The sequence below is a fragment of the Lucilia sericata genome, unplaced genomic scaffold (assembly GCF_015586225.1).
Source record: "Lucilia sericata isolate MDLA Ls3-8-SP2 unplaced genomic scaffold, ASM1558622v1 Contig000044F_arrow, whole genome shotgun sequence".
Lineage (NCBI taxonomy): Eukaryota > Metazoa > Arthropoda > Insecta > Diptera > Calliphoridae > Lucilia > Lucilia sericata.
This window is the reverse complement of record NW_023994082.1, coordinates 383,606-455,694: the sequence shown is the minus strand read 5'-3', so window position 1 is coordinate 455,694 and position 72,089 is coordinate 383,606.

Below are 72,089 nucleotides of genomic sequence, written 5' to 3'. Positions count from 1 at the left end.
TTTACAACGAACAATTTTAAATTCTTGAAATATCATTTAGAAAAAAAAAAACTAAAACTAATCAAATTACATTTCATCATAGCATTTTGCTGGGTTATCTGTGAGTAAGTACAAAAATGCATTTACAAAAGTGCTAGTGCAGCAACAAGAAAAGTTTTCGATATGATAAAGAGTGTTCAAAACAAATAACAACTATCCGAAAGTTTTTTTCTTATCAAAATTTATTTTCAATATTTAGAAAATATATAAATAAAAGTAAAATAATAAATCAAGGAATTTAAATTCACAAAATATTTTAACTTTAAAATGTGCATAAGAGAAAACTAATTACCATTACCGTACATATACATACATATGTATGTATATATACATATATATATATATATGTATGCTTACCGCATACTTCGGGGACAGTGTTTCGATCTAGCGCATAGTTTGGGGACATTTGCATACTTTGGGGACTGTCCCCAAAATTTTATATGCCTTGCGCATAGTTTGGGGACATGTTACTTTGAGGACATTTTTTTCCAATTTTTTTTTATTGCATATTTAGATTCCGCTATGTTAATTATACTATACTTAAGTATTTTTTCGTTAATGTATACGGCTTTAATGCCTTAATTTTTGATTTTAAAAATTTATTTTTGATTTTGGGGTTACCACACTTTTATGGCAAATTAGGAATTTTCCGCCGTTGGAATATTACCACCTTGTCGCCCTGGACTTTCATATATTTTTTGGCGCCATTTAGTTTTCCCCCACGCCGTTTTAAAAAATGTCATAGTGGTGACTTTGGAGTTTGTATAATTTCGCGCCAATACAAAATGACACTTACCGACATTGTTGACACTTGATAGATTTTTTAATGCTATCAACAAGAGAGTAATGAAATGGGAAAAAGAAAATTCTTTTAGATATGTAGTAGATCGATTGCCATAAATATACATTATTATTGACACATAGGAAAATGTTTCAATTTGCGCATGGGGGGATTTTTATAGAAAAAAGCCTAATTTAAAGGGCTAAAAAATTTAATTTTAAAAACATTTAAAAAAGCAATAACGTTTGATCGCCATTCTACATTCCTTGCTTTTTCTGCAAAAGTCGACTTAAAACAACCTTTCGAATGTTACTAACAAAGCTTAAGTGATATTTTATAAATTTTTATCAAATTTGATTAATAAAAGAATGTCCTCAAACTATAAGTAAATCGAAAGTCCTCAAACAATGCAGTACATAGAAAAAATGCACCCAAACTATGCGTAATGTAAATAATTATATACTTTCAAATATATATATAAATAAGAAAATCCTTTAACTATCACTTGTTTACCCCAAAACGTGTTAATGAAAATAATATAATATTATGTATAATTTGAGCACTGTAGTTTCCGAAAATTTCACACATTGTTAATCCTATATACATTTGATAAAAAAAAGTGTTAAGCCAAAATTTTTTTTTAAACGATTGTCTGAGTTGTTTTTATAAGAATCTCTGAAATATCAAATGGACGATATATCGGTCCATGAATTCACATATCATTTGAAAAAGTAAACTTTTAACGACTATTGTCGATATCTTTCGAAATTTTTTAATTCTTTTGTAAAATTTTCAAATTTTTCTGATAGCCAATTTTATGTTCTTTTACGATTTTTTAGAAAAACTTTCGAATTTTTCCGACTTTCTAAATTTGTCCAAATATCTTAATTTTATATGTTTTTTTTTAGGAAAAAATCGACTTTATGCGATTAAAAATTTTGACATTAAACCAATTTTTAACAATTGTTTTACCTCATGTCTATATTAGACAAATATTTATCACGGCACTTGACAAAACGTCGGCAGAAAAATTGTCAGTTTTTTGTTTATGTTAATACATAGGGTTAACAAAATGCTAATTTTATCACGACAACTCACAGATAATTTTATTGAAATAATGCTATATTTTATAAAAACAATTTAAATGAAATGCAAATTTTGTAAATAATCACTAATTTCACATAAACTTATGTTAAAAATCAATTTTAATTGCTCAAAATCAAAATTCTAAACATATTTAACAATAAAACAAGTAAGAAATTATAGTCGGGCGAGGCCGACCATATAATACCCTACACCTTTGACAAAAATATAATGTGATTTAGTTGCCATAATAAAGCATTTAAGTTGAATTGTACCTTGCCTTAGATATACATACTTAAGCCGTTTATTGTTGAATAAAATTGTGGACATTTAAGTGAAATTTTGATGGGGGCTTTTCATAGGGGCTAGGGTCATATGAGAACCTATTATTATGGAATTCGTGGGGGTCATCAAGTCTTGTATACAACTTGGTTATTGCAGCTTTTTGTCGAGATATGAGTATATAAAACATAATTATGAACTTAAAAGCCCTATTCGGCGGGTTCAGTTGTATGGGGGCTAGGTGAAATAATGAACCGATGTAAACCATTTTCAACAGGCTTCATCTACGGTACCATAAAAGATCATGTGCCAAATTTCATTGAATTATCTCCGAAATTGCGACCTGTAGTTTGATTACAAGTTTTAAAACCCCTATTCGGGGGTTCAGTTGTATGGGGGCTAGGTGAAATAATGGACCGATGTAAACCGTTTTCAATAGGCTTCGTCCCTGGGACAATAGAAGATCATGTGCCAAATTTCATTGAATTATCTCCAAAATTGCGACCTGTAGTTTGATTACTAATTTTAAAAGCCCTATTCGGGGGTTCAGTTGTATGGGGGCTAGGTGAAATAATGGACCGATGGTAACCATTTTCAACAGGCTTCGTCTACGGTACCATAAAAGATCATGTGCCAAATTTCATTGAATTATCTCCAAAATTGCGACCTGTAGTTTGATTAAAAGTTTTAAAAGCCCTATTCGGGGGTTCAGTTGTATGGGGGCTAGGTGAAATAATGGACCGATGTTAACCATTTTCAATAGGCTTCGTCTACGATACCATAAAATATCATGTGCCAAATTTCATTGAATTATCTTCAAAATTGCGACCTGTAGTTTGATTACAAATTTTAAAAGCCCTATTCGAGGGGTTCAGTTGTATGGGGGCTAGGTGAAATAATGGACCGATGTAAACCATTTTCTATAGGCTTCGTCCCTGGGACAATAGAAGATCATGTACCAAATTTTATTGAATTATCTTCAAAATTGCGACCTGTAGTTTGATTACAAGGATTAAAAGCCCTATTCGAGGGGTTCAGTCGTTTGGGGGCTAGGTGAAATAATGGACCGATGTAAACCATTTTCTATAGGCTTCATCCCTGGGACAATAGAAGATCATGTACCAAATTTCATTGAATTATCTTCAAAATTGCGACCTGTAGTTTGATTACAAGTTTTAAAAGCCCTATTCGAGGGGTTCAGTTGTATGGGGGCTAGGTGAAATAATGAACCGATGTAAACCATTTTCTATAGGCTTCGTCCCTGGGACAATAGAAGATCATGTACCAAATTTCATTGAATTATCTTCGAAATTGCGACCTGTAGTTTGATTACAAGTTTTAAAAGCCCTATTCGAGGGGTTCAGTTGTATGGGGGCTAGGTGAAATAATGGACCGATCTTAACCATTTTCAATAGGCTTCGTCCCTGGGACAATAGAAGATCATGTACCAAATTTCATTGAATTATCTTCAAAATTGCGACCTGTAGTTTGATTACAATGTTTACATGGACGGACGGACGGACGGACGGACAGACGGACGGACGGACAGACGGACGGACAGACGGACGGACAGACGGACGGACAGACGGACGGACATAGCTAAATCGACTCAGAAATTGATTCTGAGCCGATTGGTATACTTTAAGGTGGGTATAGGACCAACATTATTGTGCGTTACAAACATCAGCACAAACCCAATATACCCTCTCCACTAAAGTGGTGTAGGGTATAATGATGTTTGTTATCAAGACAACATTGTTTAAACAATTGTTTAGACAACATGTCATAACGATGCTATAACGCTAATAAATGCTGTCTGTACGTGCTACAGACGTTTAGCATAATAAATATTTGTCTAATATAGACACGGGGTTATTCTTTATTCATCATTCTTGACTAGATCGAGTTGTTTTAATATAAAATATAAATACTAATTTTTCTGATTAGTTTTTAAAAAAAGTTGACTTAAACAACTTTTACGATGCAAAAGTTATATTATTTCCATAAATCGTCTATTTGGTAATATAGAAATGTCAATGTAAGTCGAAAAATCTTTAAAAATATAGGACAAACATAAAAATAGGCGATATAGGTCCACAACACCTTAAGTGAAAAATTATATCTAAAAAGTTGTACAGTTTATATCATATATTGTATGGACTTCGAGTATTTAACTAAAAATGTATACTTTTTAATACTAATCTCAAATTTTTCGATTTTTTATTTTTTTTTTTTAATTTTTTTAATTTTACGATAATTTGACTTTAATAAGCAATAGTTTTAAATTTTATTTACCGAAAAAGTCGACTGTAAAGTACATTTGATTAAAATAAATATACTATTTATCGTAATAATTTAACTTTTGCTTAGTTTAAAATATAATTTTTTTGCAAGAAACAATGAAGTCAGAAAAATTCCAATTTTGTCGAAATGACGTTTAAAAAATAATAAAAAATGTTTAAAATTATTTTAAAGTCAACTTTTTAGTAGTTTAAAGTCGACTTTTACCATAAAATCCATATAAACTCAAGAAAGTAGAACAAATTTAAAAAGTCGTAGAAATTAGTTTAAGTTCGAGTAAAATTTTAAAAATTTTCAAAAGTCTTCAAAGATCGACTTTTTAAGAAAAAAAAATTAAGAAACCCGAACATTTTACAAAATAATCGTAAAAGAACATAAAATTGGCCCTCCGCCTCGAGAAAATCGGACAAATTCGGTTTTTTATAATTATATAACTTGTTTAAAATGTTCGAAATTCCAAAATTTTCGAAAGATTTTGAAAATAGTCGTTAAAATTCGACTTTATCAAATTATATGTGAATTCATATACCGATGACGTTTAAATTCATCATTTAATTAAAATAACTCGAACTAGTCAAAAATTATGAAAAAAGAATAAAAAACTGTTAAAATTTTGTTTAAAGACAACTTTTAGAGATGTTTAAAGTCCACTTTCTCGAAAAAAAATTCAGAGATTCTTTAAAGAATCTTCTTCCAACAATTATTTAGAAAATCTGATAAAAATTGCAAAAAGTCGACTTCTTAAGGTAGAAGTACACAACTCGCGTTGTACGCGGCAACGCGTTATAGGCTTCTGTCAAAAAAAGTTGAAATAGTGTGTTTTCATTTAACAAGTTACACGCTGTAATTTGTAACGTGTCTGCCGCGAAAAGTACAGCAACTTTCAACGCGTCGGCAGCTGATCAGGGTTGTATTTTGTTTTGTGTAAAATAAGAATAAACTAAAATGAAATAAATTTCATCAGCAATGAAAGAAAAAATTTAAAAAATAAACAAAAACTTAAAATTTTGATTTTTAAAACAGTAATAGTTTTAAAAAAACATTAAAAGAAAGATCAAAATGACGCGTGGTGTGTAACTTGCAGCTTGTAAAGCGTGAAAAGTTTGAAAAGCGTAAAACGCGTTGCCGCCTCAACGCGTGTTGTGTACTTCCACCTTTATTAAGATATGTAATTGCAAAATTTGGCTTAACACTTTTTAAACAAATGTAGAATAATATACATGGTAAAAGTTATTTAAAGTCGACTTTTTTGCAAAGCACAAGGAATCCAAAAAAATTGAATTTACTCGAAATGACGTCTAAATTCATCTTTTTAGGTAAAAGAACTCAAACTAGTCAAAAATTATTAAAAAAGAATAAGAAAGTGTTAACATTTTTTTTAAAGTCAACTTTTTGAGTCGTTTAAAGTCGACTTTTTCCAAAAAAAAAAAATCTATAAATTCAAGAATGTTGGACAAATTTATAAAAGGTTGTTAAAGTTCGAGTTAAATTGGAAAATAGATCGGAAGAAGCCTTCAAAGATCGACTTTTTAAGGAAACAAATTTAAAAAGTCGACTTTATTAAATGATATGTGAATTCATGAGGCGATATATTGTCCATTATCCATTTCAGATAATCTTATAACAAACTTCAAGAATTTTGGACAAATCCTTGAAAATTTTATAGTCGTTGAAAGTTGTCTTTAAAAAAAAAAACTATATCAATTCAAGAATGTTGGACAAATTTTAAAAAGGTCGTGTAAAAGCTAGGTTAAGTTTAAGTTAAATTGGAAAAAAATCGAAAGAAGTTTTCAAAGATCGACTTTTTAAGGAAAAAAAATTAAAAAGTCGATTTTATCAAATGATATGTGAATTCATGGAGCAACATATTTTCCATTTTCAATTTCATTAAGAATCGTATCCCGACAATCATTTACAAAATCAGTTAAAAATTGCACAAAGACGACTTCTTATTAAATGTAATTGAGACATTTGGCTTAACTTTTTAAGTATTTAAATGCAAAATAATATAACTTTTGCATGGTAAAAGTTGCTAAAAGTCGACTTTTTCTGAAAAAACAAAGAGGCCAGAAAAATTCGAATTTAGTCGAAATGATTTTAAATTCATATTTTTAATTTCAAGAATTCAAACTAGTCAAAAATTATGAAAAAAGAATAAGAAAGTGTTAAAAATTTTTTTAAAGTCAAGTTTTTTAATCGTTTAAAGTCGACTTTTTCCACAAAAATACTATATAAATTCAAGAATGTTCGACAAATTTAAAAAAAGGTCGTTAAAGTTCGAGTTAAATTGGAAAAAAACTCGGAAGAAATCCGACTTTTTAAGATAACAAATTTAGAAAGTCGACTTAATTAAATGAAATGTGAATTCATAGACCGATATGTTGTCCATTTTCAAATTCAGAGATTCTTATAAGAATATTCTCCCGACAATTATTTACAAAATCGGATAAAAATTGCAAAAAGTCTACTTTTTTGATCAAGTGTAGAATGTGTAACATTACGTATGTGTTATGTACAATTTTCATGTTTGTCCTTTGTTTTTAAAGATTTTCGACTTATATCGAAATTTCTATATCAAAATAATATAACATTTGCATCGTAAAGTTATGTAAAGTCGACTTTTTTGAAAAAACAAGGAATCCAAAAAAATTTAATTTAGTCGAAATGACGTTTGAGTTCATCATTTTAGTTAAATGAACTGAAACTAGTCAAAAATTATGAAAAAAGAATAAGAATGTGTTAAAAATTTGTTCAAAGTCAACTTTTTTAGTCGTTTAAAGTCGACTTTTTCCAGAAAATTGCTATATAAATTTTGGAAGCAGTCTTCAAAGATCGACTTTTTAGAATTTTTCACTTAAGGTTATGTACCATTTTCATGTTTGTCCTATGTTTTTAAAGATTTTCGACTTATATAGAAATTTCTATATCAAGATAATATAACATTTGCATGGTAAAAGTTGTTTAAAGTCGACTTTTTTTGAAAAAACAAGGAAGTCAGAAAAATTCGAATTTAGTCGAAATGATTTTAAATTCATATTTTTAGTTTAAAGAACTCAAACTAGTCGCAAATTATGAAAAAAGAATAAGAAAGTGTTAAAAATTTGTTTAAAGTCAACTTTTCGACTTTTTCCAAAAAAAAAAAAAACTATATAAATTCTAGAATGTGGGACAAATTCATAAAGGGTCGTAAAAGTTATTTTCAGTTCAAGTTAGAAAAAACATCGGAAGGAGCCTTCAAAGATCGACGTTTTAAGGAAACAAATTTAGAAAGACGACTTTATCAAATGATATGTGAATTCATGGAACAACATATTGTCAATTTTCAATTTCAGATATTCTTTAAAAAATCTTCTCCCGACAATTAATCGGTTAAAAATTGCAGAAAGTCGATTTCTCATTAAATGTAATTGCAAAATTTGGCTTAACACTTTTTTTTATCAAGTGTAGAATTTTTCACTTAAGGTTATGTACCATTTTCATGTTTGTCTTATGTTATTAAAGATTTTCGACTTTCAATATCAAGATAATATAACATTTGCATGGTAAAAGTTATTTAAAGTCGACTTTTTTTGCAAAAAACAAGGAATCCAAAATTAATTAATAAATTAATTTAGTCGAAATAACGTATTAATTCATCTTTTTAGGTAAAAGAACTCAAACTAGTCAAAAATGATTAAACAATAATAAGAAAGTATTAAACATTTGTTTAAAGTCAACTTTTTGAGTTGTTTAAAGTCGACTTTTTCCAGAAAAAAACTATATAAATTCAAGAATGTTGGACAAATTTATAAAAGGTCGTAAAAGTTAGTTAAAGTAAGAGTTAAATTGGAAGAAAGGTCGGAAGAAGTCTTCAAAGATCGACTTTTTAGAATTTTTCACTTAAGGTTATGTACCATTTTCACGTTTGTCCTATTTTTAAAGATTTTCGAATTATATCGAAATTTTTATATCAAAATAATATAACTTTTGCATGGTAAAAGTTGTTTAAAGTACTTTTTTTGAAAAAACAAGGAAGTCAGAAAATTTGAAATTAGTCGAAATGGTTTTAAATTCATATTTTCTTTAAGTTTAAAGAAATCGAACTAGTAAAAAATTATGTAAAAGTTAGGTTAAATTTAAGTTAAATTGGAAAAAAATAATGAAAAGTTTTCAAAGATCGACTTTTTAATTTTTTTCATTATCATATCATTTATTAAATGATATGTGAATTCATGGAGAAACATATTTTCCATTTTCAATTTCAGAGATTCTTTAAAGAATCTTATCCCGACAATTATTTACAAAATCGGTTAAAAATTGCAGAAAGCCGACTTCTTATTAAATGTAATTGCGAAATTTGGCTTAATACTTTTTTAAGTGTTTAAATGCAAAATAATATAACTTTTGCATGGTAAAAGTTGTATAAAGTCGACTCTTTTTTTTTGAAAAAACAAGGAAGTCAGAAAAATGTTAATTTAGTTGATATGATTTTAAAGTCATATTTTTAGTTTAAAGAACTAGTTAAAAATGATGAAAAAAGAATAAGAAAGTGTTAACAATTTGTTTAAAGTCAACTTTTTAGTCGTTTAAAGTCGACTTTTTCCACAAAAATACTATATAAATTCAAGAATGTTCGACAAATTTAAGAAAGGTCGTAAAAGTTAGTTAAAGTTCGAGTTAAATTGGAAAAAAGAAGTCTTGAAGACTATTTAAGTTAACAAAATTAGAAAGTCGACTTTAGTAAATGATATGTGAATTCATAGACCGATGTGTTGTCCATTTTCAAATTCAGAGATTCTTATAAGGATATTCTCCCGACAATTATTTACAAAATCGGCTAAAAATTGAAAAAAGTCGACTTTTTTTGATCAAGTGTAGAATTTTTCACTTTTTTCATGTTTGTCCTCTGTTTTTAAAGATTTTCGACTTATATCGAAATTTCTATAAACATTTGCATCGTAAAGTTATTTAAAGTCGACTTTTTTGAAAAAACAAGGAATCCAAAAAAATTTAATTTAGTCGAAATGACGTTTGAGTTCATCATTTTAGTTAAAAGAACTGAAACTAGTCAAAAATGATGAAACAAGAATATGAAAGTGTTAAAAATTAGTTTAAAGTCAACTTTTTTAGTTGTTTAAAGTCGACTTTTTCCAGAAAAAAGCTATATAAATTTCAGAAGAGTCTTCAAAGATCGACTTTTTAGAATTTTTCACTTAAGGATATGTACCATTTTCATGTTTGTCCTATGTTTTTAAAGATTATATCGAAATTTCTATGGTATAAGTTGTTTAAAGTCGACTTTTTTTGAAGAAACAAGGAATCCAAAAATATTTAATTTAATCGAAATGACGTTTGAATTAATCTTTTTAGGTAAAAGAACTCAAACTAGCCAAAAATTATGAAAAAAATAAGAAAGTGTTAAAAATTTGTTTAAAATCAAGTTTTTAGTCGTTTAAAGTCGACTTTTTCCACAAATATTCAAGTATGTTGGACAAATTTAAAAAGGTCTTTAAAGTTAGTTAAAGTTCGAGTTAAATTGGAAAAAAGATCGAAAGAAGTCTCCAAAGATTGACTTTTTAAGGAAACAAATTTAGAAAGTCGACTTTTTTAAATGATATGTGAATTTATGAGGCGATATATTGTCCATTATCCATTTCAGATGATCTTATAATAATCTTCTCCCGACAATTATTTACTGTCGACATTTTCCTTTAAAGTATTGTGGACCTATATTGTCCATTTTCATGTTCATCCTATGTTTTTAAAGATTTTTCGACTTATATCGAAATAATATAACTTTTGAATGGTAAAAGTTGTTTAAAGTCAATTTTTTTGAAAAAAAAGAACTCGAACTAGTCAAAAAGTCAACATTTTTAGTTGTTTAAAGTCGAATTTTTACATAAAAACTCATATAAAGTCATGAATGTTGGACAAATTTATAAAAGGTCGTGTTAAAGTTAGGTTTTGTTTAAGTTAAATTGGAAAAAAATCGAAAGAAGTCTTCAAAGATCGACTTTTTAAGGAAATAAATTGAGAAAGCCGAAAAAATTCGAAAATTTTACAAAAGAATGTAAGAGAACATAAAATTGGCTTTCAGCCTCGAGAAAATCGAATAGATTCGGAATAAGTTGAAATTCGTCTAATGTCGGCTATTAAAATAATAGCACAATTTGGCTTAACACTTTTTTATCAAGTGTAGATAGAGGCAACAATGTGTGACATTTCGATTGACGCGAATTAAAGCCATTTAATGAAATATTTAAAATTTTTTGAAATTAACTAAAATACGTACGTATCGTACGATGCTCAAATTATACCAAATGTTATATTATTTCCACGAACACGTTTTGGGCTAAACAGGTGAAAATTTAAGCATTTTCTTATTTATATATATATTTGAATGTATATAATTATTTACGTTGCGAATAGTTTGGGTGCATTTTTTCTATGTAATACATTGTTTGAGGACTTTCGATTTTGGTATAGTTTGAGGACAGATTTTCATTTATCGGAAAAAGGTTTTGGAAATTTAATTTGTGCAAATTTAATTAAAATTAGTGCAATAACGTTGGAATTTTGTTAGTACCATCAGTAAAAAAAAAAAAATTCTTTTAAATTTAAGAAAAAAACTATTCAAATTTACACAAAAACATAAAAAAGCATTTTAAAGCGTGATATTTTCATATTTTGAAGTGAATAATGTAGAGTATAATACTAAGAAGTTTGTTTTTTTTTAATATTTTCTTATTTATTAAATAATTTATTATTATTTTATATTAAAATGCATAAATTTAAGCAACTACCGTGTAAACGTAAGTAAACTACCGTGTAAACTGCGTTTAATATGCCGCCGGTCTTGAAAATAGAACGGCGTTATAAATGTACCCGCGAAATAAGTAACCAATCTGGCAATAATATTTTTCATATACTCAGCGTATATTATGGGGACATGTCCCTGAAGTAAACGCGCCGTATATAACTGTCCTCAAAGTATGCGGTGCATACTTAAAAGTGATTTTGATCTACTTTTGTTGGTTTTAAGTCCGAAAAAACGAATTTGTATTTTTAAATTATAGCAAAGATTGGATGTATATCGGAAAAAGTGAAGAATTTTTCTGTCCCCAAAGTATGCGGTATGCATACATATATATACATACATATATATATATACCTTTATGGGTCTTAGACCAATATTTCGATGTGTAGCAAACGGAATAACAATATATTCCAGCAAAAACTGGGTAATGGCTTTCAATTGTAATTACTTACCTAACAACATACATAGAAGTAGTCTAATAATGGCTTACTAATAATGTGTTATATAAATACTTTCTAATTCATTAGTCATCTTGCCAGTAAAAATATAGAAGCTATATGCGTTTTTTATGCGATTTACAATGACTTCTTTTTATACCCACCATCAAAAAAGATGGGGGGTATATTGTTTTTGTCATTCCGTTTATAACACATTGAAATATTCGTCTAAGGCCCATAAAAGTATATGTATTCTTATTAGATTCTAAGACGATCTAGCCATGTCCGTCCGTCTGTCCGTCTGTCTGTCTGTTGAAAACACGATAGAGTCCAAACGGAAGTAGCTAGCGAGCTGAAATTTTGCACAGATACTAATAGTTGACGCAGTTTGTTTGGTATTGAAAATGGGTAATTTCGGTCCACGATTTCGCCTAGCCCCCATATAAGGCCCCCTTTAGAAAATGACTTTATCGCTCATAACTTGCTAAGGGAAGCATCAATAGCGGTGAAATTCGGCACAAACATGTTTTACGGGAACATAAATCTCTTCGTTGAATTTTATAAGGATCGGTTCATAATTGACCCTACCCCCCATATAAAGTCCCCTTCAGAAAATGACTTTATCGCTCATAACTGGATAAGAGAAGCGTTAATAGCGGTGAAATTCGGCACAAACATGTTTTATGAGAACATAAATCTCTTTGTAAAATTTGATAAGGATATGCTCATAATTGACCCTACCCCCCATATAAAGTCCCCTGCAGAAAATGACTTTATCGCCCATAACTGGCTAAGAAAAGCATCAATAGCGGTGAAATTCGGTACAAACATGTTTTAATGAAACATAAATCTCTTCGTAGAATTTTATAAGGATCGGACCATAATTGACCCTCCCCCCCATATAAAGTCCCCTTCAGAAAATGACTTTATCGCTCATAACTGGATAAGAGAAGCGTTAATAGCAGTGAAATTCGGCACAAACATGTTTTATGGGAACATAAATCTCTTTGTAAAATTTTGTAGGGATAGGCCCATAATTGACCCTACCCCCATATAAAGTCCCCTGCTTTTACTGACTCAAAAATATGAGTACATCGATGAATTTCGACATAAACAATTTTCGTATTAGCTGAAATCTGCCACTAAATTTTATGAGGATCAGTCTGTAATTGAGCCAACCCCCCTATAAGGTCCCCTTCAGATAATGACTTTAACGCTCATTACTGACTCAAAAATGCGATTACAGCAGTGAAAATCTACGTAAACAAGTTTTGTACTAGCCAAAAACTAAGAATTGTTTTAAATTTTAGAAGTATCGATCCATAATTGACTTATACGGGGGTGGGCGTATAGGGGCGCCTTTAACGATTCACTCCAGAGAATCACTTTAACGCTCATGTATGGCTCAAAAGTTCTTCCAAATTACGGTAGTTTTATAGGAACTGGAAGTTTTCAACTGAATTTGATGAGGATAACTATAAATATTGGATCAAACAAAATTAATATTTTTAATTCGGAAGAGCACGGTCCATGCTTAAGCCCTTATTAAATTCCCTCTACCAAATATTTCCCTGATGTTCATATTAATATCGACATATGATTCAACATAGATCGATAATATCAAAGTTTATTTATAAGGATGATTTGATGGTGGGTATATAAGATTCGGCATGGCCGAATATAACACTCTTACTTCTTCTAATTGCTTGTACTCGTTTTGTGGTAAGTACTTGCCTCCAATGACATCGCCGTGTTAAAATGATGACTTAAAATGTTATTGTGTAAGTAAATTTTAGCATTTTAAAGAAAGTTTTTACTGGGATATATACCCCAGTGGTGTATGTAATTATAGTTGTACCCTATATGTGTGATTTAGTATTGACTGATGTTAAATAACACCCTGCAACAGCCATGTATGCATATAATAGAATCAAAATATACATCAAACTAGTGACTGCACAGATAAAATCAGCGTTTTCAGTTTCCCACTCCGGATCAGATTTTATTTTAAAAGAACTTTTAAGTTTCAAACTGTATGTAATATTCAAAAAATAAAATGGATATTGAAAATATGTGACCTCCACAAGGGTATAAAAATGGCACTCATTAATATAATTACTTTTTTTAAATCCTCCAGGATAAAAAACAGGTAAGAAACTATAGTTGGGCGTGGCCGACCATATGATACCCTACACCAATTACGAATATTAAATGCGAATTTATGTTGAATTTTTCCTAGGTTCCAAATTTATTGAAGAAAAACTGATTTACTAAAAAAATTCAAAAATTTTGGTGGATGGATTAACATAGGTATATGAGAGGTAATAAGGGCCGATTATTATGAAATTCAGTAAGGTCATTAAGGAAACATAGTTGTGCGACTTTTTGACGATACGGCCCGATAATTACGAAAATCGGCAGTATTATTTAAACTTATATAAAACTGAATTGTGCCGATTATTGTAGATATACTAAAACATTTAACATGAAACTAATGTTTATAAGTGAGTTGTGAACATTTAAGTTATTTTTGAACGGCACTTTGTATGGGGGCTAGGATCAACTGAGGCCCGATCATGACGAAAATCGGTAGTAACATTTAGACTTATGTAAAAAACTAAGTTTTGCCGATTTTTGTTGAAATACTAGAATATTTAACATAACTATGAGCTCAAAAGCCCTATTTGGGGGGTCCGGTTGTATAGGGGCTAGGTGAAATAAGGTACCGATTGAGGTGTACGTTCCAAATTTCATCAAATTATTTTAAAAATTGCGACCTGTAACGTGCGTACAAGGTTTACTTTGACACATAGACGGACAGACGGACAGCCGGACAGACGGAAAAACAGACAGACAGACATAGCTAAATCAACTCAGAAAGTGATTCTGAGCCGATGGTTATATTCTAGGATCAATATTTTTGGTTGTTACAAACATCAGTACAAACGCATAATACCCTCCCTTCTATAGTGGTGTAAGTTATAAAAACATAAAAGGTACAAAACAACAAATATGCTTTTCAAAAAAATTAATGAAATAATATATTTTTGTGACTTCTCATCTCTAATATTTAATGTAATTAATAGCGACTTTTAGCAGCTGATGCACAACATTTTACCTAATGTATTCACTTAAGCAACCACTATAATAATTTTTGGCACAATTAAGTTTAAAACTTCTTAAAAATATTTAATTAAGAAAAACAACGATTAAATAAGAATATTAAAAATGTCTCTAAGTTTTCTTTTTAGCGTAACCTTAGCATGATTTTTTTTTTAATAATTTCATGTCTCATTATTATTCGTATTATTTTTTAAATATATTTCACATTAAAAATGTCTTTAGTTTTCATTGAAATTCATTATACAAAATACACATTTAGTAACAGGCCAAACTATATGTATAGAAGCAAGCAGAGACACAGATAAATCTTTTTAAATCTTAACAGTATGTGAGATAAAAATCTTGAAATACCTACCACTGTTTTGACAAGCACAACCTAAATATAAGATTTGTTAAATTAAGTACAAGATGATGATGACTTTCCTACACTAAATTGTCAATAGAATGTAAAGAAAATAAAACAAGTAAGAAATTACAGTCGGGCGTGGCCGACCATATGATACCCTACACCAATTGCGATTATTAAATGTGATTAATTTCAATAATGAAGCATTTATGTTAATCTTATATAGGTTCCAAATAATGTCTGTTCATGTACGGTTGTCTGCTGACTAGGAGAAATAAAAGACCACTTTCAATCATTTTCAACAGCCTTCGTCATTGGATCCGGAGAATTGTATGTGACAAATTTTAACAAATTATATTCAAAATTGTGATCTGTTGCGTGCACACAAGGTTTACACAGTTACAATGACTGACATAGCTTAATATGGACAAATATTTTTGAGTGTTACAAACATCACCACATTGTGCCGACTTTTGGATAGATAGTAGATATTAGACGTAGTTAAAAGATAAAAGGCCGTAATCGGAGGGTCCGGATGTATGGAGGCTAGGGCAGAAATTGAGAAGTTCCTTATAAAATGTATATAATGTATATGTATATAATAATACCCTCCCCAAATTTCATCGTGATACTAGTGTTTATACGTGAATTGTGGACATTCAAGTCATTTTCTGAGGTGGACTTTGTATGGGGGCTAGGGTCAAATAATGTCCGATCTTTACGAAAATCACCAGAATTATTAAAACGTATATAAAACTATATTTTTCCAATTTTTGTAGAGATAGTAGATCATTTAACATAATTATGAGGTCAAAAGCCCTATTCGGGGGGTTCGGTTGTATGGGGGCTAGGTGAAATAATAGACCGATTTTAACTATTTTCAATAGCGTTCGTCCTTGGACTAAGAGAAGTGCATGTTCCAAATTTCATCAAATTATCTCAAAAATTGCGACCTGTAGAGTGCGCACAAGGTTTACATGGACACACAGACAGACGGACGGACGGACGGACAGACGGACATAGCTTAATCGACTCAGGAAGTGATTCTGAGTCGATTGGTATACTTTAAGGTGGGTGTAGGACCAATATTTTTGAGTGTTACAAACATCAGCACAAACGCATAATACCCTCCCCACTATAGTGGTGTAGGGTATAATTAAAACAACTAAGAGTGTTGCTATAAGTAGCAGTGACGAATTTTGAATACTCGATATGTTAAAATTATCGCATCAAAATAATTTATATTTAACACGATATTGATTTACCGATTGAAGCTAATTACACTTATAGTTAACGACGACCAAAATTAAGTGTGTCAATCACATATACTTATATACATATATATATGCAAGTATATTGTGTTTTAAACGATTAAGTCCTTTTTGGTATAAGGTTCGCAATGATGTAAACAAGATTTCTCCATCAATTAGATGATGGCTACAAAAATAATATGAATTCAAAGAAAAATATGACTAGTAAATAAATACAAAATATTAATCATCACTGCATTTGGTGTAGGGTATGGTAAAAAAAAACAAGATTTTTGCTGAAAGTTGTTGCTGATGATGATGAGGTTAGTACAAATAAAGTTAACCTTGTGCTAGAATATTTCTATTTCCATTAAACAGTTTTTCTCCACCTCGTTTTCTTTTTTTTTTTTTTTGTTTTATATAGTCGAGATAAAAGAGCACACTTAAAAACCACAAAACCAACACGTTTAGTTTGAGTTCTGTACAGTATGGAAGAATAAATTGTAAATAATTAAGTGTTTTTTTGCAATTAGTTTCAATGATTTAGGTTAAAATTGTTGAACAATTATAACTTGGATTTCTCATTTCTATTTTGTGTTTCACTCATCACGAATGAATTGAGAAAAATAATAATAATTATTCATTGAAAGTATATTTTATTTCTCTTGCGCTCATATATTTTATGGAAATATAATTGCTATAAATGAAATTTTGCTTCTATTTATTTTCAAACGTTTATTTATTTTAATTTAAGCACAAAATTGGAAAATATATTTTTGTGATATATTTTTAATATTTTTCAGTAATAATTGGATTAAATTAGCACAGTGAAAAGGCTTATAGATTTGAAATTGAATGTAGCATAGTTTGGAGCATAGTTTGTTTTAAATATGATGAAAATTTTTAAAAATAATATAAATATAAAACAGACTGTTCGTTTGATTGTTACTCTTTCATTATTGAAACTACTGTACCGATGCCTTCTACCTCTTATCTATAGTCTAGCATTAGAAGGAATCGATTACATTCATATATATGTATACTGGACCTTGCATCACGCAGGGAAACAACATAGTTCGACATGGTTACTGCAACTATACTATGTTCACTGTAACAATATAAATATTATTATTTCAATTAGGTTTAGACAACATTTTAGATACTGTAAACATTTTCATCTGCAATTAGAAATTAGAATATGATTCACTGAAACATAATTATTTTTCAACAACTAAATATGTTAATTACAACCACAAATATGATTGTGGTTACCACAATCATATTTTTACTGCATGCAGGAATTCAAAGCTTTTTTTGTGTCAACTTTTCGTAAAACAAGTACTAAAATTACATTTTATTAATCATGAATATATACCTATCCATCGCTTTACACGATACTCATGTTTTTAGAACAGTTTTTCAATTTTTGTTGTTAATCGATAGATTGAACCTCGATTTACTCCATTATTTTCTGTTTATTTGAAAACATTAAATTTGTATGAAAATGAATGAAGTAATTGCATAAATATTTCAAGTTAATATTGCATTATTCATTAAAAATTAATATTAGATAAAACAATTAAGAGTTTTATATTCGCCTTTGCCGAATCTAATATACACTTCACCATAATGTGTTTAAAAAAGTTTATTTTTATAAAATTTAAATTTAATAAATTTTTCCCGACTCTACCAAACTTTAGCAATGAAGTAACAAAACGCTGATTTTAAATAGGAAACATATCTGACAGAATTATTGAAGATTTGAATCCTGAAGATTCAACAGACACACTGACAGACAGACGGACAGATGGACAGACACGAATGTCGAGTGCTTAACGTGAAAACCACCTGCCTTGTCGGCCTTATTTCACTACTGAATCCTACTTTGAAGAACTCAGGTGGCAATTTTTGTACACGGCTGAGCCGGACCATGTAAAGCACTTTGCTGCAGAACTCGAGCTATCTAACTTCTTGCCATAGTAGCCCCAATGCAAACCACGACAAGGAATAAGCAATCGCTGGTCTCAATAGAAGGGACGACAAACCCCAAGATTAGGTGAAATCAATCTTCTGGTATACTAGAAGGTGACTACCCTTATGATGTCATGCAATCCCCATCAAATAATGACCCATTCCAGTACATTCCTCAGCCTCTTAAAGCCCGCGCAACCACACTACTGAGATGGCGCTGATGATTAGGCAATAGCACGTAGAGACGTATTTGATAGTCCAAAACACCCAGCCAATAAATCAGTATACCTCTGTATGTCAGATAATGTGACAAAGTCAATTCGAACCCAATAATTGCCTCTACAAGTTTAGGGAACGGATCTCAACCATATGTCGCGTAGCATGAAACAATATGAATCCTGTTGAGATGGCAACAGCACGAGAACTTCCCTGAAGTAAAAGGTCTACTAAATCAGTACTAGTCTCCTGTCGGGCAGAGGAGTCTTTCCCGATCGTTCACCAATTACATCAGTTCCATTCTCAGACCATAAAGAACGATCTACGAAATGACAGGCAACTACCAAGTGTCAACCTGAAAATTCCCCCAACAAATACTGGCGGCCTACTACGCGAAGAGTAAGAGATACTCAATGGGTTCAGGACTCCAGCATAAGTTGTTCTGTCACATCACCCAGTGACATCTGTTGAGACGGCAACAGCATCGGAGAGAGAATACAGACATATTTGGCATTTGGATATGTCAGTCCAACATTCTCTCCCAACGAATTTGGATATAAACCACAGCCACTACGTGGATCCCAAAGGAACCTCAACCAATTGACCGGTCAAGACTAGGTTTTGTGGGCAACTGGCCACCCGTAGTGTCAGATTATATAAAATGGTATATATGTTATCTACCCTGCCACTCTGTGCATTGTTTTCGTATATAAATTCCTCTATAAATCATTTCCACATATGTACAATGTACATTGTACATAAGTATTTTTATATACATGATTTTTTATTACCTTTGAATTACTGCTACCGTTTTTCTAACTTCCTATCAAATTATAGTCTCATTTACTAACATTAAGTATTAATTTAAATATTGCCTGACTTCAGGTCATATATCAAGAAATAGGAGTTGTATTCACATTTGGTGTCTTAAAATGTGATAATCTTTTGTTTTTTCCTTTATTAACTGTTTGCTGTTTTTATACCCTCCACCACCATCAGTGGTGATAGAGGGTATATATAACTTTGTCATTCCGTGTGTAACACCAAGAAATATTCATCTGAGACCCAACAAAGTATATATATTCTGGGTCCTTATCAAATTCTGAGTCGATTTAGCTATGTCCGTCTGTCCGTCTGTCTGTGTAAAACACGCTCCCGATAAAACGAAGCAATAGAGCTTAACCAAATTCACCCAAAATGTTCTTCATTTTCCTAAGTTGTTTGGTATTGCAAATGGGCAAAATCGGTTCACACCGGGAAAAGTTATGAATCAAAATTTAAAACAACCGCGGAAAAAAAAAGCATTTTTTACACATTCTGATGTAGTTTTCTCGAAAACTATGCAAGATAATGCCATGGAAATCACCATATATTCGTTTCTGCACAAGATCTTGATCCCTGCTGAAAATTGCCAGAATCGGTCCACAATTTCATATACCTCCCATACAAAAGTACATATTCCCGGAAAATGGGTTTTTTGTTAATAACTTCCGCCACAATGTCGATATCTTCACAGAATTTTACAAATTAAAATCTTATGTCAACAGAAGTCTTTCAGAGGAAAAATTTTATGGATCGGTCCATAATTGGACATAGCTCCCATACAAGGTCCCCTCCCGAAAATCACTTAAACGCGCATAACTCATTACTAAATTAAGATATCCAAATAAAATTTGGTATAAGTATTGCCCATATGCATAGAAATATTACTGTGAAATTTTTTTTCCGATCGGTCCATAATTGGTCATAGCTCCCATACAAGAAATATTACTGTTAAATTTTTTTCCGATCGGTCCATAATTGGTCATAGCTCCCATACAAGGTTTCCTCCCTAAAATCACTTAAACGCGCATAACTCATTACTAAATTAAGATATCAATATAAAATTTGGCACAAGTATTACTCATATGCACAGAAATATTACTGTGAAATTTTTTTTTCGATCGGTCCATAATTGGTCATAGCTCCCATACAAGGTCCCCTCCCGAAAATCACTTAAACGCGCATAACTCATTACGTAATTAAGATATCCATATGGTACAAATATTACTCATATGCACAGAAATATTACAGATAATTTTTTTTCCGATCGGTCCATAACTGGTCATAGCTCCCATACAAGGTCCCCTCACGAAAATCACTCAAACGCACATAACTCATTACTAAATTAAGATATTCATATAAAGTTTGGCAAAAATATTGCTCATATACAGAGAAATATTACTGTGAAATTGTTTTCCTATCGATCCATAATTGATCATAGCTCCCATACAAGGTCCCTTTCAGAAAAATACTTAAAGGCACATAACTCATTACTAAATAATGATATAAATAAATACTATTTTTGTTCATAAATACTATTTTGTAATGCAAAAAGCACTTAATGCTATTTCAAAAATTTTTCATGATCGGTCTATATTTGGTCATATCTCTCATACTAGGTCCTGCCCCTAAAATTGTGTAGAACAAAATCATATATATGTATGTATTTTTAAAATCCTTAAATCTTCCACACACATGCACACATGCAAATACGAGATATCGCTAAAGCCTATCTTAGGGCGCTATAAAAATTTAAATGAAAGTGGCGTTTCTAATGTTCAATAAATCTTGGAATTGTAGTAGATTTAAGCTGTTTAAATCTTGGGATTTTTCTATTTAAGACATGAGAAAACTTATTTCTACAAATATTTTAATTATTAGAAATGTATTAATACAAAAGTTGCTGGTGGAGGGTATTTAAGATTCGGCTCAGCCGAATTTAGCACTCTAACTTGTTGTTTCATAAATTTGTCTATATGTATAACAGCAAATCTACGATAATAATATAAATTTATTGTAATCGTTTTTATCATGACATGTCATTTAAATAGTTGTTTATTTTTGTGTTTACCGTATTTTGTTTTGAAAACATATTATTGTGCCTCATGTTTTATTGTCATATAAAGATCTTTTAGAGGATTTAGTTCAAATAAGTTCCATGTGTTATTTGGCATTTCAGTAATCAATAACCTTTCCCTCAATGGTGCTGTAGTATATCAAAACACCATAATAAAAGTTAAATTTGGATTTTTTCAAAATCATTATGAGAAACATTGAAATATTTTAGAATATATTTTCTCTATAGATACGACTGTGCACTGGTCATGAAAATCGTACAAAGGTAAACAAATATGTACTTATGTATGTATTTAGAAGTGTTTTTGTGCCAGTACATATTTACAAAACTTGCTGTTAAATAAATATTTTCCTTGTCCAACTTAGTATTTGTTGTATTTACAAACAATAGAGACAAATTTACACTTATTATCTGCATATCTAGATACACAGTCATATACATATGTATGTCTCTAGCCAAAAGACTCTTTCATAGGCGTTTAAATTGTTGTGTTAACACAAATTAAGGATTTTTATTATTGTCATTGTTGTCATTATAATTTTGTAGGTTTTTATTTACATTAAGTTACGTAGGCCAAAAGGCAAGAGCAAAGTTTACAAACAAATGAAATACTAAAAAACAATATATCGACAATTCTCAAATAAATTTAAATTTTTGGGTTTGATGGCACCAAGCCAGACGGACATCTTTAGATTGTCTTAGAATTTAACAAAACCCTATTTTTTATGGGCTTAAATAGAATTACAAGATCAATATATTCTAAATCTTTTTTGAATGTGGGTATAAAAATATCTTAAAGATTTTGAAAGAAATTCAAATAGAATTACAAGATCAATATATTCTAAATCTTTTTTGAATGTGGGTATAAAAATATCTTAAAGATTTTGAAAGAAATTCAAAGTCCAAATTTTCTAGTAAAATTAACATAGTTTTAGGTAATTCTAAGTACTTAAAATACTTGCAGAATTAATTTAAATATAGGGACTATTAAGTATCGTTTGAGTACATATGTATGTATGTACCTCAAACCATGCGTATTAACTTTAGATAATAAAGATTCCTGATTATACAAATATACGTCAATGTCCCGTTGATAAATTTTTAAAAATTAACAGGTAAGAGTGTTATATTCGGCCATGCCGAATCTTATAAATAAACTTTGATATTATCGATCTATGTTGAATCATATGTCGAATGATATGTTGAATCATATGAACATCAGGAATCAAGCCAATTATGGACCCATCTTCATAAAATTTAAGAAAATGATTTTAGTTCCTATAAAACTCTTTTATGTCGGATTTTATTGCTATATATATATGTATATATGTTTCTTAGGGTCAGATATGAGCATTGAAGTCATTTTTTGAAGGGGACCTCATATGGGGCGTAGGGTCAATTATGAACCGATCCTTATAAAATTTTACGAAGAGATTTAAATTCTTATGAAACATGTTTGTGCCGAATTTCACCGTTATTGATGCATCTCTTAGCCAGTTATGGGCGATAAGTCATTTTCTGATGGCGACTTCATATGGGCGGATGGGTCATTTATGGACCGAATTTCACCGCTATTGAAGCATCTCTTAGCCAGTTATGAGCGATAATGTCATTTTCTGAAGGGGACTTTATATGGGGGGTAGGGTCAATTATGGGCCTATCCTTATAAAATTTTACAAAGAGATTTAGATTCTTATAGAAAATGTTTGTGCCGAATTTTATAGCAATTGATGCTTCTCTTAGCTAGTTATGGCGATAAAGTCATTTTCTGAAGGGGACCTTATATGGGGGGTAGGGTCAATTATGAACCGATCCTTATAAAATTCTACGAAGAGATTTATGTTCCCATAGAACATGTTTGTGCCGAATTTCACCGCTATTGATGCTTCTCTTAACCAGTTATGGGCGATAAAGTCATTTTCTGAAGGGGGCCTTATATGGGGGCTAGGCGAAATCGTGGACCGATATTGACCATTTTCAATACCAAACAAACTGCATCAACTATAAGTATCTATGCAAAAATCGTGTTTCCAACAGACATATAGACGGACGAATATGGCTAGATCGTCTTAGAATCTAATAAGGACCCAGGATATACATATTTTTATGGGACTTAGATGAATATTTCGATGCGTTACAAACGGAATGTCAAAAACAATATACCCCCCCCCCCCATCTTTTTTAATTCTGGGTATAAAAGAATAAAAAAGTACCTACGATTTTACCACTATACTACTCTTTAGATGGCACATACAATTATCATAATTCATATTTTAATCTCAGGATTGCGGTCCTCAACTATAGTACTTCAATGAAAGTTCTTCATCGAGTTTGATTGTTTATATCTTTTAAACTTGTAAGCCAAGGTACCGTTTATTTAATTTTATATAAAATATTTGCATTAGTTCTTCAAAAAAAAGTAAATATTTTCCGTAATAAGTCAGTTATACTGATATGAAAAATTTTGGACGATATATTTATTACTCTTTTTTAAGTAATGTACAATTTGCCAAAAAAAAAAAAAAAAAAAAAAAAATCTGAAACTTTAACATACTGACCTATAAAACTATAGCTTAGTTTAATTTTGTTTAATATATCTTAAAATTTCAATTTATCATTCATTCACATACGAAAATAAATCTGTAATCTTTGTGCAGTTTAAAAGACATCTGCAACATCATCGCTACAGAATGCAAATAAATCAATCCCTCGATTTGCAAAAAAAAATTTAAATTTCATATTATTTAGTTAATAATGTATAGAAATGTTTTCCAAACCCAAAGTAAACCTTTCAACTCAGAATAAAATTCTATGGTTTATAGAAACGCCTGTACAAAGAGTAATTGATGTATTTTATGTGTATGTATGTTAATTTATTTTATATGTAAATGTCAATGTGTGAGTGTTTTATAGATATATATATATCCAAACATATGTAATTCTTTTGCTTTAAGCTGTATATTTGTGTTGCTGTCACGCACGTTAAGCTGCTTGTTTTGAAAACTGCTTTAAGCTCATTGTAATTCATTCAATACAACATAAACGAGTACTACAATGCACTATTTATTCTTTAGCTACTGCTGCAACTACTACTACTACTACTTCTACTCAAACACTAAAGATACTTTTAAATTTAACAAAGTAGACATGAGCTTGCATTTCCTTTTCATATTAATGCATAGTAAATTTAACACACACTTATTTACTTGTTGTTATACTCATATATATATTCATGTGTATGTATTTGTAAACACAGCTGCATACATAATCTAGATATGTATGTCAGTGTTTCATTTTTTATCTATTAGAAAAAATCTTAAAACTACATATGCATTTTTTCAACTCATGCTTATTCGCATAATAGTAAAAAAAAGTAAACCAAAGCAGATTGAATACATGTTTAGTATTAAATAGTTAAATAATAAATAACATTTAAACTGTGTACAATATAAGCTTTTAGTAAAATGTGCTCAATACATATTCATGTTCAATGTATTTCTTTGTATAAATTTATTCCCATCACCAAAATGATGAACACATTGAAAATTTTGCTATGGAATTCCAAGTAATTTTTTAAACAATTTAACAATATTAGAGCTATAATGTTGAATTTTATCGCTAAACTGATCTTAATATATGAATACTTAAGTAACTTTTTTAAGGTCCGCTCATTACGAAAATTGTTTAGGCTTATATAATTAAAACCTTGTACATCTTTATATTTAACATAACTATGGGCGGCTTCTAAGCTCTTTATAGAAAGTCCGATAGAAGTGGACTAGGTGAAATATTGGACAGACAGACATTCAGACGGTCTTGTTCGTCTTAACCCCGCAAAATGATTCCCCTTTCCACATATTGAGATAGACGAAATTTGATTAATAGACGTTATCACGTGCCGCTCGTCGCTTAAAGTTTGAAAAAATCAAAAGTTTTGGTCAAAAAGCTAACATATGAAGCTATAACTCCAGAACGGTAAATAATAGATACACGCTTAGTACCTCAAAACAAAGCTAATATTGTACTACAAAATTTATATTATATACATAATTCCTGTCACTTTAAGTCAAACAGAGTTAAAATAGATATTGTCTCCAAAAACGTGACCTGGTCCCAGTAGTAGCGTACTTCGTACTCCATTTTCAGTTTTTTTAAACCTTTGTTAAACAAATTTTAAAACTTTTAAAATATCACCAGGGGATTTATGTTTTATTAGGGAATAAAACAGTGTAAAAATTAGATCAATACATCTTATGATTAAGCTGTACCTGCGATTTGAATTCTGTAAATTTCTCGAAAAACTAATTTTTGTGTAATGTTTCACAAAATATGTCCTAATTCTTTACTGTTATACCTTTTAAACAAAATCTTTACGAAATAATATTTCTCACATAATATAAAATATGTTCCTGAAGTTATATATAAATCGGGAAATCCTGAGGCGTAAACTTTGGAGGTCAAAGGTCAAATTTTGCAATATGTGGAAGTTTTCATTAAAACATATCGAAATATTATTTATTTGTTAGTCCTATTTACTAAAATTACAGGAATATAGTATATAGTTCGATATTTAAAATAACAACAAAAAAATTAACCCTTTAAAGCACTTGGATCCAATATAATCCCAAAGTTATATAGAGCATAATATAAATTGATTTATTGAACTTTGACCCCGAAATGGATTTTGCCGATGTTTCTAAAGGGAAAAGTCTATTAAAAACACTTTCTATGTCATATCAAACAATGTCATGAAATTACCATGCAAAAATTATTGGAGTACATGATCCATTTAGGTAATCCACTAGTAGTATCTTTTGTAAACATTATTGGAGTACATGATCCGTTTAGTAGTCCTATGTAATGCAGTCATGGATTATGTTTATTTTTTAACACTTTCACGCACAAAACCAAACCGCTGGAATTTTTATGGATATGACTTCACCACACACTTTATTTTGACGTATATCGATCATTTTTGATGAAAAATTGAAAAAGTGTTTTTGAAGGATATCGCAGGATATTATCCTTTTTAGCATGTACTGATATCAAATTCTAAAATATAACGTATTTTTCTTTGAAATAACAATTTACTGTAGCTGTGAGCTCAAAATTACGCTCTAAATCGAGAAAATTAAAAAAAAAATCTTGGGACTCTGGTGTCCCGTATACTTGAAAGAGTTAAACAACATGGTCTTTAGCCTGCATTACGTGGTACCATGTTGTGGATCACGAGCTCCCAAAATTAGTGGATTACGTGGTCCGCACCTAAACATCACAATATAGTGTGTTTTTCTCTATATATATGAAATAGTTTTGAATCAGTCTTTTGTGAAGTACTCATTACTCACATGTGTGGAGTAGTTTCAATTTTTGCAGGGTACCAAAGTACTAATACATTTTTTCATAAAAACGTTTTTGTTATGTTTTCTATTTTTCAAAATTGTCTTTAGTTTGTATTGACGAAAACATAACAAACATTTAGTGAAACTTTATTTTAGAATAAACCCATGTACATACATATGTATACGTTAATCAGTAATAAATTTTAAATATACCTACCCAACAAAGTTTAAAGTTTATGAATAGTATTAATACGGAAAACTTATCAGATTTTTAATTACTATTTTATAAATTTCCTCATAAAGTTTCTAAATAAATATTCTTTTCATTTTACAAAAACAAGCAGTAAAACTAAATAATTAATTTGCTGTACATAAAACTTTTAATATTTACTTAAAAACAACAAGATGTTATAATTTACACTCTGCTAATCCGTTCTACAAATAAACGTAAAAAAACTTTCAACCTCAATTCAAATTGTGGCACTTAACAAACACTAATTTAGTTATTAACATTCTATAAATAACATAATAAAATAGGATTTATGAGCTCCTTAAATATAATCCTTAAAAATATTAAAACTCATTTGTCAAAGACCTATAGGCAGAAAATTTAAGCCTTATTTACGACTACCAAACCATTTAGTTCCCATTCCTACGGTAATGCTTTTTATACACTTGACATTGAAAATCATAACTTTTTACATGGTACTCTCTCATGAACAAGTACTTTTTATTTGCTTGCCACATATAAGAGAAATATATATTTATGGGATAATTGTCCAAGGACCTATTATTATATTGTAAATTCTTAGGTTATGCTATATAGAAAACATGTTCATAAGACTTTCTTTGTGATAATCTCTACACAAGAATCTGAAAATTTATAGTTATAACTATTAATTTAGTTTTATAACCAATGTGCGTGATTTTGGTCACTTTCATTTGGGCTAAGGAAAAAGAGACGTATGTACACAACCTAAAGGAATCAAAGGGAAAACTAATAAAAGTAAAAATACATAGAAATAGAAAAGCAAACAAGATTTTGTTTTTATTATCGTACCTTGAATAAAGTTTAATGGAATTTTCTTGTGCTGTTATTCGCTAGTAAAACTATGATTATGTACTCTGGGAAATAAGAATGAGAAGGATGAACATTTCATATTGCTTTATTCAATGATACATACTTATTATGCTCCTTTTTCTTTTTTTGCACTTTCCAAATATTGGCAAAATGAAAGAAAAGCAATATTGACATTTCTGTTTCCAAATTCATGTACACATACATATATAAACATGTTTAAGGCGGCACAGTGTTTAAGCTGGTGCAAAATGTAGACATAATTATTAACATTAACTATAGAATACTTACCAGACTTTCCTTCTGTTTCTAAGGGAAATCGGTCATGATATGTTCATTATTGTCCTATTCTGAACCCATTTAAATACAAATATTTATTTTTAGTTTAGCAACTTACAATAAATTCCATACTGTAATATATTCACAAATTTAAAACTTTAATACCACTGTATTTTCCTTTTCTTCTAAAAGGATTATGCATAAAATATTGTAATAAAAATTTCATGTAAGTTATACCCCAAAAGGATTTAATAAAATAAACTAACAAAATTCCAAACACTGCTGCTGCTGATGCTTTACACTAACACGGGCATAACACTTATATATATGCAAACATTTCAGTGGAGATCTGGTCTGTATGTATTTACTCTAGACTTAAGCAATAGAAATTTTTTTGAAGAGAAAAAAATAATAAGTATATAAAGGTAAATATTTCTAAATATAAAAATTTTTTGTTAAAGAAAAAATTTAATAATAATAATAAAACTATTTGCTGTGTATGAAAAAATTTATTTTTTTATATGTATGTAGTTGTACTTATGTTTATTTAAAGTATGTTATAAAACATTTAACGTTAATAAACTATTTTCTATTTAAATTTTTTAAATATTTATTCATTTGTATGTGATATTTATACTCATCACGTATGATTTATTTGACGAATTTGTTTAATTTTACGTTAATCATACGCCACATATGTTGACTTAAGTATGTATAAAAATTTTTGTTGAACATATGTTGCGTATGATTTATATTGAATTTTGTTAAATAAATAAAAATCATACATACTGGTGAAGAGCAAACATTGAACAAGTATTTATAAAATCAATACAAAATATCAGATAATCATCAGAATTTTGAAATAAATATATTTTTATGCATATTTTATAATAAAATAAGAATAAAGAAGTTTATTTAAAATAATTTTTAATGAAAAAAAAAAAATGTATTTTTGAATATGCCTTGAGGTCTGAATTTTTGTAGTTTCTTCATATATAAATTTGGGGAAATTATTTGCTCGAAATAAGTGATTTTATGCGCGAATATATAAAGGAGCTGGAGGAACTTTAAAATAAATAATTACAGACAGGATATTTTTCTTACTTTAAACAATACTGGCTGTTTATAGCGGAGTCGATTAAGTTATGTCCGCCTGTCTGTAAATCTGCTGAAATCAATTGTAAAGTTTGAGTAAATCAATGAGCAAAATTCCAAGATAACCCATAAAACTTGTTTATGTAAATTTTTTTGCAACATTTTTGCTGTACTACTATTTTGAAGCAAGTTATGAGCGTTAAAGCCACTTTATGAGGGAGACCTTATATGGGGGTATAATCAATTATGGACCTATCTTCTTAATATTTGGTAAAACATATGTTTATGTCATTTTCCTTGATATACTGGAATTTTGAAGCAAATTATAAACTTTAAAATCATTTTCTGAGAGAAACCTTATTTGGTAGAGAGATTTATGTTCCTCTAAAAATTGTTTGTGTTTAATTACATTGACATACTGATGTTTCTAAACCAGCTATGACAAAACGACAAATTGGCTTTATAAAAGTGTAATTAGACCAATTCTAGCTTATGCTTCAATAATCTGGTGGACTGCTTTAGACAAAAACTGCAATATCAAATTACTACAGGGAGTTCAGCGTCCATGCTGCTTAGGTATAAGTGGTGCTATGTGTACTACTCCAACCAAGGCTCTGAAAACGTTGCTAGATATTCCTCCCATTGAAACATATTAAAGATATGAAGCGGCGCTTACAGCCGAACGGTTCTTTACTATAGGCCAACTGACCAAAAGCAGTTATAGGACACGTCATCAATGTATACTGGACACATTGGAAGGTTATACACAATCATCGGTCGTGGCTGATCGTATACCAGACACAGAATATGTCGGAAACTTTGAAACGTTGATCCCAGATAGAATATCTTGGTCAAGCAGAACATTAGAGCAAATACCAGTAGGAATCCGTTGTTACACGGATGGCTCTAAATTGGGGGACAAAGTGGGGCTGGGGTTCTATATTGAAGACCCAGAAACAGAAATTTACCACCGTCAACCAAAACATAACAGAAGCTTTCAGGTAGAAGTCCGAGCAATAACGGAATGCGTAAATAGGATTAAAATAAATATGGCGCCCTTAGCGCTTAATTTAAATAGTCGGCAACGAAAGGGCGAATGTAATAGCTTTAAAGGGACAAACGCAAAACCATTCGACGCAATAAAAGCTGAACTAAAAATATGGTTGAGAGAATCCCATAAGGCCTCTTGGAATAGTGAAACAGTGGGTAGAACCACGAAGATCCTATGGGGTGACCCTGATGAGAGCAAGACGAAAAATCTCCTCAAAATGAAAAAGTCTGAAGTTAGTATGATGCAAAATTGGACGTGCGGATTCAGACGAACGTAGAGCATGTGGAGAGAACAGTGAAACTCTGGAGCACTATCTATGCCACTGCCAGGCATTCGTCGATGTTAAATCCAAGTATCTTGAAAGTGATGATATTCTGGAAATAACATTCCTGACTAACACTGATTGGAAGATTCTTAGGAATTACGTCCAGGAAACTGAGTTTCTGAACAGTGAAAAATAATTCATTCAGTATTTTTTTCATGATAAGGAGCGCACAACAGGCCCGATAGTGGCCTAGGTGTATTTCTTCGGATTTGATGTAGTATACATCCTCCTATTAACCTAACCTAAACTAACCTATGACTGTATACACTGTTTTTTCGGTGAGTATGGTGGCTATGCGAAGACATGGACAGAGATCAATGCCAAACAAACTGCATTGATAGAGAATATTTATACAAAATTTCTTCTCGTTCGGACTCTATCGTGCTTCCAACAGACAGAAAGGCGGACGGAAGAACTTGGCTAGATCGTTTTAGAGTGGGACTATGACTAATACTTCGATGTGTTACAAACGGAATGACAAAAAAAAAAATTAACCCTTTTTTGATATAAAAATGCTTAAAATTTTTGAAACTAAATCTGAAAATAAAATAATTTTTTTACAAATTCTATTATTTAGTATATTATTCCATTTTTTTATAAGACTAGCTAATTTCACATATAATTTTATGTTATTTTTATAATACCTATTTAAATTTTCGACATTGAAGTAACATCTTAAATACTTTTATTTATATCTATCTTTGTATATTACAAATAACATGAGCTTTATATCTATATTTTTAAAACTTTTTTTAGGTGTCTACCATTGCGGTTAAGATTAAAATTTATGGTAAATCTATGTGCAAATGTGGCCCAAGTATTAAATTGTATATGTGTGCTGGTACTAAACTAACATTGGGTTTTAGTTATTTTTTTGTTTGTAAACCACATAAAGTGAATAGAGGAATTCTATAAGGATTTCTTAAAACGATAATAAATTAAGAGTTTAAATGAAATTAAGCTATTAAATCAAATTTATTGTATAGTTATTTATAAATTTAAAGATGTATGTTAAAAAGATACCAACCTTTTTCTGAATCGATTAGCCATGTCCGTCTGTCTGTCTGTCCATCAGTTTGTCTATTGAAACTTTGTAATCAAAGTACATTTGCTATATATGTATATCAGTTTTGAGCCAATGATTTGTACCATAATCATCAACAACCAAATTAGAGCCTTTTTCAGAAAATCCGCTTTTAATTAATAAATAATTGAAATTAAATTAAGGCAAAATTGAACAATACTAAATACTACTATATAAATCACATTTTAGATATATTCACAACTGGTGTAGGTAACATAATGTCGGTCATGTACGATTATACTTTCTTACTGGTTATATATATGGCTTTGTTTATTTTACAGTATCTGTTTAAATGTTTTTTCTCTCTTGTTGTTTTTCATGCACATAGTCTCTTTATTGTAAAATAACCAAATCTCAACAAAACCGTGGTTACTATTTGATTTGCAATCATGATAATTTTATTAACAATTAGTTGTATTTAGCGCATAATAACAACAAAATCTATTTAGTAATAATTCAAAACTAACACTATTAAATCAGCATACATATACGTTTATATATAACCCCTAACAATACTAATGAATACGTGGTGACTTTTTAGTACTTTTTGTGGTTATTTGTATTATATAATTATGTATGAGTTAAACTATTATATAACTAATACAAATAGTTTTACATATACATATATAAATAAATGTTTCACATAATATAAACATATATGTATGTATATTTAAGTTCAATTATTTGAATACGTTTGTGGTTATTTGTATCATTATATAATCGAAATTTAAGCCACATTTAGACAGTTGTGTAATTTGTTCGATAAGAGATAATTATTACATTGTGTACCTGTAATTGTTGTTTGTTAATCTTGTGTATGTATTTGTCACGTAATAGTATTTAAATACTGTCATTTCCTATTAATAATATAGTATTTTAAATTTATGTAGTAGAAGATTTAAGGAAATGATTTTATTTAATTTATATTTATTACAGAAAAAAATTACTGTTGTATTTCGTGACAAATCTTTTTTTATCCTACAATCTAAAGCTATATTATTCAATTGCGGTATAACGTTTTTGATTTGCTTTAGTTTTATATAAAAAGAACATTTATTTATATCAGTTTTATTGATGCTTACAAATTCCTTAATTTTTTAGTTAATATTTCGAAGGTCCATATTCTAAAGCTCTATCTTACTCAACACAAGGAGATTGTAATAAAAAATGTACATTTTGGGCTAGATAAAGTAAGAATCAAAATATGTACTTAAACAATTTTTATACCCTACACCACTATAGTGGGGAGGGTATTATACGTTTGTGCTGATGTTTGTAATGCATAAAAATATTAGTCCTACACCTTAAAGTATACCGATCGACTCAGAATCACTTTCTGAGTCGATTAAGACATGTCCGTCCGTCCGTCTGTCCGGCGGCTGGCTGTCCATGTAAACCTTGTGCGCAAGCTACAGGCCACAAATTTCAAAATATTTTAATAAAATTTGGACCATACAAGTTTTTTGCCATAAGGACGATGCCTATTGAAAATGGTTGAAATCGGTCTCCATGCAACCTTACCTTCCGATTTAGGGTTTTTAACTCATAACTTCGTCAAATATACTACTATCTCACCAAAAATTGGCACAACTTAGTTTTATATAGGCAGAAATGACAGTGCTAATTATAATGATCGGCCGTCGTTTGACCTTAGTCCCCATACAAACCCCCCTTTAAAAAATAACTTAAACGTGCAAAAATTTACTTATGACCATTAGTATCGCGATGAAATTCAGCATAACTAACCTTTGAGGATCGGGCTTTATTTTACTCTAACTCCCATATAAAGCCTCTTTTAGAAATTTAGTTTTTCATCAATAATTGCTTAAATACATCGGAATTAAGATAGAATTCATCATAAAAATTTTTTTATTTAAAATAAATAATTTTCAAAATATACCCATGGTGTAGGGTAACATATAGTCGGCCATATCCGACTATACTTTCATACTTGTTTTTGTTAATATTAGGCAATTCCTTGGTAAGGAAGTAGTGGACCAGATTTGAGCAATTTTACAAAATCGCAAATTTCAAAAATAAATGGATGTAGAAAATGGAGGGGAGAGGAAGTCCCCAATGTCCACCTAGTGTCTATTAGTCTTGGATGTTCTCTATTAGTACAAAAAAATACTTTTCCTAGTTACAAGTACTTCGACATATGTAATATGTAATATAAATTTATATTTTCAAGTAACAATTTAGTTTTAGATGGTGAAATGTTGATACAACCTAATTAAATTTTTTTGACCATGAAAAAATGATGCCAAATATGTTGTTTTATGCTGAACTTATCTTATGTTGAAAGAATGTTAATTTTTGGTTTTTAGGCGTCTTTAGACCCTACAGTTAGAGGTGTCATTTTGGAACTAGCAATCCCACCTACTTTAAGATTACCACTAGTCACAGAATTAGTTACTAACTAATAGTTAGGAAATGTCTGTTTCAAATGTCTTTATCTCTAGATTACTTAGGACCATTAAAGAGACGATTTTCTCCACTTTATAACACCTGGGAATGTAACGACCGTCCCTACTCTGCATTGCAACTAGTATATTCAGGAAGAATGACCAACAAATAGAAGTTTGAGTCAACCAGTTGTTTAGTTCCTTGCCAAACTGCTGGGAAGTGTTTAAACTTCAATTGAAAATCAAAATTAAGACCTATATACCTTCTCTTCAATTTTTTTACTTACAATGAAAACTTCAAAATCAACAATTTTAACATTTTCAACCGTTATTTGATATTCTCTGATGCGTATACTTCAGTTTACTTGAAATAAATAAAATCATTGCCAACGCAAAATTTAGTACAACTAGAACAATGAAAGTTTCTATAAACATATCTGCATACTTATGTATGTAAGTACACGCATTATGTGTATGTACTACAACTCCATTCTTAATCCAATATGAATTAATGTGCAATTGTGGCTTAATAAAATCTTTAGCTAACAACAGGTTAAATCCCTCAACATTTGACTACTAACTACAAAAACACATTTAGCCGCAAGGGTCTTAACTCTAAAACAATCATAATGATGACGATCATCATCGTCAACAGCTGTACACATAATAATGTAGCCTTTAGCATATTTCTTGCTACACAAATAATTTTGTGGTTCTAATTATCCACAAATATGACTATGTAGACACATTCATACTTGCATTTCAAAGAGTAATTTTATTCTCAAAAAGAGTAAAAGCATATATTTCGGTGAATGTAACTAAGTATTAGGAGACATTCATACCATAAGAGTAATGACTATGTATATTTCTGAATAGATATATGTAGATGAAAGTAAATAAAATCAATAATGATAACATATCAAACTTTAGAGATAGAATTTAGATTTTAGTGTTTAACTCTTTGAATGGGTTACTGTTGTGATATGCATTGCAGGAAATCAACAAAAGTGAAGCACTAATGAGGCACTTTAGGCAGGAATAAATAAGTAAATATGGTTTTAATTTGTGCAGTATATGGAGTTTAATAATGTATTACCTGTTAAGTTATTGATTTACTTCTTATAAATATTTGTTTTATGGGTTTTCATATAGTCGTTATAACAAAACTAGAAAATTCATCATTTAAGAGACATTGTTAAGTTATTTATGACACTTATAGTGCCAAGTATTAGTTTGCATTTAATATTGTACATACACAAATAAACAAATTTAGCTATAAACAAGTTAGAGTGATATGACTAAATCCCGAAATTTGTTTAACTCAATGAAACTGACTTATATCCACAAGTATGCCCACTTTTTAGAAATTAACTAAGATAATTTGTATAAATTTGAATTTAAAATACTTTGGCTCATAGGTTTTGCTAATTTGATGTTTTAAACGTTTTTAGAATTTAAAGCCACGAGCAATCAAAGTTAAAATTTCTTAAAAATTGCTTATGACAAATAAAAAAATCGTCCTTTTTTTGTAGTACTGTAGCCGCGTACCTCAATATTTTGATAAAGTTTCTTTTATAACTTTGATCTTTACAGACAATTATATGAGTTATGGTAAATGTGTGTGGCACCACCCACTGATGGGTTATATGGTGGTAAATTTTCTTTTAATTTTTGTAATTTTTACACACTTTTTACCAGCAAATAAACCTACCTTTGTATTACTAAAAATGTTATACACCTGATAAAATCGGTCCACAATTTCATATACCTCCCATACAAAAGTACATATTCCGGAAAATGAGTTTTATGTTAATAACTTCCGTCACAATGTCGATATCTTCACAAAATTTTACAAGTTAAAATCTTATGTCAATAGAATTAATTCAGAGAAAAAATGTTCTTGATAGGTAAATAATTGGACATAGCTCCCATACAAGGTCCCCTCCCGAAAATCACTTAAACGCACATAATTCATTACTAAATTAAGATATCCCTATAAAATTTGTTACAAGTATTGCTCTCACATACAGAAATATTACTGTGAATTTTCTTTTCCGATCGGTCCAAAATTGGTCATAGCTCCCATACAAGGTCCCCTTCCGAAAATCACTTAAACGCGCATAACTTATTATTAAATTAACATATAATAAGTTATATAATATTTGGTATAAGTATTGCTCATATGCATAGAAATATTACTGTAAAAGTTTTTTCCGATCGGTTCATAATTGGGCATAGCTCCCATACAAGGTCCCCTCCCGAAAATCACTTAAACGCACATAACTCATTACTAAATTAAGAAATCCATATAAAATTTGGTACAAATATTTCTCATATGCTCCAAAATATTAATCTGAAATTTTTTTCCGATCGGTTTGTAATTGGCCATAGCTCCCATAAAACGTCCCCTCCCGAAAAATCACTTAAAACGCACATAACTCATTACTAAATAAAGATATCCATATAAAAAGTATTGCTCTTATATACAGAAATATTACTATGAATTTTTTTTTTTGATTGGTCCATAATTGGTCATAGCTCCCATACAAGGTCTCCTACCGAAAATCACTTAAAATCGTATAACTCATTACTAAATTAAGATATGCATATAAAATTTGGTACAAGTATTGCATATATGCACAGAAATATTACTGAAACATTTTTCTCCGATCGGTCCATAACTGGTTATATCTCCCATATAAGGTCCCCTACCCAAAATCACTTAAACGCACATAACTCAATACCAAATAGTGGTACCCGTAAAATATTTGGCATAAATACTATTTTTGTGCACTTAAATGTTATTTCAAAATTTTTTCACGATCGGTCCATCCTTGGTCAAGTTCCCATACAAGGTTTCCTCCCGAAAATCACTTAAACGCACATAACTCATTACCAAATATTGATATCTATACATTTAGCAAAAATATTGCACTTATATACATAAATTATACTATAAAATTGTTTTACGATCGGTCCATATTTGGCCATAGCTCTCATACTAGGTCCCCTCCAAAAAATTACTTAAATTGACAATATTCATTACCAAACAATAATATAGTTACAGATTTTGAAATTTGGCTTTATGTACATAATTGGACATAGCTCCCATACAAAGTCCTTTTACGAAAATCTCTTAAACGCACATTACACATTACCAAATAAAGTTATTGATACAAAATTTAGCACAAATATTAGTTTTGTATACAAAAATTTTATTTCAAGATTTTTTCACGATCGGTTCATAACATGGGTGCGGTCGATCCCATACAAGGTTCCCTTCAGAAAATCACTTAAACACACATTACTTATTACTAAAGTACGATATAGATACAAAATTTGACTGAAATATAGCTTTTATGTATAGAAATTTAGCTTAAAGTATTTTTACGGTCGGTCTATAATTGGTCATATCTCCCATACTATGTATATGTATTTTGAAAATCCTTAAATCTTTCACGCACATGCATACATGCAAATTACTAAATATTGCTAAGCGCTTTAAAAATATAAAGAAAATGGCGTTTGTAATGTTCAATAAATCTTGGAATTGTAATAGATTTAAGCTGTAAATCTTGGGATTTTTCTATTTAAGACATGAGATTCTACAAATATTTGATCAATTAGAAAATTATTAATATAAAAGCAGCTGGTGGAGGGTATTTAAGATAGCACTCAAACTTGTTTTTTTTAATATTTAGCAACAGATAGTAGGAAAAGTAATATTGGTCATCTAAAATAATGTATAGTTACTCTTAGCGTGAGTTTCAATAAGAAATTTTAATTCATTACTTATCCATATACGAAAATCGGGCGCTTTTTAATAAATGTTTAAGTACACGCAAAGTAAAAATTATTAAATACGTGAGAAAATCATATCTTCTTATCAAATTTAATCTTAAAATCGAAGACATGTCAAATCAATTGTACTAAAAGCAGCAGTTTTAATTTTTTAGTAGTATCTATATAAAAATCATGTTTTAAGTTTAAAATATGCTTTCATATATTGTCACCTGAAATGTAAGAAGGCGTAACAACTAAAAAGCTATATAATAATCTGACGGTACAGTTATATTCACGTTTATCGATGTTGGGTTAGAGTACTTGTAAGAAAATTACATTTCTATAACAACAATTGCTTTCATTATAACCTATACTACAAAAATATTGGTCCTAAACCCACCTTATCACTCTCACTCTCTGCGTCGATTAAGAAATGTCCGTCCATCTGTCCGCCTGGTTTTATGGCACAGGGACGAAGCCTATAGAAAGTTGTTGAAATCGGTCCATTATTTCTCCCAGACCCCACACAACCGTAGTTCCCGGACTTTTTATGCCATAACTACATCAAGTATACTAGTATCCATCCAAAAATCGGCACAACTAAGTTTTATATAAGAACAAATGGCAGTGCCTATATTTGTAATGAGCGGCCCTTATTTATTTCTAAGCGTCATTCACAGTAATTTGAACAAGCACAGGCGTAGCGATCGGAGGAAGGTCACAATTAAAGCAGGGGATCAATGTCTATGTCAAGACAGTCATCGTCTACTTCCGTTCCCGATAAATCGTCGCGATCCTGAACACTATTTATACTCGGTAGTCCTGGACATAAAATTTTTTATTGATATAGATGTATTATATATTCAAAGGTCAATTTATCCCTCCTATGGCAACTTCCATATACCTAACGAATCAATAATATCTTCAGATCTGTATAAGTTTGTTTTCTTATGATATATTAATGTGCATATACTAAAAAGTTCAAATATCTTATTAAGTAATTCATAATATTTCTCAAAATGACATTTTTCAACTAAATATTATAATATTTCCAAACATTTCATTTAACCGGTTTTTTTATACTCGGTTAACCGACAAACCAGTTTTCTAGAAATGGTAAATTTTCAGTTAACCGAAAAACCGGTTTTTCCAAAAGTCGATTTTTTATAAACACTAACGATACCCTTCGAAAAACGTGATTTATTTTTCATAATAAAGCATTTATCTTCTATTACCTTGTTCCGATACATGTAAGCAATTTATGGATGAAAAACTAATTTTCTGAAAGAGGCTTTATATGGGGGCTAGGGGCAAATATGGACCAAGCCCGATTAAAGTTTGTAAATATATTTATATTTACATAATATTTTATTGTGCTGAATTCATCGCGATATTTGTGTTTATAAGTTAATTTTGGACATTCAAGTAATTTTCTGAAGGGGACTTTGTATGGGAGCTAGGGTCAAATGAGGCCCGATCTCTATGAGATTTGGCAAAGTCATCAAGGCTTGTATAAAACTTAGTTGTGCGGCTTTTTATCAATATACAGGTAAAATAATGGACCGATTTTAAACATTTTCAATATGCTTCGTCCTTGTTCTTTCATACAATTATCTTGAAAATTGCGACCTGTACCTTGCGCACAAGGTTTACATGGACAGCCAGCCAGACGGACGGACGGACGGACGGACATAGATTAATCGACTCAGAAAACGGTTCTAAGCCGATTGGTATATTTTAAGGTGGGTATAGCACAAATATTTTTGTATGTTACAAACATCAGCACAAACCCAATATACCCTCCCCACTAAAGTGGTGTAGGGTATAACAAACGATTTTGTATTTCACGAGAGCAATTCATAATTGACCATACCTTTTATATTATGTACTAGGTGTAATTTCCTCCCTAATAAAGGGAGGAAATTGTAAACATTAGTAGATTCTATTGTTTTAAAATAATCAATTTATTTAACTTAAATAAAAATTAAATTAAAATTTACACATTCTAAACGGTTTATTTTGTTTATATGTATGTACATATTTATTAAAAATATTTAAATATACTATCACATCTATCAAATATTTAACGAAAAATACGTTAAAATGTCTATTATTTGTAAATGTTTTTTTAATCTTATTAATTGATTGATTGAGTTGCGAAAAATATCAAAACAGATAATAAAGACGAAAATGTTAAAGATATGTTTTTGTAAATATAGGGTTTTAAAGGGTTCACGTCATTTTATTCAAATGTTTGATATATGTGAACGTACCATAACTGACATACCTAAATAAAAACTACAGGAAAACTAATGTTTAATTTATATTGAACAAATAAGCACTATCAACTTACTTGTCTTTGGCATCTATGTTTGCAAAATAGTAAGTATAAGTAACTATATTATAAATTTTTGGCTCCTTGTTTTGATAATTTGGCAAAATAAGTTATTTTTGTTTAATACAATTTATTACTGCTGGCAAAGATTTAATTCAATTAAGTAACCTAGAAATTAAATTAAACTTGTCAACAGGTAAATTAGTGTAAAAACGAAAAATGTTGTAGTTACTTTTCTAGTTTTTAGTTTTTGCTTGAGGATAGATAATTAAGTTTGTCATTTGAATTTGTTAGAGTTTATATGTATATCTATCACATTGTTTGTTGGTTTTGTAAACGGGTTGATAACTGACTTTGTTAAAAAGTTGTATTTTATGTAAAAGTTGTAAACAACACAAATAATAGTTAATTTAAAAATTATAACACTTTTATTTAGAACATATAACTCATATAGTATTTTCATTATTTATTAACAACACTGTGCTTTACACAAACATTTTGCTGTAAATAGGAAATGCTGTCGTTACTACTTTTGTAACAGTAAAGTATTTAATTTGTGTGCTTAAATATTATGGTTCATGTACGTATAAGTTATATTTATATTTTATAATTTCATATTAAGTATACAAAACTTTTTTCATATCAAATAATTTCATAAATTTAGGTATTTTATTTAACCATTTACGAAGGGGATCGATTTTCATGAAATACAATAGAGAGATTTTTGAGCTTTAAAGCCATTTACTGAATGGCAGTTTCTAGAAGGGTTAGGGTCAAAAAATATGATCGTAGTAAGTACTTACATAACTCCCTATTTGCAAACGAGCGCGGTAAGTACATGCGACCAATGTCATAACCGTGTTAAAATAATGACATAATGCTATTGTGTAAGTAAGTTTGATGATTTTAACCCCTTAATTTTCAATGTATGGGTTCAATGCTAGGATTATATCTATTAAATGGATTACAACAAATCAAATATAAAAAGTACGAACGTTTTTGAAAATGGTTCAAATCGGTCCATTATTTCACCTAGCCCGCATATGACCGGACCCCTCGAATAGGTCTTTTGACATCATAATTATGTTAAATGATCTATTATCTTTACAAAAATTGGCAAAACTTAGTTTTATTTGAGTCTTAATAATAATTTTCGTAAAGATCGGGCATTATTTGACCCTAACCCCCATACAAAGTCCGCTTCAGAAAATGACTTGAATGTCCACAATTCACTTATAAACACTAATATCACGATGAAATTTGGCACAGACACGTTTTATATAAACATAAATCCTTACAATTATTTATTTATAAGGATCGGCTCAATTTCTGCCCTAGCCCCTATACGAACGGACCTTCCGATTTGGGCCTTTTATCTCTTGACTACATCGAATATAATACTATCTATCCAAAAATTGACACAAGTATACCAGTCGGTTCAGAATCACTTTCCGATTTGATTAAGTTATGTCCGTCTTTGTGACCGTGTAAACCTTGTGTGCACGCTAAAGCTCGCAATTTTCAATATGATTTGTTAAAATTTGTCACATACTCTAGGTCCAATGACGAAGGCTGTTGAAAATTATTGAAATCGGTCTTTTATTTCTCCAAGTCAACATATAACCCTATATTAACAGACATTATTTTGAACCTATGTAAGATTCAACATAAAAGATTTATTGTTAAAAATTAATCACATTTAGTATTCACAATTGGTGTAGGGTATCATATGGACGGCCACGCCCGATTATAGTTTATTTCTTGTTTTTCTTTGTAATTCGTATACATCCCAATAAGTATACCTTCTTCTTAGTATAACCTTAAATCCATAATAAACCTTTTGCCAAAAAATATTTACGTTCCTTATACATTTCATGTCTTTTAGTTTCAACATAAATTTCCATTTAGCATACTATATAAACACAAGTTTTTTTTCCATAAAACAACATAAAGAAACCAAAAAATGTTTTAAAAAAATAAATACGGAACTATAAGCCATTCAATTTCTAAAGTTCGTTTATTTGTTTTGGGTTCATTGCACTAAAAAGCCGAATTATGTTGTGCATGTAAATTGTATTGTTTCATTTGTTTCTTTTTTCTTCAACTAAAATAACAGAAAAATTGTTGGCAAAAAATGTACAAAAATTTTATAGGCACCTTAGCAGTTTTAAACATGCTTCACTACTACAACCATTACCGCTCTTATATGGTCCTTTGCTAAAAAGAAACCCCAGTATTCTTCACTGCTCTGTAATAAAGTTGTCAGAATTTATATATATGTACATATGATGTTTTTTTTCCTTCTTGTATTTATTTTTATCCTTCGCTTGCTTTATTTATTTTGAAAGAAAATACATGTAAAAAACTGAAAATAGTTTATAGCTAAAGTCATTAACTGAATAAACCGCAAAGGGTTTTTTTTTGGGGTGGGAAATATGGGAAATATGTGGTTGTGATACAGGATACGTATGTGTTTTGTATAGAGAAGAGTCATGGGTATATTTTTATGGGCAAATTATAGTTTTATCTTGAAAATTTATAGAGATGACTATTAAAATAAAAATACGGATAATTGCACAAAGTGAATAAGTGAAAATGGTAAAAAAAAAGAAAAGAGTTTTATAAATGGTCAGTGGTATGAATATTATGGTGGTCTTACAAGTTATAAATGGGAATCGGTTAAAAATGTAAAGATTGTTATATTTAATTGTAAATTTTTTAAATTTCAAAGTTTTAGAAAATATTTTTTAAGTGAGAATAAAGATCAAGTTAGGTATTCTAATTTCAAACAAATTAAAAAGTTTTATTTTAAATTTAAGGTGTAAATGAACTATAGTATATATATGTATATGCACATATGTAGTGATATTCAGATCCCGATATATTTTATGGCGTTCTCTAAGTATATCTTAGAGAACGTTTTTTTTTCATATTACGTAATGGATATGTATAATATATAGATCTGAGGATATATTACATCTCTCTCCTGGGACATGTTATATCTAGGGGGAAAGTGGTGTTACCAATACCTATGGTCTGCCGGGACTATAAACAGGTAGTGTCAAATGTAATCTCGGCCTTTACCTGGAATGATTTGCCATGGGGTCGAACCAGAGAGCCTTATAATCTAGTACCACGGAAAAGCCCACAGGGCAGAGTTTTGGTATTTATTTTGTCTCGGTTATGTGTGATTTAAGTGCTGTAATTTAAATCCATAATGTTGGTTAGATGTCCATAATACTAGATAAGTTCGGTGCTCTTGCCGAGACAGATACCCCGCAGAGGTGTGACATTGGAGTCATGAGAATGCGAAAGACTTTCGTCTAATTAGTGTTTCATCTTTTCAGCGCAAAACGCTGGAAAGACTCATTGACTCACATATTAAGCAAAGGCTAGATAGCTCATCGTGGCTTTCAACTAATCAACATGCCTTTTGTTGTAGATCAGCTATACACAGTGCACAGATCAGCATGCATTAGAATAACAGATGCTCTAAGAACTAGTCTTTCAGAAGCTCTGAACACTATATTGCACATCCTACCTATAGATCTGCATATTATGACCATATCTGCTTGCAGCGCAGCGAGGCTTAACTCATCCGGAAGTTGGAGATTAAGAACATATAGACGCGCTAAGATTTAAATACTATTACCTCCAATCTTGAACCAACCATCCGATTATATTACCCCACACACGTGTAGGGGTAATCTATTGGTTGAATATACCACTAGAATCTTTACATATGGTTCTAAAATAACCTGTGGTGTAGGTTCTGGTGTCTTCTGTAAAAAGGCTAGGGTAAGTATATCTCACCGTCTTCCCAACAACTATAGTGTCTTTCAGGATGAAATATTTCCGATAATGTCAGCTTGTAGGGTACTACATGACTTTTTGTCGATAGTAAAGCGGCACTTCTCTCACTAAATTCTTATATTATTACTTCCCTATTACTTCGAAAATGCAAGAAGGATATGTCAAGGCTGGGTCGCCTCTCGGATAATATCCTTGTTTGGGTCCCTGCGCATATGGACTATTATGGAAATGAATAGGCAAATGAGCTTACCAGAACGCGATCTGCTCTTGATATCTCCAACCCCGTTAGTTTTTATCAAGAGTAGTATCCTCAGATTATATCTTCAAAAGGCTGAAAATAGGTAGAATAACCTAGACACATGTAAAGGGACCAAGATATTGAGAAACGCACAAGACACCTTATAAACCGAAGTAGAAGGAATATGTCTAGATTGATAGCAGTAATATCAGGGGGTGCTAGGCAGACAAGCAAGTCGGTATGGGCTCCCCTTAATTGAACACTGTCGCATTTGCAAAGACAGGGAAAAGGAAGAAACGGTCTTCCATCTTCTCTGCGAATATCCTGCTCTATCCGTTAATACAGACCGTTTTATTGGCAGTTACTTGGTGAAATATACGATTGGAGTGGTCCGATCAAAACGGAGCCTCTTCGACTCTATTTGACTGTTCGCGCGCAGTGAATTACCACGATAACCAACCAACCAAGCATTGGAGATGAGTTGGTGTCAAGTGTATATGACACGGGATGGTTTTAAGGGTATGTGGGTCTCACCCGAAGTGTGTTGGTTAAAGAATAAGTCTGCTGGGTTTAATGGTTATGGATGTAAGGTATCTTCTACAAGTGAAACCATTGAATTTCCCTTCCTAGAAATTTAATTAAATGTTTTTCTACAGATTTTCAACATGAGTGATCGAAGAAGACCTTTAACAGTTTTTATAACTCATCACTGTAATTATACAACGAACTTCAATATAAGTGGATCTTCAATCATGCCAAAACTACCTTCAAAACTAAAAAGAAAATAAAAAGAATTTAGTAATTTTGTGGAAAAATAAGATGTTAAAGGAAACATCAACAAGCAGCCAATGAATATGTGCTTGTCTAGACATACTGACGCCAGGAAAAAGGATGTACAACAAAAATAGCAAAGAAAAAAAGTAACTATAACAGGAAATCCATTTAACGTTAAAACTTTTCAAAATCATATATACTTACAAACATGCATACAACTGAGGCCGCAAAAATGGCTGAGCAGTGAACTGATTCGTAGAAAAGAGGATACAGACAATGAAAGCTGAAACAAAGCAAGAACAAAGTTTAACGACAAGAAAAAAAGTAAACAGTCTTTTTGTTTCTTTAAACATTTCACCGCAATAATGTATTACTGTAGTTTATTTGTTTAAGAATGCTTTTTTGTTGTTGTTTGTCTCATGCAACTTGTTATAAAGGATGGTTGTAAGAACAAAAGAAAAAAAAAACAAATATAAAATTCAACATAATATTGGTAATGGCAAAATAATTACTGCAGTGGTAATAATTAACACAAAAGTCATAAGACAATCGATTTAAAAATGTATACAAATAAAAATGTATACAAATAAGAAACCTTTTACAATACACTTAAGTTATTTTAAAAGTTGGGCGAAAATTTATTAAAAAATTTACAATGAAATTATTGGGCTTGTCCCTGAGGTAATAGAGTGCATTAAAAAAACAAGTTAGAGTGCTATATTCGGCTGAGCCGAATCTTAAATACACTCCACCAGCTACTTTTATATTAATACTTTTCTAATTGATCAAATATTTGTAGAAATAAGTTTTCTCATGTCTTAAATAGAAAAATCCCAAGATTTACAGCTTAAATCTATTACAATTCTAATATTTATTGAACATTACAAACACCATTTTCTTTATATTTTTATAGCGCTTTGCAATATTTAGTAATTTGCATGTATGCATGTGTGTGAAAGATTTAAAGGTTTTCAAAATACATATACATATATAATTTTGTTCTACACAAATTGATAATGCAAAAGCGGTTAAACCGCTTTTAGGGGAAGGACCTAGTATGGGAGATATGACAAAATATAGACCGAGCGTAAAAAATTCTTTAAGTAAAATGTCTGTACATAAAAGCTATATTTCAGTCAAATTTTGTATCTATATCGTAATTTAATAATAAGTAATGTGTGTTTAAGTGATTTTCTGAAGGGGACTTTGTATTGGACCCAGCGCATGTTATGAACCGATCGTGAAAATATCCTGAAATAAAATTTTTGTATACAAAACTAATATTTGTGCCAAATTTTGTATTAATAGCTTTATTTGGTATTGAGTAATGTGCGTTTAAGAGATTTTCGTAAAAGGACCTTGTATGGGAGTTATGACCAAATATGTATATAATTGGTCATCGAGAAAAATTTCTCAGTAATATTTCTGTGCATATGAATAATACTTGTGCCAAATTTTATATAGATATCTTAATGTAGTAACGAGTAATGCGCGTTTAAGTGATTTTCGGGAGGGGACCTTGTATGGGAGCTATGACCAGTTATGGACCGATCGGAAAAAACCTTCATAGTAATATTTCTATGCATATGGACAATACTTATACCAAAGTTTATATGGATATCTTAATTTGGTAATGAGTTATGCGCGTTTAAGTGATTTTTGGGAGGGGACCTTGTGTGGGAGCTATGACCGATTATGGAACGATCGAAAAAAAATTCTCAGTAATATTTCTGTGCATATGAGTAATACTTGTGCCAAATTTTATATAAATATCTTTATGTAGTAATGAGTTATCCAGAAAATTTTTATTCTGAATGAATTCTGAATTGACATAAGATTTTAATTTGTAAAATTTTGTGAAGATATCGACATTGTGACGGAAGTTATTAACAAAAAACCCATTTTCCGGGAATATGTACTTTTGTTTGGGAGGTACATGAAATTGTGGACCGATTCTAGTAATTTTCAGCAGGTATCAAGATCTTGTGTAGAAACGAATGTATGGTGATTTCCATGAAATTATCTTGCATAGTTTTCGAGAAAATTACATCAAAATGTGTAAAAAATGCTTATTTTTTTCGAGGTTGTTGTAAATTTTGATTCGTAACTTTTCCCGGTGTAAACAGATTTTGCCCATTTTCAATACCAAACATTTTTGGAAAATTAAAAACATTTTGGGTGAATTTGGTTAAACTCTATTGCTTCGTTTTATCGTGAGCGTGTTTTACACAGACAGACGGACATAGCTAAATCGACTCAGAATTTGATAAGGACCCAGAATATATATACTTTGTTGGGTCTCAGATGAATATTTCTTGGTGTTACACACGGAATGACAAAGTTATATATACCCTCTATCACCACTGATTGTGGTGGAGGGTATAACAAGGTTTACATGGATAGCTAGCCAGCCGGACGGACGGACATGCCTTAATCGATTCAGAAAGTGATTCTGAGTCGATCGGTCCTATTGGGTGTAGGACCAATATTTTTGTGCCTTACAAACATCAGCACAAACGTATAATACCCTCCCCACTATGGTGGTGTAGGGTATAATAATTTTTATTAAGAAACTAATTACTATTAATGAGAAGTGCTGAGTTTTAAAAGATATTTAAAGAGAATACGATCTAACATAATATGGTTACTATAGTATAATAACCATAATACATACATATGTATGTCATACATACAAAAATACATAAGTATACCATGAAATTAGTTTCACACCACTCAATTTCCTTAACTGTAATTTAGAGTACAAAAAAAAATGTATTTTTAATTAAACCACACCAAACTGCATAAATCAATCAACTGTTAAAAGAAAATATTTTTACATCGTGAATATTTATGTAAGACAAAAAATCAATTGTATTTCAAAAAAACAAGAATTCTATTGAAAATATTGCAAGCATAAACAACACTCGAACTCATCCAGTACAATTTATGTTACATTGAACCCCTATTTGCTTTACTATCTATATTTACATTTTTTAGAGTGTCTGGTGTGTAAAATATTCCACATTAAGCTTTTTTCGAAATCCTGATTTCTTTGCTCCTGTTGTTGTTGTTTTTTTGTATTTCTTACCTCGTTATAACAATTTAGTTTTTTCCTTTTGATTGTACTTCAACATCATCATCAACAACATCATTAACGATGCCACAAATCGCATTCACTTACTAACATGCTCGTTGGAGAACTGACTGCTCGTCCGTGTATAATGTACATATTTCGACAGACATACATTTCTATGTATGTATGTACATTTACAATACAATACTGTACAAATTTATTCATTCAAATTGTACCTGTTTTTCTACCCTCTACCACTGTTTAGTTGGATTTTTTTTATGTAAATTTGTTACAATTTCACTATTTGTACGTTTCGCAGTTCATTTATTATTCATTACAGACTGAATAGTTTGTGTATTATTGTACCTTATTGTATGAATGAATATAATGATCATCGTCATTATCACTGCAGTCATCGTTGCAATGATGTTAGCAATGGTAGGTACTCGTAACAAAAATACAAGAAATATTTAGTTAAACATTTGGTACTATTTTACTTACAATCTTGAGCCGATCGGGAAAAACATTCGAGTATAATGTGGTCTCTGGTAGGTTAGTGGTTAGTGTTCTAGTCTGGTAGACTGGAGGTGGTGGGTTCGATTCCCATCTGTTGCACTGGTTAAGGAGATCAAAACAGGCCCGATAAAGGCCTAGGTGTATTTTTTTTAGATTTGATGTTATGACCAATATGTTCATCCTGAAAAATATTGGCTGAAATAATTTTTGTGTGTATGCAAGATATTGGTGTTAAAATTTGAATTTCAGAAAGTTCTAATAGCAATATATGAAATGTACTTTATTTTTTTATATTATAAACAATTTGTATCTGTTCCTACTCATCTCAGATACATATATGTATGTTTATGTGAATATATTTGTATGCGTGCTTTTTCATATAGTACAGCAACAATATTAAAATCCTTTGAGATTTATTCTAGTTCCTATTCACGGTATATAGTATACAATAAATACACAATCACACATAAGTATAAATACAGATATAGGTGTATGAATGTATATTAGGGTGGTTAAATTTTGTATCAAATTTTTATTCACCTTTCGCGATCATTCACGCTAAAGAACGCGTTAAAGTTAAAGTGTAATAAGTAAGAGTGTTATATTCGGCCATGCCGAATCTTATATACCCATCATCAAATCATCTTTATTACTAAACTTTGATATTATCGAAGCAATTTTCTCATTTATAAGATCTATGTTAAATTTTATCATCATATGTCGATATTAATATGAACATCAGGGAAATATTTGGCCTTAAGTATGGACCGTGCTCTTCCGAATTAAAAATATTATTGATAATGGGGGGTTGGAATAGTTATCGACCGATCCTCTTCAAATTCAGTTTAAAAATTTCAGTTTCTTTAAAACTACCGGAAGATCTTTGAGCCAAAATTCATCGCTGTACTCGCAGTTTTAATCTATTAATGAGCGTAAAAATATGTAGGGAACCTTATATGGGGGTAGGGTCAATTAAGGACCGATGCTTATAAAATTGTATACAGAGCTTTTGGCACGCACAAAACTTGTTTATGTAGAATTTCACCGCTGTACTCGCATTTTTGAGTCTGTAATGAGCGTTAAAGTAATTTTCTGAAGGAGACCTTGTATAGGTGGTAGGGTCAATTATGGATCCATCCGATTTAGGTTCTTATAAAACGTTTTCATGTCGAATTTTATTAATATATATACCTCTTAAGGTCAGTTATGAGCATTAAAGTAATTTTCTGAAGGAGACTTTATATGGCGGTAGGATCAATTATGGGCATATCCTTATAAATTATTACAAAGAGATTTATGTTCCCATAAGACATGTTTGTGCCGAATTTCATCGCTATAGTTGCTTTTTTAGGCAGTTATTAGCGATAAAGTAATTTTCTGAAGGGAGCCTTTTATGGGGTCTTGTAAATCGTGGACCGATATTGCACATTTTCACTATCAAACAAACTTCATCAATTAAAAGTATTTATGCAAAATTTCAGCTCGCTAGGTTCTTTCATTTGAACTCTATCGTGTTTTCAATAGACAGACGGACGTACATGGATATATCATCTTATAATTTAATAAGGACCCAGAATATATATTCTTTTATGGGTCTTATACGAATATTTCAATGTGTTACAAACGGAATGACAAAAACAATATACACCCCATCTTTTTTGATGATGGGTATAAAAATATCGCACCATAGATTTAAAGGTAAATTCTCACATATCATTATATTTTGACAAATATAATTTTGAGATAATTACAGAATTATAATTATTTATTGAAGATTTATTTTGGCTCCATAAAATATTTGTATAATTAAAATAGATAAAAACACCTTAATGTACTATACATACATATGTAATATAAAAAGTACATAAAATATTTTTATTCTATTCAGCTGTGCTTTAGTTACCACTACATACTACTTTTAACAAAAGCTTTAGCGGTCTACAAAATTTACATTGGTTGTTATGTGAATGAATGTATATTTGTAAAGTGTATGTTAGGTAGAGAAGACAAAATAAACTAAAAAACTGAAAAAAGAAGAAAAATAACATAACCAAACAAAAGTAAACTGAAAATCTAGTGTAGTTGTGTTTTTAGAATACACTACTATATTTCTAAACTAAGTATACGTTTGTTTATATTAAATAAATATATAAAACATGAATAAATGGTAGCTACATATGTGTATGAAAAAAATACTGTAGACACTTTTCCACTTATGCGATGCTGTTAGTGCAAACAGGATAAATGTATACATATGTCAGACAGAGGCGTTTAAAAGGTGTGCAAGAAAATAAAACGTTTATTTAATTCAGAAGATTTTTATTTATTTTAAAAACGTCTTAATTATTAATACTTTTTACAGAATATTTTAATATGTATTACTAATCGATATTATATAAAATATCATCTATACCTAAAATTTTATCAGCTACGCATCTGTTGTTTATAACACTATTTACAACTTGCATACACAATGAACTATTTTTTATACATTTATACCTATATTTAGCAGTTGCGTTGATTTATATGTATTTATGCAACAATTTATAAAATGTAATGTAGATTAATGTAATAGTTACACGTGTTTTATTCCTCACTTCTATACATCACTGAGAAAGAAATATGTAGCAAATAAAATGCTTATTTAGGACACTATTAAATAAAATACTATTTTAGTTGTTTTACTAAATGAATTTAATATATATGGGCAATTTCGTGCCAAGTGACCTAACTCTAAAAATCGATTTGGTTGAAATTTGCAACCAAGATTAGTACTATTGGATAGTGGTCAGAACTATCTAAACTCCTTTGGAAAATTTTAGATAGGACCAATAGGTTACTCTCATTTGAATAAAACCCTGTATGACCAAAATGTCCAACTTTGACCCCTCTATGTCCGGCAGTTCATGGCCGATAGAGTTGAAAATTTGTGTCTGGCCTACTATCCAATTGTACTAACATTGCTGCAAATCGGAAGACATAGATTTTTTGAGTAGGGTCACTTGACACAGCATTTATAAGGATCTAAATATAATTGTTCCTACCCAACACATATACTCCTCTTCAGAAAATGACCACAAATATTTTTAATTTATCTACGAGCTAAAATAGAACACTTTATCATACCTAATTATACTTTATTCATAAGATAACTGCGCATTATATTGATTTACATTTATAAATTGTAAATATGAAGTGAATTCAGAACAATTATTATAGAAATAAAAAAAAACAAGTAAGAAAGTATAGTCGGGCTTGGCCGACTATATGATACCCCACACCAGTTATGAATATTTAATGTGATTTATTTTTATACCCACCATCAAAAAAGATGGGGGTATATTGTTTTTGTCATTCCGTTTGTAACACATCGAAATATTCATCTAAGACCCATAAAAGTATATACATATATTCTGGATCCTTATTAAATTCTAGGACGATCAAGTTATGTCCGTCCGTCTGTCTGTCTGTTGAAAACACGATAGAGCCCAAATGGAAGTAGCTAGCGGGCTGAAATTTTGCACAGACATTTTATATTGATGCAGTTTGTTTGAATTCGCCTAGCCCCCATATAATTTCCCCTTCAGAAAATGAACTTAACGCTCATAACTGACTAAAAGAAGCATCTATAGCTATGAAATTCGACATTAACATACTTTATAGCAACCTTAATACCTTTGTAAAATTTTATAAAGATCGGTCTATAATTGACCCTACCCCCCATATAAGGTCCCTTCAGAAAATAACTTTAACGCTTATAACTGTCCAAAAGAAGCATCTATAGCGATGCAATTCGACGTGAATATTTCTTACAGGAACCTAAATCGCTTTGTATAATTTTATAATGATCGGAACATAATTGACCCTGTCCCCCATATAAGGTCCCCTTCAGAAAAAGACTTTAACGCTCATAACTGCTTTAAAGAAGCATCTATAGCGATGAAATTCGACACGAACATATTTTATAGGAAGCTTAATATCATTGTAAAATTGTATAAGAATCGGTCCATAATTGACCCTATTCCCCATATAAGGTCCCCTTCAGAAAAAAATTTAACGCTCATAAATGTCTAAAAGAAGCATCTATAGCGATGAAATGAACATGAACATGAACATATTTTATAGAAATCTTAATGTCATTGTGAAATAGTATAAGGATCGGTTCATAATTGACCTTATCACCCATATAAGGTGTCCTTCAGAAAATTACTTTAACGCTCATAACTGTCTAAAAGAAGCATCTATAGCGATGTAATTCGACATGAACATATTTCACAGGAACCTAAATCGCTTTGTAAAATTTTGTAAGGATCGGTTCATAATTGATCCTACCCCCTATATAAGGTCCCATTCAGAAAATGGCTTTGACGCTCATCACTGCCTAAACTAAAATCGTTCTAGAAAATTTGACGAAGATCGGTCCATAATTGACCAAAAAAAAAAAGCAATTTATTGGCGAGAAACTTATTTTCTAATAGAGGATTTATATGGGGGATAGGAGCAAATGTGGACCGTTCCCGATTAAATAGGCTGGATAGATTTGTATTTATATAATATATATAATATTTGTCTGTGCTAAATTTCATTGCAATAACAGTGCTAATAAATGAATTGCGGATATTCAAGTCATTTTCTGAAGGGGGCTTTGTGTGGGGGCTAGGATCAAATGAAGTCCGATCATTTCGAAATTCGGCGAGGTCATCAAGGTTTGTTAAAACTTAGTTGTGCAAACTTTCATCGAGATACTTTTATATTATACATAATTATGAACTCAAAAGCCCTTTTCGGGGGGTTCAGTTGTATGGGGGCTAGGTGAAATAATGGACCGATCTTAACCATTGGCTTCGTCCTTGGGTCAAAACAAACGTGTATTCCAAATTTCATCAAATTATCTTGATAATTGCGACCTGGACGGTCGGACGGACGGACATCGTTAAATCGACTCAGAAAGTGATTCTGAGTCGATCGGTATACTTTAAGGTAATAGTACTAATATTTTAATGCGTTACAAACATCAGCACAAACGCAGAATCACTCAAACTTTTCTTTAATTTTTTTATTCATATTAAAAATTTAAGAAACATGTTACACTAGAACAGAGGAGCGCAAGATTGCCATTGCATAGCACGCGTGATAGGGTAAGAAAATTCTGCTGACGCTAAGTTGATACACATACACTATAGGTTTAATTCTTCTTCTTTTTATAATGAGCAATATCAGTTGGTTTGCTCTCAACTTGAAAAACAAAATCAAATCAGTTACTGATCAGCACTTGTCGAAGCAAGGTCTGTACGCGACGTTTTTAAAATACACACAGAAATACAACAACAAAATTTTGAGAAAGCCGAATTAATGTAGGAGAACATGAGAGAACAGTTGATAGTTTTTTATATATAGACTTTGAAATACGCTGGCTGTCAAAATCCATAATAAATATTTGACAGTTAGCATATGCTTTATAGTTTATAGTAATTTTATTAGTATACTTTTATTTTGAATTGAATTCTGTTCTCTGCTGCTTTACCAACACAAATAAAACTATGGTAGTCTATGGTAGTATGTGTTTGAGCAACACTGCACTAGAATTAATATTGAAACTTGAAAGCACGAAATATTCTTTCAACTTTAGCTGAATATAAATAATAATGTTATATTTTGATGTTAAAGCAATATTACTTTCCATGACTGATATAAGTGACACGTTGCTTAAGTAATTTTATGTTATCTAAATATACAATTACATGCATGTATTTGACAACACATTCAAAGGATTTCCTCCTCTGACTCCAAACACAAACGATAGATGCAAAATAAACACGCAAAATTATCATTTGTTACTGGCAATTAAATTGTAAATGTTCGATGTTACAAGACAAATACAATAAAAAAACAACAACATTTAAAAAACCCAATGTGTATAGAAACAAACTAATAATTTCCGTAAAAATTACACTTACAATCTATTCTATGGGTGTTTATTATATAAACAGAATATAAGTTTGTGTGTTTGTATTGGTATTTGTATTTAAGGTGTTTGCACAATAGAGAATATTACTTTATGTAAGCTAACACCTTTTGAACAAATATAGGAATACGTACATATGTATGTATATGTACATACAAACAGAAGCATACATGTACAAATTCTTAGGTTAGAACAACAGTTTATATGACAATGATACACCTACAAAAACTTTATTGTTTTAAAAGCATACATGCATTCACACATCCTACGTTTATGTAGAATTTAATACATTAAATAAATGTGTATACGAATACATGAACTATAAACATTTTTCCCAATCTAGCAATACATAATTAGACCTGTCCTTAAAAAAATATTATTGGTTTTCATGGATTCATCTTTATACCCATCATCAAAAAATATGGGGCGTATATTGATTTTGTCATTCTGTTTGTAACACATGGAAATATTGTTCATAGACCCAATAAAGTAAATATATTCTGGGTCCTCGTAAGATTCTAAGACGATCAATCTGTGTCCGTCCGCCTGTGTTATTGACACGATAGCGTCCACAAAAAATAGATAGGAAGGTGTAATCTTCCCAAAAGTTTGCTTTGAAAATGGGCAAAATCGGTCAACGATTTCACATAGCCCCCATACAAATGTGCCTCCAGGAATATCAGAAATCATACCGGTTAGTCCTTGGTATGATTTGACATGGATCTAACCAGAAAACCACATAATCTGGTACTACGGTTGGCCAGTTGCCCGCAGGACTTGTCCTGGCTGGTCAGTTGGTTGAGGTTCCTTCGGGATCCACGTATTGGCTGTGGTTTAAACCCAACGGTAATTCAATATTTCCGGATATCTTCGGTGTTGTTGCAGAGTATAACAGCTACCCCACAGAGGAGTGTCTGGGGGACTAAGCGTTGGAAATTAGTTGGTGTTAATTGTATATGATGAATGTATGGGTATTGAATGATGATGGATTCAAGTGATACTATTGAATTTTTCTTCCTTGTCCAGGTATATTTAAAGCAAACTCTGTTCATACCAGAATTACCACAGTGTGTCACTGTGAGTAAGAACAAAGTCTCGGCTAATATGATGGATTCGTACTTCGGCCTTCTGGGTGCCGTTGCCGAACCAACAGAGGTCATCCCATCTGCGTGGTTGTAAACGGAGGTGATGTTTATGCATCTCGGAGGATAAGCAATGATCAGAAATTGGATAGCTTAAGTACTTGAGCAAAGTGCACGTATACTGGACCGAAACTTTCATATACGTAAATTGCATTGGGCGTGAGTCGTCACAAAAGCTCACCCATTGGTTGAAGAAGACCACCGTGAAATAGGCCAACACGGCAGGTGTTCACGTAAAGCACTTCGACATTAACTCTACAGCAATATAATTCGACAGAAACAAGTTTTATAGGTACCGAAATCTTTCTACCAAATTTTAAGAGGATCGGTCCGTAATTTACCCTACCCCCTATATAAGGTACCCTGTATAAATTACTATAACGCTACCGACTTCAGAATAAATGTATTGCGACGAAATAAGACAGAAACAAGTTTTGTAAGGCCCTATATTACTCTACGAAATTTTATGGGGATCGGTCCATATTTAATCCCCATATAAGGTCCTCATCATAAAATTACTTTAAATCTCATTACTAGCTTACAAATACGCGTACAGCGATAAAATTCGACATAAACATGATCTTTATGAAACAAAATCGTTCAACAAAATTTCACGAGGTCTATAATTCAGTCTATAATTGACCCTACCCCCATAGAAGATCCCCATCAGAATATTAATTTAACGATCATTACTGGCTTCGAAATACGAGTACAACAACGAAATTCGTCATAAACATAACTTGTATGACCTCCTCCTCTTGATTAAGTAAAGTTTAGACTTATTCAAAAATGAAGTTTATTTTTTAAGAGCGAGTCTAATATATAAAGTTACATACAAAATAATTTATCTACACATACAGACATGTATATTTATGTACATACATATGTATATATGTATAAGAATGATTTTGGTTAACAATCACGTAACACGTGATACCAGGAACTAATTGCTAATAGAAAAATTTTGTATCTTGTATATGTATGAATTTTAAGGTGGAATGTATCTAAATACTTGTACATATGCATGTAATGTTATTAGATGGAGTTTAAAGTTATTTTCCTTCATGGTCTTTATCGGGAAAAAAAATAATTTCTGGCAAAAATTAATTGAAAATTTTATGTTTAAACAAAAATAATTGTATTTACTACAACAAGTTATGGAAATGTATTCATACATGTGTATTTATTACATCCGATGATACCAGATATTAATAGTTATAAATTATTACTTTGTAGCTTTAATCTAGTTAGATAATTAAAATTCAAACATACATATTTCGTAAATTAATTTCTCTCTAACCCAACATTAAAAACTGTAGCATAATAACAAATTTTAAAACAATACACTGTAAAAACAACAAACAAATGACAAAGTGTGTAGAAAAGTGTTTACTTAACAACACAAAAATGTATAAAAAATAAAAAAAAAAAATGTATTATACACAAATGATTATAAGGTTAGTCCTTCTTCCTTTATTTTAATGTATAAGTGTTAATATCTGTGTGCATGTACGCTTTAAAGGAACATTAAATATATACATGGCTATTAAGGTTTAATTAAAATGTTCACCTGTACGTGCCTATTTTCTATTTCATATATAAAGTGTCAAATAGGGTACAAAAGATTTGGGGTCTGTACATGTATTAATAAAACATATTATTAAACGAAATTAAAATGGATTTTTATAATGTATTTAATTTTAGGAAAGCATAATTGCACTTTTAGAACAAGCAGAAAAAATGTATATATAGCAGCTATGGATATGTTCTTAATGAAAGATAATAAATATACGTTCACACGTCATATTCCCAACAAACAACAAAATCGGTTTACATTGCAAAAAGTTATGAGTAAAATTTTTAGGCTACCTCGAAAACAAACTGAGTTTTTTTCTAATTCTTGAATAGTTTTTTTCAAAATTTTCACACAGCCCCTAAAATAGATCTGTATCGTTCCATAATTGGCCACAATTCCAATATAAGGTTCACTTTCGTAAGTCAATTAAATATAAATAACTACTTAATTAAGGATTTCGGAATAGAATTTGACATAAATAACTTTTGGTCTGTCTATACATTGGTAATTAGTAGATTTAGCTATGTCCATCCGTCCGTCCGTCTATCTGTCCATCGATTTGGATGCAATTTGCACTAAGATTAGTACTATTAGATAGTAGTCCTGAAACAGCTCAATTGGTCAAGAACTGCCGGACTTAGAGGTGCTCAAAGTTGGACATTTTGGTCATGGAGGGCTTTCTTCAAATGAGTTTAACAAAAATTGCCCATTTCTGCATTGTTTCCAATTTTTTGTATTAAAAAAAAATATTTTTTCAAAATGGGCACTTTTTTGCTCAGAAGAAAGCTTATACAATTACCTTTAAGTCACATAATGGGATGCGAGTGTGATATCTATCAAAAATTAATATTTTAACTCAATATAAGATTTTTTCCAATATTTGGCGGTTAATTTCCCCTTTTCTCAAAAATGGACGTTTGTTGTTGCTATTTTTTTTTTTTTTTTTTGCTCAAAAGAAAGCATAGACCTTTATGAACCTTCATGCGGACTTTCTTACTTTAAGAACTTGTATTCGGGCTCTATTGTGTTTTCAACAGACAGAATTTAATAAGGACCAAGAATATTTATATACCAATATTTCGATGTGTTACAAACGGAATGACAAAATCAATGTACCGCCGATCTTTTTTGATGGTGAGGATAAAACAATACAGAAATAGCTATCTGAACTCTTTTGGACAATTTTTGTTAGGACCAATTTGAATAGAACCCTTTATGATCAAAATGTCCAACTTTGACCCCCTCTAACTCCGGCAGTTTTTGATCGATAGAGCTGAAAATATGTTTGTGACCCACTATCTAATTTGGTGCATGCAAATCGGAAGACAGCGACTTTAAAAGTTGGGTCACTTGACACGAAATTGCCCATATGTCTAAATGATACTGCTGACTTCGGGCCTCCTTTGTCCTCATAAGAAGTCGCCATCAGAAAATGAATGTCCATTATTCCCTTATAAATACTATTATCACGATGAAATTTGGCCCAAACAACTTTTATATAGACATAAATCCCTCCAATGAATTTTATAAGGATCGGTGCTATTTCTGCGCTAGCCTCCCATATAAATTTTATTCGAAAAAGCCAGTTTTTATACCCTACACCACTAATATGAAAAGGTTATTATATGTTCGTGCTGATGTTTGCAACACTCAAAAATATTTGACCTTTACCCACATTAAAGTCGGTTCAGGATCACTTTCTGATTTGATTAAGGTCGTAATTTTCAATATAATTTGAAAATATTTGGCACGAAAAATATGTATATGAGTTTTTATAAACAGTACCTTACAGGTACTTTTATAACCTCCACCATTGATGGTAGTGGAGGGTATACTATGAAAGGTATATTTACCCCTTTGAATATGTGCACTTTGACATGAATATCGTTCAATATAATGAATTTAATAAAAAAGATGTATGTACTTCATGCATACATACATATGTATATTCGATTTTTGAACAAAATCAAGTGAATACATACAAACATATGTATGTATGCATGTAGCGGAAGGAAAAAAATTTAAATAAAATAAGTATAATAAATTGTTTATATGTGTTTGTCAGCATTAACAGTTTGAATATGTTTTATTTATATTTTCTATTCTTGTTTAAGGATTAAATTTTCTCATTTTTTTTCTTGGTTGACTAAAACAACTAATAAGGATACAACTGTGTATGTACATATAGGGGAAACTGAATGTTAGTATGTATAAGAATACATTTGTTTGTAAGTGTAAGAATATTGCTAAGGATTATTTATTGCAGCAAATAAATAAAGCTTAACGGTTAATTGTGCCCCATTGTGCTGTTAAAAGTTTTGACATTTATTGTGTTTGTTTTTAGATGCTGTATAACACTCAGACATTCACCTATATATAAATATAAATACATCTACAAACTGGAAAAACAAACATACAGACATACGTATATGTACTTTTACATATATGTAAATGTGAGTATTAATCAGGGATGTAAAGTAGAAACAATAATCCAAAAAAGGGAAATTAAATATAGTACTATTTCTTATTTATATGTTTCGGCTATTTATGCGAAAAAGTTATAGTACACTGGAAATAATACATGTTTAATATATACGAAAAATGTCGTTCATTGTTCGAAATGCTTCGTTGTTTCGTAATATATACGAAATTTTTAGGAAAAATTCATTCATACTTTCGTAACATTAGAAAATAGGTTGATTTAATAATATGTCGTATTATACACGAAATTTTTGTATATATTACGAAAAAAGTAGTAGAATTTTTTTTTCGTAAATTTGAGCATGGTTTATTTTCACTATAATATTGCAACTTGGTCCTAAAAGGGTGCAAAATTGTACCAAAAAACAAGTTCAATTGTTTCAACATATTTATCCTTGTCACACATTTATGTATGTAGATGTTCTCTGCGAATGTGTATGTTAGTATGTGTTAAATTTTCTCTAGATGAAAAATATATATGTAAAACAAAATAAAACTGAACTAAACAGTGGCAAGACTCGTGTTTGTTATATTTGTTTATTTTACCGGGCACATGTGTGAAAGTGTACGTGCTTTTCAATGGTTGCTTTTTTATGAATTTTGTTTTTGTAGTTGTTGATGCTTTTTGTTTTGTTTGAAGGTGCATAAGTACAAAAGTGCGTGAGTGTGTATTAGAGTGTTTGAATATATTTTGTGGGCAAAATTACAAACAATCTCAGGTAAAAAAGCTATAGAAATATTCACCCATACATATAAAATACTAAAGAACTTTTGTGGTTGCGGGAGTTTACCAAACAAACATAAAATAGTTTTTTGTTTTAAAAAAGTTTTTATTCACTTTTTTCTTGTGTTTATAACAATTTTTTATTATAGTATGTAGTACATCTTTATGTTTAGTTTATGCTTTAGTATAAATAGAACACACATATATGTATACATATAAGAAAATCATGCATCTATTGTTTCTGATGTATGATATTTAAAAAACTAGATTTTTTCATAACATTTTTATGGTTTTGTATTATTTTTTTTTTATTATATAAATAAACAAATAAGAGAAGTTCTATTAATTGTCCAGAAATAAAAAAGTTGGTTAACTTGAAAATTTAAAGTTGTTGCATCTGAGTTGTATGAAAAGTGCCAATTCAGAAAATGTTTCACACATAGTACATGATAACATTAAATTTATATAGTAAATATTAGTTGTTACTTACACCCACCATCAAAAAATGGGGATCATATTGATTTTGTCCCAATTTTAGTATCTGCCCATAATTAAGCCTTCAAAGATTACACAGTAGTTCGACATGGAGTCAACGCATCCGAAAAAGACATTGATTTCCATTAACGTACAACCAACTGGTTGGCTCTAATTCGTCTTTCGTCAAGGATGTTATCTTTGTAAACGAGGGTTAAGATAATCTTCACTTTAGTTTCCCTTTTCTAAGCAAGATATTGGACACTTAAGGAACAAACTTAAGTTTTTTTATCTGTCTCGTCGTAATCTATGGAATGACGATTGACTTCCTCGTAGGACAAACACATGTTAAACAAGTAAGAAATTAAAGGCGTGCGAGGCCGAGTATATTGAACATAATTATGAACTTAAAAGCCCTTTTCGTCGGGTTCAGTTTTATGAGGGCTAGGTGAAATAATAGACTGATGTTTACCATTTTCATTAGACTTTGTCTCCGGTACCATAGAAGATCATGTGCCAAATTACACTGGAAATAATACATGTTTAATATATACGAAAAATGTCGTTCATTGTTCGAAATGCTTCGTTGTTTCGTAATATATACGAAATTTTTAGGAAAAATTCATTCATACTTTCGTAACATTAGAAAATAGGTTGATTTAATAATATGTCGTATTATACACGAAATTTTTGTATATATTACGAAAAAAGTAGTAGAATTTTTTTTTCGTAAATTTGAGCATGGTTTATTTTCACTATAATATTGCAACTTGGTCCTAAAAGGGTGCAAAATTGTACCAAAAAACAAGTTCAATTGTTTCAACATATTTATCCTTGTCACACATTTATGTATGTAGATGTTCTCTGCGAATGTGTATGTTAGTATGTGTTAAATTTTCTCTAGATGAAAAATATATATGTAAAACAAAATAAAACTGAACTAAACAGTGGCAAGACTCGTGTTTGTTATATTTGTTTATTTTACCGGGCACATGTGTGAAAGTGTACGTGCTTTTCAATGGTTGCTTTTTTATGAATTTTGTTTTTGTAGTTGTTGATGCTTTTTGTTTTGTTTGAAGGTGCATAAGTACAAAAGTGCGTGAGTGTGTATTAGAGTGTTTGAATATATTTTGTGGGCAAAATTACAAACAATCTCAGGTAAAAAAGCTATAGAAATATTCACCCATACATATAAAATACTAAAGAACTTTTGTGGTTGCGGGAGTTTACCAAACAAACATAAAATAGTTTTTTGTTTTAAAAAAGTTTTTATTCACTTTTTTCTTGTGTTTATAACAATTTTTTATTATAGTATGTAGTACATCTTTATGTTTAGTTTATGCTTTAGTATAAATAGAACACACATATATGTATACATATAAGAAAATCATGCATCTATTGTTTCTGATGTATGATATTTAAAAAACTAGATTTTTTCATAACATTTTTATGGTTTTGTATTATTTTTTTTTTATTATATAAATAAACAAATAAGAGAAGTTCTATTAATTGTCCAGAAATAAAAAAGTTGGTTAACTTGAAAATTTAAAGTTGTTGCATCTGAGTTGTATGAAAAGTGCCAATTCAGAAAATGTTTCACACATAGTACATGATAACATTAAATTTATATAGTAAATATTAGTTGTTACTTACACCCACCATCAAAAAATGGGGATCATATTGATTTTGTCCCAATTTTAGTATCTGCCCATAATTAAGCCTTCAAAGATTACACAGTAGTTCGACATGGAGTCAACGCATCCGAAAAAGACATTGATTTCCATTAACGTACAACCAACTGGTTGGCTCTAATTCGTCTTTCGTCAAGGATGTTATCTTTGTAAACGAGGGTTAAGATAATCTTCACTTTAGTTTCCCTTTTCTAAGCAAGATATTGGACACTTAAGGAACAAACTTAAGTTTTTTTATCTGTCTCGTCGTAATCTATGGAATGACGATTGACTTCCTCGTAGGACAAACACATGTTAAACAAGTAAGAAATTAAAGGCGTGCGAGGCCGAGTATATTGAACATAATTATGAACTTAAAAGCCCTTTTCGTCGGGTTCAGTTTTATGAGGGCTAGGTGAAATAATAGACTGATGTTTACCATTTTCATTAGACTTTGTCTCCGGTACCATAGAAGATCATGTGCCAAATTTCATTGAATTATATCGCAACCTGTAGTATGATTACAAGCCCTATTCGGGGGTTCAGTTGTATGGGGGCTATGTGAGATAATGAACCGATGTTAACTATTTTCAATAGGCTTCGTCTCTGATACCATAGAAAATCATGTGCCAAATTTCATTGAATTACCTTCAAAATTGCAGGTTGATTACAAGGTTTACAAGCCCTATTCAGGGGTTCAGTTGTATGGGGGCTAGGTGAAATAATGGACCTTTGTCCCTGGGACAATAGAAGATCAAGTACCAAATTTCATTGAATTATCTTCAAAATTGCGACCTGTGGTTTGATTACTAGGTTTACATGGATGGACGGATATAGCTAAATCGTCTCAGAAAATGATTCTAAGCCGATTGGTATACTTTAAGGTGGGTATAGGACCAATATTATTGTGCGTTACACAGCACAAACCCAATATACCATCCCCACTAAAGTGGTGTAGGGTATAAATAGCTGGGCAGTCGGTGACTAGTGGTAGGTTAAATACGAAATTCGGGACTGACCGAGGGAACTGCTGGGTATGGTGTCAATAAAAAATCACCATCAAAAAGCATGTATAGAGATTAAATTCGACACAACACTTTTATTGATACCAAAATCTTATTGCCGAATTTTAAACGAATAGGAACAAAATCTTCACTATTTGATAAATTACAATATACTATATATACAACCTACAGATTATCTTATCTTTTACTATCGTGTTTACTTGTTTAATTTTAAATATTTTATTTTCTTTAAGTAAATAGCATTAATAACACTTAAAACGAACGCAAATAAAAATTCAACCGCACTCATTTTGAAATTGTACCTTCCTTAAAGTGATATCCTTCTAATCTTGGCGAAATAAAAACACAATAAAAAACTAAACAACAATACACAAATACACATAAATCTTTGCAAACCAAACAGATGAAGAGTGAAAAAAAAGAAACGAAATAACTGTAAACAATACACGAAAACTAACTTAAAGATAGTGAAACATTTAACTGTCATTGTGAATCATTGTTGGTAGATTGAAATACAGTGGAAATGTAAAGGAAAGAAGTTGTAGAGTTAAAACCACATACAACTACACAAACATATACAAATGATAGAGAAAGATAGGATTGCTACATATTGCTTAAGGGTAAAATTGTTATACAACATTAGAAACAACAATAAAAGAAATCCAACAATATTACTGTAACAACAAATGATAAAACCCTATGGTTTTCATAGCTCAAAATAAAATAGCATTGGGAAATTTAGTAAAAATTTTTCTTGAGTTTTATAAAAAAAAATACTTATGTTAAATATAAAAAAATAAATAATATAACTTTAAACCAAATAAAACTTGATATATGACTGGTTAAAATGTGTAAAACTCAAGTTAGATAAACAAATAAATGTGTATGGAACAGTTTTTGTTTATTTCCATATAACTTGAAGTAACTCAACGTATAAAATATAAATTTTAAGAGAAACCTCAAAAGAAACCCATCATGTTATATTATGTGAAATAGTAAACATTGGAGGGATGAAAGTTTTATTCGGAAAATAGCAAAATAAGAAGAAATTTGCAAGGAACATATTGTATAGAGTAAGGGAATGTAGATGTTTTTTAGTTTTTCAATTAAAGAAATTAATGGTTTTAAATATAAAATATAATATAAATGAAATTATATTTTTGTCTTACTAAACTCCATACCGGAAACATATTTTAATATATCGAAAAAATATTTTAATATACATACATACATACATATGTCCAGCAAAAACTTATATTGAAAAGTATTCAGCTAAAAAGCTAAAAGACCGCTTATAACTACTTCTTCAATAGCATTTTAAATTATTAAGTATTTAAACACGGTGATGACATTGGAGGCAAGTAACTACCACGCTCGCTTACAAATAACTACTTTAATATGTACTTACAAATAAGAAGTTAAAAGGTTGTTTTGTTTTAAAAACAAACAAAAATTGCTGACACAGAATACGAACCTGGGCCCATTATTATAAAATGGGGTAAAGGGATTTTTGTTCTAATAAACGTGAATTTCGTCTCTATACCTTATTCTTATAAAACTTTTTATGGTGAATTCCGCCACTAAATTGCTATTGCTATTATTAAGCCAGTTAGCATTAAAGTTATTTTCTGAAGAGGATCTAATATGCGTCAATTATGAACCGATACTTTTAAAATTTTGTAAAAAGATTCGCCATTATATTGCTTTATTATTATACCCTCCACCACCATCAGTGGTGATAGAGGGTATATATAACTTTGTCATTCCGTGTGTAACGCCAAGAAATATTCATCTGAGACCCAACAAAGTATATATATTCTGGGTCCTTATGAAATTCTGAGTCGATTTAGCTATGTCCGTCTGTCCGTCCGTCCGTCCGTCCGTCCGTCCGTCCGTCCGTCTGTCTGTCTGTCTGTGTAAAACACGCTCACGTTAAAACGAAGCAATATAATTTAACCAAATTCACCCAAAATATTCATTATTATCCGGTACAGTTTGGTATTGAAAATGAGCAATATCGGTTCACATCGGGAAAAGTTATGAATCAAAATTTAAAACAACCTCGAAAAAAATAAGCATTTTTTTCACATTCTAATGTAATTTTCTCCAAAACTGTGCAAGATAATTCCATGAAAATCACCACACATTCGTTTCTACACAAGATCTTGATCCGTGCAGAAAATTGCCAGAATCGGTCCACAATTTCATATACCTCCCATACAAAAGTACATATTCCCGGAAAATGGGTTTTTCGTTAATAACTTCCATCACAATGTCGATATCTTCACAAAATTTTACAAATTAAAATCTTATGTCAATAGAATTCTTTCAGAGAAAAATTTTCTGGATCGGTCCATAATTGGACATAGCTCCCATACAAGGTCCCCTCCCGAAAATCACTTAAACGCGCATAACTCATTACTAAATTAAGATATCCATATAAAATTTGGTATAAGTATTGCCCATATGCATAGAAATATTACTGTGAAAATTTTGTCCGATCGGTTCAAAATTGGTCATAGCTCCCATACAAGGTCCCCTCCCGAAAATCACTTAAACGCGCATAACTCATTACTAAATTAAGATATCCATACAAAATTTGGTATAAGTATTGCCCATATGCATAGAAATATTACTGTGAAAATTTTTTTGGATCGGTTCAAAATTGGTCATAGCTCCCATACAAGGTCCCCTCCCGAAAATCACTTAAACGCTCATAACTCATTACTAACTATAAAGTTTGGCAGAAGTATTGCTAATATACAGAGAAATATAGAAAAAATTATTGCTCTTATATACATAAATTACACTATAAAATTGTTTTACGATCGGTCCATATTTGGTCATAGCTCTCATACTAGGTCCCCTCCAGAAAATCACTTAAATGCACAATATTCATTACCAAATAATGATATAGATACAGAATTTTGAAATTTTGTTTTTATATATAATTCGTCATAGCTCTCATACAAGGTCCTTTTACTAAAATCTCTTAAACGCACATTACTCATTACCAAATAAAGCTATTGATACAAAATTTGCCACAAATATTAGTTTTGTATACAAAAATTCTATTTCAAGATTTCTCACGATCTGCTCATAACATGGGTGCGGTCGGTCCCATACAAGGTTTCCTTCCGAAAATCACTTAAACACACATTACTTATTACTAAATTACGATATAGATATAAAATTTTACTGAAATATAGCTTTTATGTACAGAAATTTAGCTTAAAGAATTTTTTACGATCGGACTTTAATTGGTCATATCTAGGTCCTGCCCCTGAAAGCACTTTAACCGTATTTAACTAGTTGCATTATCAATTTGTGTAGATTATATATATGTATTTTGAAAATCCTTTAATTTTCACACACATGCATACATGCAAATTACTAAATATCGCTAAGCGCTATAAAAATATAAAGAAAATTGCGTTTGTAATGTTCAATAAATCTTGGAATTGTAATAGATTTAAGCTGTTTAAATCTTGGGATTTTTCAATTTAAGACATGAGATAACTTATTTCTACAAATATTTGACCAATTAGAAAAGTCTTAATATAAAAGTAGCTGGTGGAGGGTATTTAAGATTCGGCTCAGCCGAATTTAGCACTCTAACTTGTTAAGCAAGTTATGAGTGCTAAAGTAGTGGGTATCTTATAGGGGGATAGAGCCGGTTACGGTCCGATTTCCGCTAAACTTTATCACGATTTGCTGCCTAATTAACTTATTAGTGACTCTTTAAACTGTATTCCGATATTGCTCATTTTCAATATCAAACCTTAGCAATAGAAAACAAGTAAGAGTGTTATATTCGACTATGCTGAATCTTATATACCCACCATCAAACCGTTTGCTATTTGAAATAGGGCTTAAGTAATATGATTCGGTAGAAAGTTTTTGACTTGTAAGAAACTTACTTCTGTATATCATAGATATAATCGCATTTTTAAGCCAATAATGTGCGTTAAAGTCATTTTCTAAAGGGGGTCTTATATGGGTCAATTATGGACCGATTCTCATAAATTTCAGTAGAGAGATTTGTGCTCATAAGAGACTTAGTTATATCTAATTTCAGCGTTATACTTATATTTTTAGGGAAGTAGTGAGCGTTAAAGACCTTGGACCGATCCTCATAATTTGGCTCATATTAAACTTATTTATGTGGAATTTCATCACTATACTCGCATATTTAAAACAGTTACGAATGTTAAAGGAGTTTTTAGGGGGCCACTTGTTGGGCGCTATGCGAAATCGTGGACCGATGTTGCCCATTCTCGATACCAAACAAACCTTATCTATAAGAAATGTTTGTGAAAAATTTCAACTCTCTAGCTTTTTCGTTCGGACTCTATCGTGTTTTCAACAGACATATGGACGGAGGGACGGACATGGCTAGATTGTCTTAGAATTTAATAAGGACCCAGAATATATATACTTTTGTGTGACTATGAGCAATATTTGGATGTGTTACAAACAGAATGAGAAAGTCAATATAGCCCAATCTTTTTTGATGGTGGGTATAATAACTTCGACTTTTCTCGTGTATCCTCTACGGTGCTTTCAACTGTAATATTCAATGTAGAGACAAACAAAATTACTTTAACGACAGAAGAACATAGCTTAATCGTCTCCGATATCTATAAGGATCCAGAATATAAATTGCAGCACATCCAAAGAAAACTTTGATAGCCACATGTAGTGCATAAAATAGCCACATGGCACATTTGTGAAGAAATGTAATGCTGAAAGTGTCCGTTTGCATTTAATGTCCTAGAAAATACAAAAACTAATGCAAAAATTACATGCTATTCATAACAACAATTAGAGCTCTGTACGAACAAGAGATCAATAGCTCAGTAGTGAGAGTTTCTGACTACAAATCTATAGACACCAAGTTCAACCCCAGTTTCAGAATTCATATTTTCTTTTTATTGTACCCTACACCACTTAAGTGGGGAGGGTATATTGGGTTTGTGCTGATGTTTGTAACGCACAATAATATTGGTCCTATACCCACCTTAAAGTATACCAATCGGCTTCGAATCATTTTCTGAGTCGATTTAGCTATGTCCGTCTGTTCGTCCATCCGTCCGTCTGTCCGTCCATGTAAACCATGTAATCAAACTACAGGTCGTAATTTTGAAGATAATTCAATGAAATTTGGTACATGATCTTCTATTGTCCCAGGGTCCATTATTTCACCTAGCCCCCATACAACTGAACCCCCGAATAGGGCTTGTAAACCTTGTAATCAAACTACAGGTGATTTGACCATTATGACTCTCATGAATTTTATAATTATAGGGTCTCATTTGACCAAAGGCTCTATACAAAGCCCCCTTTAAATTTAACTTAAATGCCCACAACTTTATTCAACAATAAATGGCTTAAGAATATCTGAGACAAGGTACAATTGAACTTAAATACTTTATTATGAAAACTAAATCACATTTTATGGTCGGTCTCGTCTGACTATAATTTCTTACTTGTTTTTTGTTGGAAAATTTGAATTAGTGATATTAACGGAAACATGTTATGCATAAGGTGTCAATCGGCCACTCGCAATGACATCCCTATGTTAAATTCAACAGTATATAATATTGCTAGTGGGTTGAAAATTGACTACTGGTAGTTCTTAGTGGCTATTGCTATCGCTGTTGTCGAACTAGTTCATGGTACTGCATGGTATTCGGTGTTTTTACTCTAGCAGTTCTAGTTTTACAAATAGTCAACTTTTATTGGTTTCTAAGAAAACATAATTTAAAAGTGTCACTTTTTTGACCCAGCAAATATCAAATAATGAACTACCCTAATATATGCACATTTTTTTAGAATAACTTAAAAACATTATGATAAATACATCTGTGATGTACAAGAAGTTTCCAGCTATGGACTTAAAACATGTAATATATTATTATATTAAAATTAGAACTAAGTTAAAGAAATTGCTAAATAAAACACTGCTGTTCTCTAACTGCAATCGTATAAATTCTACAACGGCTCTTAAATAAATAGGAAAAACTTAAAACAGTGATAGATGAATGTCAATTTATATAGAGTTTAATTAAATAAACAGAGAAAATATTGTGCGGGTTTAAAATGAAATAGTTAAGAAAAATAAATACTAGCATAAGCTCTTAAAAATTGTTAGTTAGTGAAAAATGTTTGGCTTAAAAACATCTTATTTGTTTAGAATGTATCACAATGTTTTAGGAAAAGGAAAATGTGAGAATTTCTGTATGTATGATCAACACTGAAAGCAATTTGTATGTTGAGGTCAATTTGTGGATACACAAACAATTGCCAATTATCTTGTGCTTGACCAAAATCCAAAATGAAATAGAGCATGCTAGAGTAAAGATAACCAGGCATTCAACCAGCCAACGTTGACTAAGTATGTATACATATGTTTGTTTATTTGTTCTTGCAACAAACAACATACTTAGAAACCAATAGATACTACAATCCATGAAGTACTATAGAAAAATTAAAGCTACTATTGCAACTGATGCTGTTAATCAGTGTGTATGACTAGCTGGGTTATATGCCCATCTAAATGACCATACATTTTACCTAATAGTTATATGGTTATACCTCCTCCCGCTCTATGTTACTCAATTCAAATAAGATTTTCCTCTAGAGGATACATCTGTGTATATACAGACACATATACATACATATTTAGAGACATGTTTTGTTAGTGTTTGTTTGTTTTCTGTTTATTGCTGGCTAATAAGATTTCACGAGAAAAACCAAAAGTGTTGTCAGGGTTTTCACCATAATACTCCAAAATGGAAATTGTTGTTTATAAACGTAAGTATGCAAAAATTGTGTGCTAATTTTAAGGTGAGGTAATTGTTCATTAATTAAATTAACAGCAAGTTAATTAGGAAATTTTTAAAAAATATTTTCTGTTTTACAACATGTGTTATATTCGATTTAAAAAGCTATCATCAATCACAAAAAAGTATACCAATCGGCTCAGAAACATTTTCTTTCTGTCTCTCTATCCATGTAAACCATGTTATCAAACTGCAGGTCGAAATTTTCAGATAATTTTTGATATTTGACACAAACGTTTCTTTTTTATCAAAGGACAAAGCCTGTTGCAAATAGTTAAAATCGGTTCATTGTTTTATCTAACCCTAATACAAATGTACCTCCAAATAGGCCTTTTAAGCCTATATTTATGTTAATTGTTTTAGTATCTCTAAAATATCACCAAAACTTTGTTTTATATAAGTCTAAGTAATAATACAAAGTCATTTTGAGAAAATGACTTGAAGTCTACATAAATAATGTTAACGTAAATCTCCATAAAAAAACAAGTAAGAAATTACAGTCGGGCGTGGCCGACCACATGATACCCTACAGCAATTGCGAAAATTAAATGTGATTAATTTCAATAATGAAGCATTTATGTTTATATTATATAAGTTCCAAATAATGTCTGTTCATGTACGGTTGTATGCTGACTAGGAGAAATAAAAGACCACTTTCAATCATTTTCAACAACCTTCGTCATTGGATCCAGAAAATAGTATGTGACAAGTTTTAACTAATTATATTCAAAATTGTGATCCGTTGCGTGCACACAAGGTTTACACGGTCACAATGACGGACATAGCTTAATATGGACAAATATTTTTGAGTGTTACAAACATCACCGCATTGTGCCGACTTTTGGATAGATAGTAGTATATTTGACAAAGTTATGCTAAAGAAAAGTTAAGCTAAAAGGCCCAAATCGGAAGGTCCGGTTTGAGGTCAAAAGCCCTATTCGGGGGGTCCGGTTGTATGGGGGCTAGGTGAAATAATGGACTGATTTCAACCATTTTCAATAGCGTTCGTCCTTGGACCAAGAGAAGTGCATGTTCCAAATTTCATCAAAATATCTCAAAAATTGCGACCTGTATAGTGCGCACAAGGTTTACGTGGACACACAGATAGACAGTCAGACAGACAGACAGACAGACAGACAGACAGACAGACGGACGGACGGACGAACGGACATAGCTTAGCGACTCAGGAAGTGATTCTGAGGCGATTGGTATACTTTAAGTTGGGTGTAGGACCAATATTTTTGGGTGTTACAAACATCAGCACAAACGCATAATACCCTCCCCACTATAGTGGTATAAGGTATAATTTATAAGGATAGGTCCATATTTACCCCTGCACCCTCTTCCATAAAATAACGTTTTTGTAAACAAGGAACTAAGGTAAAAAAATCTTAAATACTTTATTCTTAATAAATAATCCGATTTTATAACATACACACTAGTGTAGGGTATCATATGGTCGACTATACATT